The following is a 72,089-nucleotide window of genomic DNA, read 5'->3' on the forward strand; positions in this document are numbered from 1 at the left end:
TTGAGCTTTTCTTCATGCCCTAGGAACTTCCTTATGTTTCGATCTTTCATGTAGTGATAGAGTTTGTTTCTGTTTGTTGCAGATGTCAGAGTCTAGAAGTCTTAGTGATGAGGGCTCCCCTAGCTCTAGCTCTAGGTTTGAGCTTGCAATGTTGGAGTCTTCAGGGCCCTTGTTGGAGTCTTGTACCAAAGAAACGTTGGATGATTTTCGTAATTGTCAAACCTTAGCCAATATTGGTTCTTCCTCCTTCATGTCAGTGGGTGAGGGGGTTGTTTTTGACGCCATACCCATATTTCGCTCTGAGTTCACAACGGACCTTTTAAAGAAAAACTTGTTAGATAGCGAAAGGCAACTTGAGGCCCTAAGGCAGTCATGTAGTATCCCCTACAGTGTAGGAATGCGTTTGGTACATCATGAAGAATTGCCTCTGAACCGCCCAAGGGTCATGTTATGTTCTATACCGAAATATTATTGACCTTAGGCGTGAAGTTGCCTTCGCACCCTTGTTGCAACGGATGCTATCTTTCATTGGATATGCGCCTGGGCAACTCAATCCTGGTTTTTGGGATACCTTGATCGGTTTTATATTATTTGGATGGAATGTGGGTTACGTGAGCCTTCCTTCCATCAGTGGCGCTACTGCTATAAGATGCGCCCGGTGAAAGCATGCCCTGGGTATGCCGAGTATGCATGTCGGAGTGAGAGAGAACATATTGTCTTTGGTAAGAAAAAGGCGTACTGCACTTGGAAAAATCGTTGGTGCTTTCTTTATAATGATTGGGAGCATTTTAGAGGTGTCACGCCTGAGCAACGTGTTCTTACGCACTTCTACACTGTAGGTTGTAATGTATCCATTGTTCGGATTGTTTGCTATTTGTTGTGATTTCTTCTTGTGTCTGACATTTTCCTTCATGCAGTGACATGAGGCAACATCAAATTGTTAGGACAGGAGCTGGCTGATGTAGAGAAGGTGTTAAGAGTGCCTAAGGAGGATAGACATTTGGGCAAGTTACGACCTTTGTTTCGAAAGTACGATTTCCAGCCCCTAATGTCGGAGTGCCAGAGACGAGCAAGTAAGTTGTATCCTTCATTTTGCCCCCTCTTTCTTTTACAAAGTTGTATTCTTTACTTTGATTTTTCTTGTTCAGTGGAGAAAGTGAGCAAGAAAGGGGGGACTAGCACCAAGAAAGGGAAAACACCCATGTTAGTTCCCGTAGATGACATTTTGTTTCACAAGGAGCTCGTAAACACTGGGTGAGGCCAACCCCTAGACCTAAGTCACAAGAGGAGGTCCTTAAGATTACTGCCTCAAAGAAAGCTGAAGCTGAGGCGATCGGATGGGTTGCTGCCATAGTTACAGGGGAGGAGAGACGACTGTTGCCTCCTTTTCCTACCATCAATCCCATCTGTCGTCTAACCATGGAGTCCACTGACCAAGAAGGTAACCCTAGCTCCAACCGTAAGAGGAAGTATAAGGAAGAGGTTGGCAGCATTCGTGGAAGGTTTTGAAGGTTGCCATGCAGCCAAGTAGTTTTAGGTATGTCAATAATTGCCTAGCAGGACGTAAATCCACTGTTAACGAGCTTAGCGAACCGCTAGACGAGAATGGATCAGATCGTGACCGGATGATGAGGCTATCTTCTTATGTAAGTGTTATTCTGTCATTTCTTTATTTTCTTCCCTCTTTTTTTTGGTAGTGACGATCATCCTGTCATGTAGGTCATGACTGAGTATGACAACAGATTACGAGAGGTTGAGTGGTACAAGGCAAAGTTTAAAGAGAATAACCTGCTTGTGAATGATGCCAGAAAAATGAGCAAAGCTTTGGCTGAGGCCATCTGCCTCAAAGATCAACACTTTGAGAGTTTGAAGAGGCGAAATGGTGGGAACGTGAAGCTCAAGAAACAACTGGAGGGGACTGGGAAACAGTTGGAGACCACTATCCTTGAAGTTTCCAAGGTTAAAGGGAGTTAGATAGTGCCTTGGTTGAAGTTTCTGAGCTAAAGAAGAGTATCCCAACTGAGAGGGACACTGCCGTGTAGGAGTTCTTAGGTTCCCAGGCCTTTCACGACGCTTTTAAACCACACTGCATCCGAGCGGCAAATTTTGGGAAAAGGAAATGGATGGCCGTCTTGAAGCGTTACGATAATGGAAACATTATCCGAAAGTACCATGATGAGATGGATGAGTACCGACAAAGAGGTGAAGCCTTCATCCTCACAGTTGATCCTAATAGTGAGGATGACTCTGATAACGAGGCTAGTCTCGGTGAGCAGTCTCAGGAGAATGAGGATGGTTCTGGAGATACCGAGGATGGTGGTGATGGCAATGCGGTTGAAACGCAAAGTGATATTGTCAGGGGTTCGACCTCAAATAAGGATGACTCATAGTGCCCTCTTTTTCTGCTTGTACTTTGAATGTAATAGTTTGTTGTTTGTATGGCATGTGCTATGTATTCTGAATGTACTAGTTTGTTGTTTGTCTGGCATGTGCCATGTTATAAGGCTGAGGGTTTTTTGTTTGTGTATGTTTGCAACCTTGTACTGTTCGCTTTGATGTTAATTGCCAAGTATTTGTACTATCATTGATAAATGTTTGGCTATGTTTGAATAGATCCCTTGTTTGGATATAAGTCATGTTGACATATACTTAGACTTTATTTCATGTTGTAAGCATTCGTGTTGAAGCTTTAAACCTGAGCGTTTCAGTGATAAGGATGTAAGGGAGTTAGGACCAAGTTGTCTAAATCACATCTTTATTGAATTTATGCCAAATGGCCTTCATTACATAGGATGCCGAATGGCCATAGCTCAACACTTGTACAGTGTTTGTAGGAACCAGGGCGACTGATGCCAATAACTTTAAACGGTTTATCCCAATTTGGGCTGAGCTTGCCTTCACTAGGGACTCTGTCGCAGAGTAGTCTTTTCTTCAATACCAAGTCCCCCACTTTGAAAGAGCGAGGTTTGACTCTTGAGTCATAGTAGTTGAAGACGTGCTGCTTATAGGCGACATTCCTCAAGTGAGCCTAGTTTCTGTGTTCCTCGACTAAATCCAAGTTGAGGGTGAGTTGTTTGTCATTTTCACTTTGCATGTATTTCTGGACTCAGAACGTTGCTTGCTCAAGCTCAACTGGGACAACGGCCTCTGTACCAAAGGCAAGTGAGAATGGAGTTTCTCCTGTTAAAGTCCGATATGAAGTGCGGTATGACCAAATAACTTGGGGTACAAATTATGGCCAACAACCTTTAGCCTTGTCTAAGCTGGTTTTCAAAGTCCGCTTGATTATTTTGTTGATGACCTCAACTTGTCCGTTAAACTGGGGATAAGCTAGGGAGGCAAAAATAAGTTGATGTTGAACTTAGAACAAAACATCCTGAACTTCTTATTGTCGAATTGCTGCCCATTGTCCATGACTATCACATTAGGAATGCCAAATCTGCAATAGATGTTCTTCCATACGAAGTCTTCTATTTTTGCCTCAGTAATGGTTGCCAAGGGTTCTACTTCGGCCCACTTTGTGAAGTAGTCAACTGCAACGATCGCATAGCGGACCTTGCCCTTTCCTGTAGGCATTGGGTCGATCAAATCAAGTCCCCATCGGGTGAAGGGCCAAGGGCTGATCATATGAGAAAAAGGCTCGGGAGGGAAATGATGAATAGTTGCGTAGCGTTGACACTTATCACATGAGCGGGATATTCTGATAGGATCTTGGTGGAGTGTTGGCCAGTAATATCCTTGGCAAAAAGCCTTGTGTGCTAGGGATCGAGATCCAGCATGATCTCCGCAGACTCCTTCATGTATTTCTCGAAAGACAATTTCCGCTTCTGCAGGTGTGAGGCACCGTAAGTATGGTAAGTTAAAACCTCGCTTGTAGAGTTGGTCATTAATGATCAGGTAGCAGGTAGACTTATATCAAATCTGATTAGCTTGGACTTTATCATTTGGGAGGGTGCCATGAGCAAGAAATTTATAAATCAGGGTGATCCAGCTATCCCCCTGTTACAAGACTTCTACAACCATGGTGCTTGGTGCTGCCAACAATTCGACATGAATTTTTCTCCCAATCTTGTCTTCCACTGCTGAGGCGAGGCAAGCCAAAACGTCTGCATGACTGTTTGCCACTCAAGGGACTTGGGTGATCAGGTAGTGGAAGTGCTTGAGCAAAAGCTGCGTTTGCGCAAGATACGCTGCCATGGAGTTATCCTTAGCGTCAAAGTTGTTCGTGATTTGGTTAACCACCAATTGGGAGTCACTGAAGATATTAATTTGTTCAACTCCAAGGTGTTTGGCCAAACGTAAACCTGCTAAAAGGGCCTCATATCGGCCTTATTGTTTGACGCCTTCAATTTGAAGCGAAGAGCATACTCCATTGCCACTTTGTCAGGGGTAGTCAGGACTAGTCCTGCTCCACAGCCCTATTGGTTGGATGAGCCATCAACATATAGAGTCCATACTGTTCAATAAACATTGAATTAACTAGCTTTGATAAGTCGCCCTTGCATTCTTTAGGCCGAATGGCATGACTTTATAGCAATATAATCCTCTGTCAGTGGTGAAGGCCGTGTGTTCTTGGTCTGAAGGGTTCATGAGGATTTGGTTGTACCCTGAGTAAGCATCCATGAAGCTCAAGAGTTCACACCCTGCTGTAGAGTCTATAAGTCTATCAATGAGAGGAAGGGGAAAGCTATCCTTCGGGCATCCTTTGTTTAAGTCGGTGTAGTCGACACACATTCTCCACAAGATCGTTTGAAGCAAAAGACTTTCCTTGGTCGGATTTTTCTTAACAAGGACCACATTTGCTACCCACGTTGGATAATTGACTTCACGGATGAAGCCTATGCTTTTGAGTTTTTTAACTTTTGCCTTCATTGCCTCGTATCATTCAGCATCATAAGATCTTCGCTTCTGTCTCACCGGCTTGGTCTTGGGATCAATACTTAAGCGATGACAGATGATATCAGGAGAGATGCCTGGCATGTCTTCGTATGACCAGGCGAAGGCTTTAGTGTTCTCTTGCAAAAAAAGAGATCAATGCTAACCGAATGGGTAGTGACAAAGTGGTGCCAATCTTCACTATGCAGTCCAGATAATCTTTTGAGATAGAGACCTTCTCCAACTCTTCAGCAGGTTGTGCTTGCTAGGTGAAAGTGTGACAGCCCGTTCCGAAAATTTTAAAACGTACGCGTGAAAAGACGATTTTGCCCCTAGCGTGATTTTTTTTTCGTTGTGTGGTTGTTTGAGTTGGTGTGGCTGGTTGTTGACCACACACACACTCCCATAATTTCCCTAACCCTTTCCCCCTATCCCTGCACCTATCCCGTGCCCATTTTCCTTCCCATTTTCATACCCATGTGTACGGACACACTCCAAAACCACCCAAATCTTCACAGATCGAAGAAACAAAGTACATATCCATGCTCGTGAGGTTCATTGGTGTCCAACCATACCCATTTCAGATAAGGATACCTTCGTTTTCACGTCGAACTCGGGATACCCGATTTTTGGTACTGTTCATGCACACGTAAATTCTTATGTTTTTGGGAATTTCAAGCTTGTAGGAAGCTTGGTGAGGTCCTTAGGAGGCTCGGGTGGTTCGTTTGAAGGTTTTGGACGTCGGGATCACGAGTTTCGAGGTTGGCCGGAGTTGGGGGTATTTTCCCGTCAAGATTTCGTGGATTTTAGCACTTGAAAGTGGTATGATTTTGTTCCTCTCGTTGTAAGCTTCAATTTGGTACCAATTTTGTGAAATTTGGTTGAAAAATGAAGAAGATAGGACAATTTGAATTTTTTCCCGATTTTCCGGCGTCGTCGCCGACGCCGGAGCCTCGCAGGAGAAGACGACGGACTATTCCGTCAGTTTGGACGGAATATTCCTAACACCGTTGATGGAATCCATTAAAGTTAACGGAATATTCCTGACGGCGTTAACTGACGCCGTCATCGTGCCAGGCACGTGCCTGCGCGTGGCCGTGCCTTGGCCGGCGCGTGGGGGCGCGTGCAGCGGTGAAATTTTTTTCTAAAAATATGGGGATGATCCTGAGGTTGAGTAGATCATGTTGGTGTATTCATACACCCCATTTGAGCATTGTATGAGAAGTTATTTCTTAAGTTTGGTTATGTGCTTTAAAATTAACGTTTTTATAGTTGTTTCGCATATAGGTGAATCCTATCCCAAGGACGAACGTGGTCACTCGAGGCAGGGGGGTTACAACCCTTCCACTTACCAGGGAGTGGGCTTTTGGTTTTCCGTATATACCTATATACTTATACTTTTCCCAGAAATTTGTTTAGAATGTTTATTCGTTATATGCCATGCCTATCGTTTTGTCGTTGTTTATGCATTGTTAATTGTTTATATATATGTATGTTTGGTGCTGCGGACGCACAGGTGAGTTGTGATTTATGTTTACATTTAGTAGTGATTTGAGATGCATAGAGAGCTCATAACCTGCACCCCCGGTGTTAGTGCTCCTGCCCAGAGTTGGGAACAATCCTTCACGTGATATTCACCTCCCGCACCACACGCTCAGCTTGGATCCAAGTTAGGTGCATAGTCTTGTCGTACAGACCACTCTAGGTGGTTCCGACTCTTAGGTGACCTGCGATTATTCGCCCAACCTTCACGTGATCGTAGCACTTGAGCGTATATATATGTTACACCCAGGCTTGTCGTACAGACCACTTTAGGTGGTTCCGACTCGTGTGCAGGTCTAGTTAGTGAGATTGAGATTTGAGCTCTAGATTCAGCCGTACAGGTCACGTTAGGTGACTCCGGCTGACATATTCTATGATATTGATGCGTTATTACCTGAGCACTTGCATTTTACTTTGAGGTTTTGGCATAGCATATTCTTGAGCATGATTTATATATTTATATACTATTTTCTGGGAAGTATACAGGTTTTACAGCGAGGGGTTAAAACTTATTTATTAAATGGTTTTTGAAAAGCTTTGTTTTTACTCACGCTTTTGTTTTGCGCCCCTCCAAGTTCTAGTTGGCTAGCACGTTTGGTGGTTTCCCTGAGGATTTCCTCGGCATATCTGATAGACGATCACCAGTATAGGGCCACCTTCGGGTGTGCTTTTGTTGCGTCGTTTTCTTCTGGACTGCATTAGGCTTTCATGCTCTTAACTTAGTGTCGCACTTACACTTGCACTTGTTTGTTATTACTTTGTGTAAAGCTAGTTTTTATTTATTCGTACTATTTCTATTATTACTTTATTAGCTTCCGCACTGTGCACATGGTTACGTCACTCCCACGTGACGGACAGCATGCCCTGATCTCGATCGGGGTATGTCAGAAAGAGTCATCTCGAGGATCGTTGGGTTGACTATGACCACCGTGATGATCCAAGTTGGCTTTGTCCGAGTTGGTCTTTATAACTTGGTCATGTATAGAAAGTGTTTCTTTGGGTACATGCAAGTGTTGTTGCTTGACTGAAGTGTTATAACATGATCGTGCACTAAGTTGATCTCCTCTGATGTAACCATTGCCATAGGGGGTTGGAAATTTCATCAACAACATATGTGTGGATACCATAGCCTTGAGATCATTGATGCCTGTGCGCCCAAAGATACCTGTGCGCCCACTTTGTGAAGTAGTCAACCACCAAGAAGTTAGTGGTGATGGTGGCTGTGTACGAGCCTGTACTAATGGTGAAGGGTAAATGTACACTCCCTAAAGGTTGCACGACATCACCGGAGAAGCTTATCAGAAGAGAAACCAAGTGATCGAGCAAGTGTTTAGCTACATTAAGTGTTTTGAAGGCTTCAGCAAACATGATATTGATCGATGCCCCCGTGTCTACCAGGATTTGTCGTACATCAAAGTTGGCTATGCGAGCTTTCACAATCAGTGGGTCGTTGTGAGGATAGATGATACCTCTTTCTTCCTCAGGGTAGAAACATATTGGATCCCAGTTAGGCTTTTGATACTTGCCTCCCCTGATGTCTTCCACGTGAAACAATTGGTGGCCAGACTTCAACGTTCGTTCATTGTTTTTCATGGCCCTATTGGAAGATTCAGATATGGGTGTGCCACCGCATATGGAATATATCACATTTACTTGGCGTTGGTTGTGGTTATCCCTTGGAGGGTAAAGAAGGAATTAATCAAATTTTCCTTCATGTGCCAAAGCTTCAATATGATCACGGAGGGTGATACATTTCTTGCCGTCATGGCCATTATACTCGTGGTAACCACAAAACATACTTGTGTTCTTCGTGGACTTGTAATCTGGCTCCCTCGGCCTTGGCTTTGGTATCAAGTGAGCTATACTGGGGTAAATGGCCGTGCATGTGGCGTTCAAAGGTGTGTATGTCTCATACCTCGGGGTAGGACTATTCTTGACACGTGCTTGGCCCACTGCATTGACTGTTTGGGGGAGGGCATTATCGTGGCGATACCTTTGGTTATTGCGATAGTGCCCCTTACTCTTTTTATTAAAATGAGACTGGTGAGGATGGAAGTCTTTCCTCTTGCCCTGAGAATGATACACCTGTTAACTTGGCGAGGTATTAGATAGGGCAAGGGGAAGCGTCACTGCCGTTTGGAAGGTTGAGGTCTTCTCATTCGGTTGGATCTGGCTTCCACTCCCCATTTGCTGATAAGGGATGGCTGTAAGGAGTTTCCCTTGATATGTCCTTGGCTCGGCGGAGGCATGGTTGTAAGCCTATGCCATCACCTCAGAGTAAGTCTTCCAAGTGTTAGCATTGATCGTGTACTTGAAGAAATAGTCGCGTAGGCCTGCCGTGAAGGCTTTAAAGGTGGTCTTGTCATTTGCCTCAGCACAGCGAGAATACTCATGGCTGATGCGGCCGACATACTTTCGTAGTGACTTGTCCAGCTTCTGGCGAATAATGTACAAGTTATCTACGGAATGTAAGCGATCTGTCTGGAAGATGTGTTGAGAGACAAACAGTTTCCTCAGTTCCTCAAATGAGTTTACCGTCTCAGGTGGGAGACGACAATACCAATTTAGAGCTCCGCCAGAGAAGGTAGAAGGGAAGAGAAGACATCGTTCTTTGTCAGTGTGCATCCGGTATGCCATGGTGGACTCAAAGAGGTTAAGGTGTTCAATCGGGTCCTCCATTCCAGTGTAGAGTTGTAAGCCAAGCTTCTGCTTTGTCTTTGCTTGGAGGGGGGTGTCGAGGATCCTCCTTGTAAGAGGGCCTGGCCTGGGTTGGTTCCAATCAGGTATTTCGGCTTGACATTCGGCCTTCAACTTGTTTACTTCCTCAAGGAGTTGTAGGACAAAGGGGTCCTAAGTGGAGTCAGGTACTGCTGGATCCTTCTTCCGTAGGTCTCCATCTCCTCTTAGAAGTAGGAAAGCTTGATCAAGGGCATGAGATTTTTCTTTGGACTCACCGTACTGACTTCCAGGACGAGCCTGTCGAAACGCCCCCGAGTCCTCCGTACCTTCATATTCCTCTAGGAAATGTCACTCATTCCCTAGATTGGCAGTTGGCTTGGGGCATGGGAGAGGACTGAATCTTTCAGAAACCCTTGGGTCATTGACCGTCAAGCTTATGTGGATGGGGCTCTCTCGATGTTGCCTCAGGAAGTCCCGACAGTCGTGATAAACGGCTTTTGATCCTTCTACTCCTTCTGCAAGAAGGTGCCTTCCTCCACTTCTCCTGCTTTGGGTCGAAGCAGTTGGGTCGAGAGAGGTCTCATTTTGATCAACACCTTGATGAGTAACTCGCTCCCCATTAGGGATATCTATGTTGAAGGCAGGTGATCCCCCGTGTTAGGGGCACCCAGGTGGTGGTTGACTTCCCCGGGGGCGATAAGTTCGTGTGTTTGAGTATGCCTAGCTTCATGGAGCATCCCGAAGAGTTTCTCATACTACTCCCAGAGGATCTCATTGTTTATCGTTATCTTGTTGTTCTGAGCCTCTAGCTCATCGACTTTAGCCTGAAGAGCAAACTTCTTTCGTTCTGCGTGTTGTGGCTCCCTTCGCTCCCCATGTTGGAGAGGGGTGCCTGGTCAAAAGAGAGTGTACGAATGGTGGAAACCAGCTTGACAAAGCTGGAGAGAGTAGGAATAAGTGCGGTTCCCACAGACAGCGCCAAATGTTGATGCATAAAATCGGCGAGGACTTTGGTACAATAGAAAGTGTCAAGTTTGTGACCTTCGCTAGGTTGCTCTGGTCATTAGTGTGGATAAGTATGTAAATGAATAGAGACAGGGAAGCAAACAACACAAGATGTACATGGTTCACCCAGGTTGGCTACGTCCACAGAGTATAGAAGTTCTCATTAGTTGTGAAGGGTTTACACAAATACATAGGTTCAAGCTCTCTTTTAGTAAGTTCTAGTGAATAGTTTAGTACAAATGACATTAGGGATTATTGTGGGAGAATGATCCCCTTTTATAGAAGAGAGTTTCTACCTTTGTTCCGACATTTACACGTGTCGTGTTGTGATTGGCCTCTGATATCGACACATGTTGCACTGTGATTGGCCTCTGATACCGACACGCATCGCGTTGTGATTGGCCTCCTGGTTGGAGGAAAAGTCCTGTGGGTCTTTGACGATACACTGTTGACCGATGCTCAGTAGTTTCGGGATTGGTCAAGTATGGTACAAACAATTGGTATAGGTTGTAAGAAAAAAAATAAAGATACCAATCATCCATCACCAATCAATAACAAACCAAAACTTTATGAAAAACAACAAACATATTGAATCAAAACACCAAAACTTTTTATTCTTGATAAGAACAACAAGAACATTGAAGAACACACATGACAACTCATAAGAGCTCCATGAATGTTTTCACTCAATAAAAGTCATTTCACTACTCAAAAGAGGCTTAACATCCTAGGGTACTTAGGGGTTCCAAAAGTCACTTTAAAACATTTTTAACAAGACAAACATGAACCCAAAAATCCACCCTTTGGATTTGGCCGAATTTCACCACATACATGGCACCAAATTTTAGTTCCAATATTCATGCTTAAATGAACTACATCTACAACATTTGAGATGCTAAATTTTCAAGCGAAATTTATATTCAAAAAGCAAGAACAAGGCTTGTAACATTTACAACATTTAAATCACAAACCATGAAATACACAAAACCCAAAAGGATTCACCATACACTGTACCTAGGCTCTGATACCACTTGAAAGAAAAATTTTGTCCTAGCTAAGAACATGTGAGAACATTTGAACACATAGGCAAACTATTAACACTTTAAAGTAGGCATGCATTAAAAAACAATTCTAAAACCCATGACTTTCAAAGCCTAGTGAATGGTGAAACACAAGACTCTTTAACAACATTAAAGAGAAGAAAGGTTTTTGAGATTCATTACCCTTGAAGCTCATCCTTGTTTACACAAGGGATTCACCCAAGTGGAGGGCCTTCAAGTCACCTCCTAGCTCCTTGAATCTTCCTTGTGATTTTTCTTCCTTTTGAATCTCCTTTGCTCATTGAGGATGTGAGGAAAGGAACTCCAAAAACACCAAAGGTTTGGTACCTCTTAAGTTTCCACACCAAAGATGTAGTGTGAAGAGAAGAGGGATGACTTAGAGAGACTTTTGATGCTAGTGAAAGTCTCCCTAAGTGGCCGGCCTCTATAGAGAAAAAGAGAGAAAGTGTTTCTCTTCTTTGCCTCAAGAAAACCCTAGTGAGAGAATGTCTATAAAGTTGCCTTTATACCTCCTCACATGTGAGTGGCAAACTTGCAATTAAGCCAAGTTTGCATCCACTCACCCTATGGCCGGTTTTGACTTAGTCATTGGGCTAATTTCCATTTAGCTTTAGTTGTTATACAACCTAAACTCAATGAGCCTTGAGGACCAAAAACCCCTTTTGGGCCCCGAAACCCAAAACTAACTTAAAAGCCCAATACGAACCTTTCGTAAGACTAATTAACTAATTAAATAATCTTGACCATTCTCAATTAAACTATTTAATTGCTTATCCATCTCATTTATATTTCTTCACTTTCATCGTTACTCGGTGTACGATCCATTAGGTTCTAATTAACGAGGCAGTGGGTGATTGTTACTCTTAACGATTGATTGTGAATTGAAACTACATTTCAATTCTCCCTTTCATGAAGATTAGTGTTTACTAATCTTCAGGGCTTCCACAAACCATGAGTGACACCTAGCAGTATGTCATGGCTACCCAAGCTAAGTAGAAGTCGTTGGAGAACCTATCCAGTTACAATTACAATGCAAAACGGTCCTTCTCTAAAACAGTACTCTTAATCACATTGTTTGAGTGATAGTTTGTTTCATTTCTACTATCCAATGTGATACTTCTCTATATGATTCATTTGAATATGATTTGGAACAAACTTCCTAAGTCATATTCATATGCTTTGGCCAAAGACTCCCGAATCATATCTCAGAGTATTCTCCCTCCACCATGGAAGGTTAGAGATCCCCTGTTATGCATTCGTATGCCTACATGACTAGATAGCTTGACCCCAACAATGACATGGACACTCTTGATGGAATACCTTTGACATGATCAAAGCTCAAGGACCTAACCATTAGACATCTATGATGCCTTAGGTCAAAGGACTACTTAGCATATTGCAACTTACAAGTTCTTACATGACATGTATGTTCGAACTCTCTTTTGATCATTGTTCAGTGTACTCGATTGCCTTTTGAGCACCTATGTGTTTGTTTCAGTGTCCAACTCTAAATGACTTGAGACTAGTCATACTCACGCTTGAGTTAACATAACACATACTAACCTTAGCAGATTGTCAATGCCCAATTGGCAATCCTATGGCTAGGAATGTTTTAGGAATGAACATAAGAGAAAGGTCTCGTTAATCTAACTTACTTAGATCACTTCTCTCTTAGATTAAATACATTCCTTGGATTCCCTTATTGCTTAAACACATAATACAATAAATAGTGATTAACAATAAGTTTTTCCCTTTATTAAACATATAATGGTTTAACACAATAAATATTCCAAAAGCTATTACATCAAATGAGCGGCTTTCTGGGCATACTTCCAACATCAACATGAACCCCTCAGTGGGACCTTGAAGGTATGACGTTGACTGGTGCTTGGTAGTTTCAGGATTGGTGAAGTATGGTACAAACACACATGGTTCATGAATAAAATATATTATTTTAAGGTACAGGTTGTAACATTTATCTCTCCCCCTCACCTCTTCCTTATTCTTCTCTTTTTTTTTTCTTTCATCTATTTTTCTCTCTCCTAGTCCCAACGTAACAAAGCTTATCCATTTCCTTTTATGCCTCCCCCAACAACTGTACCTTTCTTTTTTCTCTCTCTTTTCTTTGTATCTCTGCCAAATTGTGTCGGCCATGGAAATCAAGTCACTCCTCAAGTTCCGCCTAGTCTTCTTCTGCCGTCCTTGACTCCACCTGCCGAGAAAGTCCCCTGACAGTGTTTAGTATTTCGCTTCTGGCCCTTGAATCTTTGCCCATTATTCTGCTTCTAGTCCTTGAATCCCCAACCTTGATTTTGCTACCAATCCTTGAATCCCCATCTTTGATTCCACTTCAGTCTTCGTTCGCTGTTCGCCGTCCATTGGGTATTGATTTGATTCCGCTTATATGAATCTTCATTTTTTTACTATTTTTGTTTGGATTTTTATTGAGAATGTTTCGTTTCCATTCTTGAAAGAAAGAAGAGTTAAATGGGCCTACCCCCAAAATCGGTCGAAAATCAAACCAAATTGGAACTGACCTGATCTGGTTCGATTTGTTTCCTATAGTCAAATTTAGGAAAAAAAGGAACCAAATTGGAACAGTAAAAATAACCAGTTTCGTCCTAGTTTGCAGAGTGAACTGGACCGTAACCACTCCTACTCGCAATGCAAAAACGCAAAAGGCGAGTGATACTAAATTGTGTGGTAGAATAATGTTTAAGTTGGTAATGATAGAGAGACTAAATTTTGTAAACCAAATATGTAATGATTGATAATTGAATTATTAATAAAGTATCGATTAATGTGATTACTTCTTATTGATGATATATTAAATAATTTATCAATTTTATTTAAAAAATTTAATCTATCTAACATTATCCTTAAAATAAAATTTGACTGCTAGTTATATAACAGTAGAACACACCAGTCCACCACGAAATATTAATTAATTGGCCAACAGCCAGCCCGAACGCAAAACAAATAGTAAATATTAGGGTAAAGTACAAAAAAACTACCTCAACTATTAGTGTCACGACACTTTCATACCTCATCTTTTAAAATTGACAATGTCATACCTTATCTTACGAATTTGTGCCAATGTTATATCTTCCGTTAGCTTGGAGTGAATTTCTCAGTTAAATGCTGACGTGGCTTGATTCAGGGCCCACTTTCTATTAAAAAAATTAATAAAAAATTATTAAAAACTAAAAAAAAAAGAATCATTTAATAGTTTTTAAATATTAAAATAATAAAGAAAAGTAAAAAAAAAACAAAAAAAACGAAAAAAAAAACATAAAAAAAAACAAAACATTTCGTCCCTTTCCTTCCCTCCCTCCCTCCCTCCTTCTACCTTCTGCAAGCCTGCAACCCAGAAAACAAAAGAAGAAGAAAAAAAAACTTCATCCCTTCCCACCCTCCCCCCTGCGTCCTTCTTTCTTCTCCCCATCCCCCCCCCCACCCAAGCCCCTACTTGCAACCCAGAAAAAAACAAAAAAAAAAAAAAACCAACAAAAAACAAAAACAAAAACAAAAAACAAAAAACAAAAATCCCAGTTTGTCTTCCCCTCGCATCCACCCTCCGCACCCACCCTTGCATCCACCCCTCGTGGAATCTGATAGGAGCATATTTATGCTACTTAGTTATGTTGTTTCCTTGCATTTAGTGAGCTAATTACTACTTATTAGAGTGTTTTAAGCTATTTTCGTGTGTTTGTAGGTCCTAATGGTAAAAGGAGCAAGAAAGTGCATTTTGGAGCCATTTGGAGCAGTTTTGGGCTTATTATGGATAGCTTGCATATGGAGCAAGGTGGATGGACGAAATTGAATCAAAGAGAGGTTAAGAACATGCTACAAATCTGGAGAAACAAGTTCAAAGACAAAGAAGATAAGGAATCAGCTACAAAGAAGGAATATTATCCAAATTACCTTATCTTATCCAAACCTTATCCAACCTTATCTTATCTTATCCTATCCTTGTGACAGCCCGTCCCGGATTTTTCATACCATAGGGATGAAATGACGGTTTTGCCCCTAATGGATAATTGTTGTTTGTGTGGTTACTTTGATTACTTGTTTGTCTACATCTCAACCACACATCCATCATCATTCTCATCACCCTCTCTTGTTGACCCTCTCTATCCCGTATCCCTGTCTCTCTCTCCCTTTCCTTTCTTCCTTGTACGGACAAGAAACAAAGTGCTCGAAAATGTTACGGATCGTAGATGAAAACTATATATTTGTGCTCGTGAGGTTCTTAGGAGTTCAACCATACCCATTTCAGGTAAGGATACCTTCGTTTTCACGTCGAACTCAAGATCCCCGATTTGGTCACTGTTCATGCACACGTAAAATCTTGTGTTTTTGGGAATTTCATGCGTGTAGGAAGCTTGGTTAGGTCCTTAGGAGGCTCGGGGTGGTTCATTTGAAGGTTTTGGATGTCAGGTTTGTGAGTTGGAGATTTGGCCGGAGTTGGTGGAGTTTTTCCAGCGAGATTCCGTTGGTTTTAGTGCTTGAAAGTGGTAAGGATTTGTTCCTCTAGTTGTAAGCTTCATTTTGGTGCCAATTTCGTGAAATTTGGGTGAAAAACGAGTGAGATATGAAGTTTGGAAAATTTCTCGGTTTTCCAACGACGGCGACGGCACCGATGTTTGGCCGGAGAAGACGGCGAAATATTCCGTCAGTTTGGACGGAATATTCCTAACGGCGTTAATGGAATCTGTCAGAGTTAACGAAATATTCCTGACGGCGTTAACTGACGCCATCAGTGTGCCAGGCACTTGCCTGCGCGTGGGTGGCCTGTGTGGCCGTGCCTTGGCAGGCCCGTGGGGGCACGTGTGTCGTCGGAAAATTATTTTAAAAATATAGGGATGTTCATGAGGTTGAGTAGATCACGTTGGTGTATTCACACACCCCTTTTAAGCATTGTATGAGAAGGTTTTACCTAGTTTGGGTTATGTGCTTTAAATTAATGTTTTTATAGTTGTTTCGCATATAGGTGAGACCTATCCCGAGGACGAGCGCAGTCACTTAAGGCAAGGGGGTTACGACCCTTCTACATACCAGTGAGTGGGCTTTTGGTTTTCCGTATATACCTATATACTTGTGTTTTTCCCAGAAAGTGAAATGAAGCGTCTATACAGAATTTGCACAAATCTTCAAACCAGGTACTAGGAAAAATATAGATTTCTTGATTTCACAATTGTATTATGAAAAACCAATTAACTGGTTTTGATGCATTCTTCTCTGTAGTATGTTTGCCTGTTTAATTATGCATTAGTAGTTGCATATATATATATATATATGTTTGGTGCTGCGGACGCACAGGTAAGTGTCAGGTAAGTTATGGTTTATGTTTATATTTAGTAGTGAATTAAGATGCATAGAGAGCTCATAACCTGCACCCCCAGTGTTAGTGCTCCCGCCCAGAGTAGGGCACAGTCCTTCACGTGATGTTCACCTCCCGCACCACATGCTCATCTTGGATCCAAGTTAGGTGCATAGTCTTGTCGTACAGACCACTATAGGTGGTTCCGCCTCGTAGGTGACCCGCAATTATTCGCCCAGCCTTCACATGATCGTAGCACTTGAGCGTATTTATTTACACCCAGTCCTGTCATACAGACCACTGTAGGTGGTTCCAACTCGTGTGCAGGTATAGTTAGTGAGTTGTGGATTTGAGCTCTAGATTCAGCTATACAGGTCACGTTAGGTGACTCCAGCTGACAGATTACATGGCATTGATTGACATTACCTGAGTACTTGCATTTTGGTTAGAGGCAATCGACATGGCATATTTCTGAGCATGTTTTATATATATTCCGTATATTCTATTTTCTGGGAAACTATACAGGTTTTATGGCGAGGGGTTAGAACTTTTGTTATTGAAATGATTTTGAAAAGCTTTGTTTTTGCCCACTCACGCTTTCTGTTTTGCGCCCCTCCAGGTTCTAGTTTGGATAGCTCTGTTGGTGGCTCTCGAGGGATTCTTGGCATATCTGACAGATTACCACCAGAGTAAGACCACCTCTGGGTGTGTTTATTTAGCGTTTGTTCCCCGAATTGCACAAGGTCTTCCGTGCTCTAAATATTGTTTTTCACACTAACGCTTGCACTTGTATGTTATTTACTCAGTGTATGGTTTGGTTTTTATTTTTTTCGTACTTTTGTTATTATTCTTAGCTTCCGCACTGTGCACATGGTTACGTCACCTTCATGTGACGGCCAGCATGCCCTGATCTCGGTCGGGGTGTGTCAATCCTAATCTTTTCCTACCTTAATTCCAGCTTCAAAGAGGACTCATTTTCACATTAAATCACCTAAATATCAGGTTCTAGAAGCCCTATTTTCGTGCCCTAAGTTTATGTCACATGTAACCTTTCTAGAAGTTCTAGAATCTGCCACAAGGACCATTCCTTGTCCTCCTTGGAATATGATTAAAACTGTCCTTGTTCTTTGGTGATTTGGAGTCCTAATTCCTCTCCTTTTCAGCCCAATTTCGTGCCTTCCCTTCACCCTATAAATAGATGATGTCGCAGCACTCATAAACCACCACCCTCTACCACAATTTCACACCACACCATCCACCACACCTCAAGAGCCTAAATTCACACAAATCCCCATTATGCGCAGCAAGGAAGGAAGGAGGAGCCACCTGGAGTGTTTCTAGGTGTATTCTATCTTTGTTTTTAATGTTTAAGTTTAATTATCTTTGTTTTGCGAACATGAGGAGCTAAACTCGTTTTAGCTAGAGGAGATTTTGAAACCATGATTATATTTGCAATATGAATTGATTACTTTCAGTTGTGATTTCATAAATCGTGAATATAATTTACTTAACTGTTTGATTAAGAACTTATTCTTGTGTGTTCATTAAGAGGGTCCGCTTAGTTTGCATGCATGAATTTGATGCTAAAATATAAGGGAGTTTCACCTAATCGTTATGAACTTATATTTATAAGTAGTGGAGGTTGCTAGTCACGATTATGTTAAGTAAATTCTTGACAGGAGTATCATGTTGTTCATAGTTACGAATGCCTTGTCAATGCTTATGATTTTCACAAAGCTTAATGATCTTTGATTGTATCTCTATTATGATGTTCATGTAGGGAACTATTGAAGAATAATTTGGTTGCCGATGCGTATTCCATCCAATTCAATGACTTAAGGAAAATCTGAGGGTTAATTAGTGCTGTTCACAGTTAATCTGGAGTGTTGAGGTTCATGGTTTATTGGAAAAGCAACTAGAAATCAATTTGTATGCAAGTGTGTCATGTGTGGAGAAGGACCCTCTTGCTAGCTTATCACCCAAATCATCCTTAAGTGTCTAGTTTGAGTCTATTTGATTATTTTGTGCTGTTTTGAGTCTTTTTAGTTTGTTTTGAGTTGTTAGAGTCTAGTTTTCTGTTTTTGAGTATAATTTAGTGTTTTAGAGTTTAATTTGAGTAGATTAGCATCCTTTCTAATCCCCGGCCTAAAACGATCCTTACTTTCATATACTACAATCATAGGGTTTTAATTTGAGTGTTAGAATATTTCACATCAGAATCGGCGAAAGGCTTCTTCTTCTTCTTCTTCTACTTCAGGAGGGTTGGGGGTTGATGGGTTTTCAATTATTTTTTTTTTTGGTTGAATCACGCAGGGAAGAAGAAGATCGGGAAAGAGAGAAGGGGGGAGGGGTGGATGGGACGAAACTTTTCTTTATTATTTTAATATTTAAAAATATTAAATGATTTTTTTTTAGTTTTTCTTAATATTTTTTTAATTTTTTAATAGAAAGTAGGGTCTAGATCAAATCACGTCAGCATTTAACTGACAAATTAACGGCAGGCTAATGGAAGGTATAACATTGGCACAAATTCGTAAGATAAGGTATGACATTGTCAATTTTAAAAGATGAAGTATGAAAGTGTCGTGACACTAATAGTTGAGGTAATTTTTTGTACTTTACCCTAAATATTAATTGAAACAAAAAATTAGAAAAAAAACAAGACAAAATACAATAAATGCGAGTTGGATAGGAAGGAAAGAGTTGTCCAAGTGAGAAATTGCAGGAGGATTAATTGCCCTACCTGGCCTGGAACTAGAGTAATGCCAATGGCAAAAGTAGTAGCATTTGTGGTTTGTTGGTCCATTCTGAGCTGAGCACTTATAGTAGTAGCACTTGTACAGAGAGCACAGCAGGAGAAGGAGCTATGATTGTCGCCGTTGGTCAGCCCTTAACTTTGTGGCGGCCCCGTGGGTCAGCCCTAAACCCCGTGGCTGGAGAGCAGTGTCAAGGGAAAATGATGCCGCATCTGTTTACAAAAGGAGTCGTAGCATGAGAGTTAGAGTAAGACCGGCGCAATCACTTCTTTCAGAGGCCAGACCAGCAATACCTGCGGTGAACTTGCAGATCTATCGAGGCGGCAGTGATCGAACGGACGACCTTCGGGCGGAGGCAAGGGCCCTGGCACGTGCTGCAAATGCTTCCATTTACAGCCCCGAATTGCTGGTGGGCAAGTACGGCTCTCGCCCAGTCAAGGTTTTTATTCAATTTCTCCTTTCTTTCTTTGGTTTTTGATTGAATTATTATGTTTTTTTTTTTGTTGTTAAAGATTGAATTATTATGTTGTTATTGTTTGTTTGGTTTTTTTATATTGAATTAGCGTATACTGTTATGTTGTTTGGTTGTAAATTAAATAAGGTTATTCGGAGGACTCTTGAAATTCTGATATCGCTGGGTTCATTTGGGTTAAAGCTGTTGGTGGACCAAAGGAATGACGTGATCGATGAGAATCTAGAGGAGCTCTCTGAGCTTCAGGATGCTTTGCCCACTTTTCCAGATGCAGAAGCATTTTCCTGCATTGAAAGGGAGTTGGAACTGCCACTCAACTCCTTTTTCTCATGCATTTCTCCATCCCCAATTGTGGCAGCTAGTTTAGGTCAAGTCTACAAAGCTCATCTCAAGTATTCTGGGCAGGTTGTTGTTGTCAAGGTGCAACGTCCGGGCATTGAAGAAGCTATAGGACTTGACTTCTATCTCATAAGAGGTCTAGGATTTTTCATAAATAAATATGTTGACGTCATAACCACTGATGTTATAGCACTTATTGATGAATTTGCACACAGAGTTTATCAAGAGCTTAACTGTGTGCAGGTCAGTCTTCCCATCGACAATCACTGACATGCTTGCCTTTGTTGCTAGTCATTAACTGCCATGAGAGTATGAATGCTTTGCTCCTGACTCTACAATACATGATGTAACTACACGCAATTTCTACAGCTTCATATTTTGTATAAGATTCTTTTAGGTTTCCATGTTAATTTTGACAGGTGCCTGCAGGAGGGACAAAATGCGAGGAGGTTTAAGAAATTGTATGCTGACAAGGCAAAGGTTATGGTCCCAGACATTTTCTGGGATTATACCAGCAGAAAAGTGTTGATAATGGAGTGGGTGGATGGAGTCAAGTTAAACGAGCAAGCTGCAATTGAGAGACAAGGGTTGCAAGTATTGGATCTTCTGAACACTAGCATACAGTGCAGCCTCAGACAATTACTTGAGTATGGATATTTTCATGCAGATCCCCATCCTGGTAATCTCTTGGCAACACCTGATGGAAAACTTGCGTTTCTTGATTTTGGAATGATGAATGAGACACCAGAAGAAGCTAGATTTGATATCATCGGTGTAAACACGAATTTTCCTGAAACAAGAATACGTGTACAAAATAATATTTTGTATTAATGATTTTGGGGTTACAATCTCTTTGTAATTTGATCCTCTGATTCTATCTTCGTAGGGTGTAGGTTTGTGGATGAGCTGTTGATCCAAAGGGCCGTCGCGGCTTGATCTAGGGTTGAACAGTTGACGAATGGATCTTCAAGGGCTGTTGGGCTTGATCTTGAAGAATGCGTGTATGGGTTCGTTGATTTTTTGTTAATCCAAAGGGCCGTTGGGGCTTGATCTTAGGATGAACAGATGATGAACGATGAACACTTTCTTCAAGGGCCATCAGGCCTTGATCTTGAAGGTTGAGGGAAGTTTCTTCAAGGGCTGTCGGGGCTTGATCTTTAAGGAGGATTTTGACGAAGTACGAAGAGGGTTTTACTGATCCTTTGGGATTTGCTTGAGAGCTTTAGAGTTTCAAAGCTTCAAGGTTTTGGTGTGATGTAAATTCCTCCTCTTTTCTCTTGATGGAGAAGCCTATTTATAGGCTTTGAGAGTGAATCACCACCATCCATTTTTTTGGTGAAGTGAGTGGATGTTGTAGGTGAAATAAGTGGAGTTGATAGGTGAAGTAAATGTGTAATGTAGGTGAAATGAATGGAGTTTGTAGGTGAAATGAACGTGTGATGTAGGTGAAATGAATAAATGTTGTAATTTTAATGCATTGGTTAACATTTATTTCACTGAAATTTCGGTGTCTACAAATGCCCCCACTTCAAGGCGCGTCGTATACATGTACTTGTCAGGTGTAGAAGATGCGTTTTGAAGTCCCTTAATGTAGATGTCGATCTAAGGGCCATCGGAGCTTGATCTTGAATTCGACTGGAAGATTCTCTGGTTTCCTCCAATCGTTGATTTTCCACAGGCTTAATCTTGAACTGGGCTGGAGGTTGTTTTTTGGTCTCCTCCAAAGGTCTGAACTTACTCCTTTTATTTGGAGTTGAATTTGATTCAAGGGTGGTGAACACTTGATTTTGAATCAGAGTTGTGATTTCTTCAAGGGCCATCGAGGCTTGATCTTGAATGAAAATATGACCACGAGCTGTTTCAGGATTCAGACACATGGCAGGCAAGCATGAGGTGGAGGTGATGACCTGTTTCTTTGTTCAATCTTTCCAATTCATATTGAAGAGGGTTAGGGGATGAATTAGCACGTGCAGTTGTTGCATTTGCTGATGATCCACAAGATTGATATTTCATTGTCACTCATCGTAGCTGTTCTCCAAGCACATGTGGTATTTTCTCTGGAAGTGTATCAACTATTGAAGACGAATACTCAAGAGCAACGCTAGGTAAGCAATCAGGGAATAGGTTCCAGGCAGTCGGTTCTAGATCGGAAAGCTGATTCCATGTGCCGACTGATTGCTCTCTTTCTCGTTGCCCTGCAGGTAAGAACAAGGACAAAGGAAAGGACATGGAGAAAGCATGATATGAGATACTTTTGCTTTTGAAGAAGTATTGGTGATTTAATGGCGTCGCACGGCGAGGCTTTGCTCTTTGGTGACGGTGCCAGCGGAGGGTTGTTGAGGCTTCTCGAGCTCTTTGATCAGAACAATGATGTCGAGCTTGGATTTGACTTAAACTCCTCTGTCTGGATTATGCAGTTCTGCAGGGGAGGGCGTCGTGCTACAGTGATTTGTTCCAGCTCCTTGTACTGCATTCTTCTCTGCTTGTTTCTTTTTACATAGCCGAGGTGGTGCGCAACCCTTTGCCTTTAAATGGTCTTTCAGAGCATCACTTCTCAGCGATTCATTCATGCTTGTCAGCTTCAGTGTAAAGAGCTGACATCCTGCCACCTGTCCTCAAGTATTCGCTGAGGAAATTCGAGACTCACCAACAGTTGAAGACGAGCACTCGAGAGCAACGCTAGGTAAGCAACCAGGCAAAGGTTCTGGGCAATCAGTTCTAGATCAGAAGTTTGATTTCGGGTTCCGACTGATTGCTTTCTTTCTCCTTATCTTGCAGGCAAGAGCAAGGGCAAAGGAAAAGACAGGGAAAAAGCATGATATGAGATACCTTTGCTTTCGCCCCTGATGATATGAGATACTTTTGCTTTCCAAGAAGCAGCGGATGAATCAGCACATATATTTGTTGCGCTTGTCTCCACATGCTTCGATCTACCGTTTCCTCCTGCCTCATCCGTTCTCCAGGCATCTGGTATCTTCTTTGGGGGTACATCAATAGTTAAAGATGAGTACTTGAGAGCAGTGCTGGGTAAACGATCAGGGAAGGGGTTCCAGGCAGTCGGTTCCAAACGGGAAGCTTGATTCCAAGCGCCGACTGATCGCTATCTCTCTTTTTATCTTGCAGGGAAGAACAAGAACAAAGGAAAGGACGAGGAAAAGGCATGCAATGAGATATTCTTGCTTTTGACCCTAATGATATGAGATACGTTTACTCTTGAAGACTTTGTTGAATAGGTGTTTTCAGGGAAGAAGAAAACTGAGCATATTGAGGGGTTTGGTTGCAGCTGCATTCTTGGCCAAGAAGAATAGTCATGCGTTTTTGGATGTATGCCTTGCCATGAATGTTGACATACATAGGGATTTTAATAGCAGGTCGTGGTGTGGGTGCAGCTTTGTCACCCACGCTTGTCGGCAAAAGTGTGGTAGTTGGGATAGTGAACTCCACGCGTTTTCAACTTTGTCAGAGATCTTTGACAAAGTTGCACGCGTTATCTGAAAAGTTAAGATTGCGTTTGAAAAGCGTTGACGAACTTTACGCAGGAAAATCCGGCTTTTAGGATTTGAAGAGTGGTGTCTCTTCGATTGTTTTTTTGAATTGGTGGTTTTGTTGCCTCTCCTTTAATAGAGGTATCGATCACATCCAACATGCACACTTTGAAGATTGCTTGTTCGTGAAAATCGTCTCCGGTGTATTTTTTTTTTTTTTTTAAGATTTTACTTCATCCCACCCTTTTCTTTTAACATCTTTGAAAATGGCTAACCCATCTAATATTTGCTTAGATTTGAGTCTCAGCGGTGATACAGGTGCGCCGCATCAGGGTAATATATGGTGCCCATCTTTCTTATCTTCTAATGGCGCTCTTACAGGTGTAGACTCCGTGATGAGGGATGCAACAATGGCTACGGTAGTAGCTAGGAACCTCCTTACTCCTAGAGATAATAGGCTGCTTTCAAGACGGTCCGATGAGTTGGCCGTTCAAGAGTCCTTAGCTCTTAGTGTTCAGTGTGCGGGTGATGCGAGATTTACTTGACACTCAAATTAAACCCTCGTTTGACAATTGTAGTAGAATGGATAAGTGAGGGATCGTTCTAGACCGGGGATTAGGAGGGCTTGCTAAAACCTTCTAAATTGACTTAAAAACATAAAAACTAAATTAAAATACTCTTAACAAGACTACTATGACTCAGAATGGCTTTGAAAAACTCAAATTGTCTAAAACAATCAAATTGACTCAAATAGAAGCTAGAACTTGATTTAGACGAATTTGCAAGTGTTTATGACTCCAAAAGCTTAAAGATACAAAAATAAAACAAATACGAATGATTAAGACTCAACGAAATATGGAGGAAATGTGTTTGGACGATATTAAATTAAAAAGACAGAATATAATTAAAGGCAAAATGTAAATATGAATGTGATGAAAATATGGATGATGGAATAGCCAAGGGGTTCTTCTCCACACATGTTACACTTGCATACAAAATTGATTCTCAGTTGGTCTTTCGATAAGTTGTGAAACTCAATGCTCCAAGTTAATTAGATCCGCTTAGATTAACTTTCAGATTTCCCTAAATTCGTTGGATTGAATGGAATACGCATTACAACCAAATTATTCTTAATCAAAGTCCCTAACTATGGAATACGCATGATAGAGACATTCAACAAAGATCATTAAGTTCAACGGAAATCATAAACATCGACGAGGCATTCGTTACTATGGAATACGCATGAAACTTATGCCAAGAATTCGTTTAACGCGATTGTTTATAAGCAACCTCCACTACTTGTGAATATAAGTTCATAACGATTAGGTGAAATTCACTTATATTCTAGCGTCATATTTATGCATGAAAATTAAGCTTGCAATCTCAATGAACATACATAAATAAGTTATCAATCAAACAGTTAAACGAATTGAATCCACAACTTATGAAATTCCAACCAAACATAATCAATTCAAATTGCAAATATAAACATAGTTTCGAATCACCCCCTAGCTAAAGGGGGTTTAGTTCCTCATAACCTTGAAATCAAAGAAACAACTAAACATTCCAACAACTCAAACTTGAATTGTATGAACGTTTAGGCACTCTTCTCTTCCTCTTCGTTGTGGCACAAGGTCTAAGGAGATGTTAAGGGCTTTAGGTGTATGTGGAATGGAGTAGGGAGTGGTTGGAGATGGAAGAGTGAAGAGAAAATATGCAGAAAATGAAGTGGGACTCACGGCAATGGAATGGGTTTGTTGCTTGGTGTTTGTAACTGAAAATGTGTATGGAAGAGTGAATGAATTGTGGAAGAATGGATGCTTATTTATAGGTGAAATAGGGGAACATGGCAGCTAGGAGGGAATGTGGCTGCATGTTTGAATGATTAAAGGATGCATGTGGGTTGAAATGAAAGGGAAATGCATGTGCAAAGCTGGAAATGCATGTGAAGATGTTGGAAATGGAATGAAACTCACGACAATAGTGTAATGGTGCTGAAAATGCATGTTTGTGCATGTGATTTGAAGTGATTATTGTTTGGAAATGAATGTGAAGGCATGTGAAAGCTGGAAATGCATGTGAAGATGTTGGAAATGGAATGAAACTCACGGCAATAGTGTAATGGTGCATGTGTTGGCTGTTTTGTTTGTTGGTTAAAGCTTGTGTTTGCATGTGAATGTTGTTTGTGTGAAGTGTGTGAATGCATGTGGATTAAAGAGTGAATGCATGTGTTGAATGATTTCTTGGTGAGGGAATGCATGTGCAAATGCATGTGGAATGTGGCTGAAAATGAAAGGAGGAGTGCAATGGAATGTGCACGGCAATAATGTGTGTTTGTGCATGTGGGTGAATGTGCATGTGTTTTAGGTTGTAATGTGTAGATAATTATGAGTATGATAAATGATAAGTGTATGATATGTTGAGTGATATGTTGAGTGGTAAGTGAATGATAAGATAAGTGATAAGTGAATGATATGTTGAGTGATAAATGAATGATATGTTGAGTGATAAGATAAGTGGTTATTGATATGTAGATGAATGAATGATATGATAAGTAATAAATGAATGATATGTGGTGATGATAAGATAAGTGTATGATATGATAAGTGGTGAATGAAGGAGTGGAATGTTGGAATGTTATGCACGACTAAGGATATAGGAAAGGTTTAAATATCCTAAAACTAAAGGGAACAAGGTTCCAACACTTTGGTCTTCAATTAGGTTTTCAATTTCGTCCAACACTTTGGCTCCAAGCATAAGCTATCCATCCTTAGCCCAAAAGTGCTCCAAAAGTCTCCAAAATGCATCTTTTTGCTCCTTTAGCCCTTTCGGCCTACAAACACACGAAAATAGCTTAAAGTACTAAAATAACTAAAGAAACATAACGTAAATGCACGAGAACAAGCCATTTAAGTCGCATGAATATGCTCCTATCAGCAGGCTCTGTGTCCAACATGGGCCAACGCCTCCTTGCTCGAACCCGTCAAGTTGAATCATTGACGGCTGAGGTGGAAAATCTTAGATAAGAGATCAGACAGCTTAAGCGTGAGAATAGAGATTTGCACATGCTTGCAACTAATTATTCGACGAGCATGAAGAGGAAGCTTGATCAGCTACAAGAATCTGAAGGTCGGATTCAAAGTGACCATTAGAGGTTCGTGGCTTTCTTCCAAAGGCACCTTTTGCCTTCGTCATCTAGCGTTCAACCAAGTATTGAGGCTTCGAATAATCTATCTAGCGTTCAACCAAGTATTGAGGCTTCGAATAATCTATCTTCAATGCCTCCCGTTCTTGGGGTTTTGCCAAGTAGTGGGCTTCACGTGAGCAACCTTTGTGAAGGCTCCCTCTTTTTTGTTTTTGTTTTTGTTTTTTTTTTTTTGTTTTTTTTTTTGTATGCATTTTTAATTTCTCGGAGATATCAATGGACATGCTTTATTTCATTTAGCGTTTCGTGCTAAATACAGATAAAAAACATAGATGTGATACTTTTTTTTTCTTATATATATATATATATATTTATCATACTTTTCCAAGGTGGTGCCGTGCACCATCCTTCTTATTTTCTTCTTTGCAATAATTCTGTCGCCACCACCTCTTTTCCTTTTCCTCCTTGACTTGCTAACAGTAGCTTGCAATTGTGAGTGGTTTCAGCTTTTTGGCATTGTGAGAGCCGAATGCCCTCCAATCTGCTAATTTAAACAATTGGCAGCTAGTGCTGCCTTTGACAGTGCTTCCCAACATCATCATTGCTGCCTCCTTTTTATTTTTATTTTATTTTTATTTTTTTATTTAACCTTCACATGGTGCCTGAAGCCTTTATAATTGATACACACACATACGCATATATATATATATATATATATATACTTTTTTTTTTATTTGCACAATCATCTTATTACGTTCTTCACTGCATGTGGATTGCTGTTTGCATAGTTACCGCACCATTGTTTGCACAGTCACTGCACTTCACTTACTTATCTGGGTTTCTTAATGGGATTCCTCACCTGCATCTTTTTCTGCATGCGGACTCGCACAGTTACCGCATCATTACCTGCACAGTCGCCATACTCCATTTGCTTCTCTAGGTTCCTGTACCCACACACACATATATATGTGTGTGTGTGTGTGTGTGTGTGTGATATATGGGATCGCACCATCACTGCGTAACCATTGCACAGTCGTTGCAATATTTGCTGTCTTGTGGTGGAGGAAGGAGAGAAAAGGGAGACTCGGCCTTCTGTGGTTCTGCTTTAGTTTCTGCCTGTAGAAGCTTTCACGTCTTTGGAGCTGTATATATAATATATATATATATATGTTGACTGTCTTGTAGCTTGTGTTTGTTCCACTACTCTACATGCATATGTACATGGCAGGTAACTCTCACGGTTTGTAACGTCACTTCATGTGTGTGTGTGTGTGTATACACACACACACACACACACACACACACATACATACACACACACACACACACACACACACACATATATTGTCACGTTAGCTTGTTTGTGAGGTCACTTCATGTGTGCGTGTGTGTGTGTGTATTGATTGTCTCATCCTCGTGCGTATACATATATAAAATATGTAATGTGTGTATCCCACTGATGGATTTCTTTGTTGTGATGCCGGGAATTCCTTTTTTTTTTTTTTTTTTTTTTTTTTGTGTGGGAAGGCAAAGCATGATGCTAGGACCTTCATGAAGCTTCCAAAGGTGTGGTAGTTGTTGGCAGAGTGGGCAGGATTGCGGGTGTACATGTGCTTTCTGCTGCCTAGTGTTTGTGCAAGAGACTACGACGAGACTCCGCTGTGTAGTGCCTTTTGATCACAGTTTTCCCTCGGTGGTGCATTGTCATATGGTGCTGTGCAAAGGACTGCAGCGGGGCTTCGCTGTGTAATGCCTTTTGGTCACAGTTTTCCTTTGGTGTTGATGTTGCCATGCGGTGCGAGAAATTACTTCGTAATTGTTGCGGGGTTGCGTAGTGCGATTACGTGACATTTTGGTTTTCTTTGCCACTGTAGCATGTCTTGAAGGACCGTTCTGTGGCTGCCCTCTTTACCGTGCTGCTCAAGTTTTGTGGCTAATTTTGCTTTGTTGCGGTCATGGTATTTTTCAAGTGTTTTAAGAGCAACACCATCACCATTCTTGCGAAGGAAAGTGATTCGCAAGATAGGGGAACAACATTGAAGCTTTACGCACCACTGACTGGCCCTAAGGTGCTTGCTCTTCTTGCAAAACACAACTCCATGCATATTAAGTCGTGGTCTTCTGAAGTATCTTGGGAGGTGGCAGACTTTGTTCGATCAAATACGGAGAAGAAGGCGTGCATATTAAGGATTCTTATCTTGAACCCTTCACACCATGCTCATGACAATCATCCGGCTTCGTATAAGCTTCTTGGTGATCACATCCGCAGCAGAGCTGTGGCTTGGAATGATACCTTGTCGACTACCGGAGAAGCTGTTTTTGCTGAGTCTTATTGGGAGTGGCTTGAAGATGTCTTGGGCCGATCTAAACAAGTGCTTACTAGCATGGGCCTTTACCATGTCGTGTACGCATCTTTGTTCAGTTATGATCTCCATCCTTCCATCCTTCATGCGTTCTTCGAGCATTGGCGTTCAGCGACTAACATGCTTCATACGGCTCAAGGAGAGATGTCAATTTCACTTTGGGATCTCCATAAGATAGGGGGCTTGCCAATCCAAGGTAAGTTTTATGATGAGGTCGTTCCTAGTGCGTAGGAACTTTCTCTCTGCAATAGCCGAGGATTGCCTGCGAGTTATCGCTGTTTGTTTTGGGCATACCATAAGCTTTCCCAAGATGCTTGGGCAAATCAGGTGTGAAGATTTTGAAGGAAAAATTTTGTCCTAGCTAAGAACATGTAAGAACATTTGAATACATAGGCATACTAATAACACTTTAAAGTAGGCATGCATTCAAAAACAATTCATAAAACCCATGACTTTCAAAGCCTAGTATATGGTGAACCATAAGACTCTTTAACAATATTAAAGAGAATAAGAATTTAGAGATTCTTTACCCTTGAAGCTCATCCTTGATTACACAAGGGATTCACCCAAGTGGAGGGCCTTCAAGTCACCTCCTTGCTCCTTGGATCTTCCTTGTGATTTCCTCCCTTTTAGTGCTCCTTTTCTTCTTTGAGGATTTGAGGATTTGTTCTCCAAAAACACCAAAGGTTTGGTGTCTCTAAGTCTCCACACCAAAGATGTAGTGTGAAGATGAAATGGATGACTTAGGGAAGAAGAAGATTGCTAGATGTTCCTCCCCTAAGTGGCCGGCCTCTATGTAGAAAATGAGAGAATATGTTTCACCCAAATTCAATTAGAAAACCCTAATGTGAAACAAAGCTATAATGTTGATTTTATACTTCATTTCATGTGAGTGGCAAACTTGTAATTAATACAAGTTTGCTACCCCTCACCCTTATGGCCGGCCATATGTTGTTATTGGGCTTAATTGCTCATTTTGTTTTAGTTGTCATACAACTTAAACATAATGGGTCTTGTGGACCAAAACGTTTTTTGTGCCCCGAAGCCCAAAACTAACTTAAACGCCCAATACGAACGTTTCGTATAATTAATTAACTATTTAATTAATCTTGACCATTCTTCAATTAAACCATTTAATTGCTTATCCATTTCATATAATTTCTTCACTTATATCCTTACTCGGTGTACGATCCATTAGGTTCCAATTAGCGAGGTAGTGGGCGATGTTACTCTTAACGATCGATTGTGAATTGAAACCACATTCCAATTCTCCCTTAAAATTAGTGTTTGCTAATCTTTAGGGCTTCCACAAACCATGGGTGACGCCTAGCAACATGTCATGGTTACCCAAGCTAAGTAGAAGTGGTTGGAGAACCTATCCAGTTACAACTACAATGCAATACGGTCCTTCTCTAATACAATACTCTTAATCACATTGTTTAAGTGATAGTTTGTTTCATGTCTACTATCCAATGTGATACTTCTCTATATGATTCAATTGAATAAGATTTGGAACAAACTTCCTTAGTCATATTCATATGCTTTGGCCAAAGACTCTCGAATTATATCTTAGAGTATTCTCCTTCCACCATGGAAGGTTAGAGATCCCTTGTTGTGCATTCATATGCCTACATGACTAGATAGCTTGACCCCAACAATGCCGTGGACACTCCAATGGAATGCCGTTGACATAATCAAAGATCAAGGACCTAACCATTAGACATCAATGATGCCTCAGGTCAAAGGACTACTTTGCATATTTCAACTATTGAGTTCTCACATGACATGTATGTTCGAACTCTCGTTTGATCGTTGTTCAGTGTACTCGATTACTCTTTCGAGCACCTATGTGTTTGCCTTAGTGTCCAACACCAAATGACTTGAGACTAGTTCATACTCACGCTTGAGTCGACATAACACATACTAACCTTAGCGGATTGTCAATGCCCAATTGGCAATCCTATGGCTAGGAACGTTTTAGGAATGAACATAAGAGAAAGGTCCTGTTAATTTAACTGACTTAAATCACTTGTCTCTTAGATCAAATACATTCCTTGGATTCCCTTATTGCTTAAACACAAGATACTATAAATAGTGATTAACAATAAGCTTTGCCCTCTATTAAACATATAAAAGTTTAACACAATAACTATTCCAAAAAGCTATTACATCAAATGAGTGGCTTTGTGGGCATACTTCCAACAGATTTCTTCATGGATCCGCTTTTGGTATTGGGAGGACACAAGGTACAAGAAGTCCTTGAAGAAAAGAGGTTGCAACAAAACCACTAAGCCAAAGGGAGACCCATATCCGTCCGGTGCTATTGGTTCAGCTAGGCGCCGCTCCCCTGCCAAGTTGAGAGCGTTTGAGGACCTTGGCATAGCATCAGAGCATGTGGAAGAATCTTACCTAGCTGCTTTCTTAGCTTGTTGGCTTTGTAAGTTTGTTTTTCCAATAGGCGACGTCAACTTTGTTCGTCCTGGGGTTTTCAAAGTTGCTAGCAAGATGGCTGCAGGTGAATCTTTTAGTCTTGCTATCCCGGTCTTGGCCAACATTTATAACGGCTTAAGTTTTGTTTCAAACTCGGCAAGCACTGAAGATTGTGCTGCGGTTCTTCCCTACCACTATGTGTATGGTTGGTTGGATGAGTACTTCGGCACTCATTTTTCTTTTTCAACTTTAGACAAGTCGGGGCCTTTGATGACGAAGTATTCTAGTGTGCTTTCTTCAAAGAGCCTCGATGATTCCCAGGCGCAAGCGCTGTTTAGAAGTTGTGAAGGCTTGAAGATGGACCATCTGACGACAATTGGCTCGGTGCGGAGAGGCATCATGGATGATTCGCATCTTCGCTTCTCGGACTTGTCTTACCTTATAAGTCTTCGCTCGAGGTATGCTTCTTTGCGGCAAGAAGACCGATGCATTGTTCAGTCGTATAGTCCCCACCGTTTCAGCAGGCAATTTGGTTTTGTCCAAAATGTGCTTGGCAAGCTGAAGGAAAAAAACCAATTAGAATCCTTGCAAGCCGTGTATATGCATTGGAAGTCTTGTACCCATGCATGTACAAATACTTCTATCACCCTGCCGGCCAAAGACGAGTTCAAGAGTAATCCAGTGACCCGTGCTTATGTAAGTTGGTGGTCAAAGGTACGTTATGAAAACTTGGGGATGGCAAGTGGCACCAATTCTTCTCATTCACGCCTTGATGTATTAAGGGGGGGTTGTTCTGTGGTTCCTACACAACTGATACCTTTTGATTGCGCGAATGCTGCTACTTTGCAAGATAGACCAGTGGTTTTAGTTCCTCAATGCCCACGCTTGTCTTCTCAACATCTGGATGTATCTGAAGAGGCCGGTGATGAAGTTGATTCGCATGAAGATGGACTTGTTTTGCGGCAGCATCAACAAGTTTTAAACAAGCGACGACTTGAAGGCGCTCAGGTCGACAGCGATGTCAATTTTCTTCATAAGAAGAAAGAAGTGTTTAGGCTCCCTCAACTCGATGGCAGTGTATCGTTTGAGAAAGATGTATGCATTTTCTTCTCTCTTATGACTTCTTCTGCTTTCATCGTTCTAGCTTTTGTTTCTAACAGCTTTCTTTGTTTTCTTTAGGTTGGGCCTTCTTGATCTTTTGACTTGGCAACCACATGCATTTATTCTTATACGGAGATACTATTTGGAGGCGACCTACCTACAGGCGGGGAGATTGGGGATCCGCCTGGTACAAAGCTTGTTCCAAATCTGTCAAGTTTCCCAAGTTTGCCGTGTGTAGGTAGAGGTATGCAAGAGCCTGTCATGCATTCAATACCTTTGCCAGCTAGCTATGAGATCTCTCTAAGAGGGCCAAACCTTAGTGGTACTGAGGAGCTTATTCGTCGCATGAATCTTCGTGCGGCAATGGATATAAAGAGCCATATTGAGGGGAGGATTTCAAAATGCCTGTTGGAGGACCTTGTGTTGCTTAAGGAGGATTTGTCGAAGCTTGTTTCTGCAATTGACAATCTTAACGTTGATTCTTCATCCTTGAAGATCAAGATTGTTGAACTTATGGCCGCCTCAACTGAGTATTCTTCTTTACGTGCTATTTCCTCGAAGAAGTTGAGTCCAGATGTTAGAGCTCACCAGCTTGCAGCAATAGACTTGTCACTAACCCAAGTCCGGTCTTTTCAGCAAGCTGCTTCGGGAGATTATCACGCCACAGAGACTTCTTTAGCTTCTGTCCAGGTACGTCTAGATACGTTGATACGAGAGCAAGAATAGCTGGGCATCGAAGCATCACGACTTGAAAGTGTTCTCGGGGAGCAGAGAGCTACACTTTCTCAATGCCAAGAGGAGATTTCACGCCTAGAACAAGAGAAAGGCATGGCTATGGAGTTGCCCATCTTGTCTCTCACCGAGGTAGAGACTTTGAAGACTTTGGAAGGCTTGCTTGAAGATCGCCTCCGTAGTTTTAGGGACATAGTTTTCGAGTAGTGTTTTCTGCCTTCCTTTTTTTTAATTTTTGTAATCAGACTTTTTTCTTTAAAGAAATAAAGTGTTTGCATTCTTGAATTTGCTCTTTATTCTTCAAAGTGTTTGTGTTTTTGTTGATGATGTGACTGCACTTGAAGTTTTGAAGTTTCAAGTTGCCTACGTACCTTTGGTTGAGGAGGGATCAAGTCATGATGTAGTTCAAATGCGTAATGGTCTTTTTTTTTTATTTTTTTTATGATTTTAATTGTGATTTTGATGATGATTTTGCCATACACAGTTTATGCTCTTTCGGGCCAGGAGCAAGGTGCATTTGTTTTAGGGGTAGTAACACTTCAAAAATCTGCTGTTGATGGGGCCGATCTTCAAGCTGTCTTCTGCCATGATTAAGTAGGCGCCGTTGGTGTAGACCTCTTGCACTACGTATGGTCCATCCCACTTTGATGTGAACTTGCTTTTTGTCTTGTGAGTTGTGATGATAGGCCTACGCAATGCCAGTATGAGATCTCCGGCTTGGAGAGACCTTGGGCGGACCTTCTTGTTGAACGCCTTGGGTAGCCATGCTTGGTAACATTCCAAGTGTTGTTGAGCTTCGAGCCTTCTTTCATCTAGCGCTTCCAACTCTTGAAGGCACAATTTTGCATTTTCTTCATCAGTCAAGCCTTCTTGTATAGCCATCCTTAGTGAGGGGATTTGACTTTCGAGCGGTAGAACAACTTCCACGTCATATACGAGAGAATAAGGCGTAGCTTGGGTGGGAGTCCTATGTGTAGTCCTATATGCCCAAAGTGCTTCACTTATTCTTTCATGCCAGTTCCTCTTTGTTCGGCCGACTACCTTTTTCAGGAGGTTGCACATTGTCTTGTTGAATGCTTCTGCGAGGCCGTTGGCCAGAGCATGATACATGGAAGACTTATGCTGCTTGTACTTGTATTTGTCGCATAGCTCGTCCATGAGTTGATTGGAGAACTGCTTTCCATTGTCAGCCAACTTGAAGAAGTAATCTGTTACAGCTAGGATGTAAGCTTCTCCTGCAGATGACTTTGGTGTAATTGGTCCTACAACGTCCAATCCCCATGCGTCGAACGACCATGAAGCAACTGTAGGGTGTAATGGTTCAGGCGGTTGATGTATGAAGTTGGCGTGGAATTAGCAAGCTTGGCACCTTTTGGCGTGTTCCAGGCAGTCCTTCACCATGCTCGGCCAGTAGTAACCCATTCTTTTGAGCTGGAAATGTAGCTTTGGTCCAAATTGATGCGCCCCACACACACCTGAATGTGCTTCTTCCATGGCTTGATTGGCTTCTTCCTCACCTGCGCATCTCAGGAGCTCTCCTTCAAAAGAGCGTCGGTAGAGTGTTCCTTTGTGGTAAAGGAATCGGGGTGCTCGTCGATGTATTTCGGAACGGTGTCTAAGATCATCTGGAAGCTTTTCGTGCTCTAAGTAGTCAATCAGCGGCTGTCTCCACTCTTCAGTGTCGACCAGAAGTACTAAGATGACATTTGTATCATCCAGTAACATTTCAGTAACGAGCGGGATCACCGTCTTTGGCAAACTGGCACGTCTGCAGCTTCATCTTTTCCTAGTGTCATACTCGAGGCTAGATTGGTGAGAGCGTCTGCCATTTGATTTTCCTTTCTTGGCACAAGTTCTAGTGTCATAACCTCGAACTTTTGTAGCAGTTGAGTTGCCAGTCGGAAGTATGGGACGAGTTCATCTTTCCTCACCTGATATTCAGTTAAGAGTTGATTGATTATGAGCTTGGAGTCGCCATATACCTCAAGAGCTGTGATTTCCATGTTGATCGCCATTTAGAGACCGATGATCAATGCTTGGTACTCAGCAACATTGTTGGAGCATAGCTTACTCAGTTAGAAGGAGTAAGGTAGTATTTGCCTTTGTGGCGACATGAATACTACTCATGCCCCCGCTCCGTCTGCTCGTGCGGATCCATCGAAGAACATTGCCCATGTCGAAAAGATATCGATGTAGAACACCTCCTCGTCAGGCAAGTCGTCTGAGATTTTCCAATCAACCGGGATTGGCTGATTAGCAAGGAAGTTTGCTAGCGCTTGTCCCTTGACGACTTTAGCTGGAAAGTAGATGATCTCATATTGATTCAGAAGCAAAGCCCATTTAGCGAGTCACCCTATCAAGACTGGCTTGGACATGACGTATTTGACAGGGTCATCTTTAGCAACCAGGTGGATAGTGTAAGCATGCATGTAATGTTTGAGCTTCTGAATGGCAAACACCAAAGCGAGGCACATCTTTTCTATTGGGGAATAGTTCAACTCAGCGCCGGTGAGAGTTCGACTGAGGTAGTAAAGTGCCCCTTCTTTCTGGGATTCATTCTCTTGTGCCAAGAGTGCTCTGATTGAACTTTCCTGCGCAGCAATATATAATATGAGAGGTTTCCCTGGCACAGGTGCCCCCAGGACAGGTGGACTTGACAAATATTTCTTTATGCTTTCAAAAGCATTATGGCATGCTTCGTCCCATACGAATGGAACATCTTTCTTCATAAGGCGACTAAACAGTTGACAACGCCCTGCGAGGTTGGAGATGAAGCGTCTAATGAAGGCTAGCCATCCTTGTAGACTTTTCAGCTTCTGCAAGTTTCTTGGCTCGGGCATGCTTTGAATGGCCTTGATCTTTGATTGGTCCACTTCAATACCACGATGCTTGACGATGAAGCCGAGGAACCTTCCAGAGGTGACGCCAAATGCACACTTTAATGAGTTCATCTTGAGGTTGTATTTTTGCAGCCTTTCAAACACTATTCGTAGATCCTTCAAGTGGTCTGATCTTTTCTTTGTCTTGACCACCACATCATCTACGTAACATTCTACGTTTTTGTGTAGCATGTCATTGAAGATTTTCTGCATTGCACGATGATACGTAGCTCCAGCGTTCTTCAGACCAAAGGGCATCACCTTGTAGCAGTAGATACCTTTTGGAGTGCGAAAGGCTATTAGTTCCTCTTCTTTGAGGGCCATGCGAATTTGATTGTACCCAGAAGAGCTATCCATGAATGATAATGCCTAATGGCCAGTGGTTGCATCCACCATGATTTCAATGATTGGCAAGGGGAAGTCGTCATTTGGGTAAGCATCGTTGAGGTCCCGGAAGTCTACGTAAACACGTATTTATCCTGATTTCTTTAAGGACAATGACGATGTTGGAGATCCACTTGGGGTATTACACTTCTCGAATAAAGCCTGCTTTGATTAGCTTGTCGATCTTGACCTCGATTTGTGGGATAAGCTCGGATCGATAGCATCTTTGAGTTTGCTTTATCGATCGCGTTCCAGGCTTGACTGCAAGATGATGAACAACGATGATAGGGTCCAGGCCGAGCATTTCTTTGTAGGTCCAAGCAAAGACGTCTTTGTACTCTAATAACAGCTGATAATACTCCTTTATCTCATTCGTACTTAATAATGCACTTACGAAGATAGTCTTTGGTTCCTCGCTTGTGCCTAAGTTGAGTTCCTTGAGATCATCAACCGTGGCTTACCCCCTATTTTCGAGCCGTGGTGGTGCAGCAGTGACATCTTCCTCGGGGATTTCGTCTTCTTTGCCTTCTTGAATCGTGATGTGGAAGACATCTTGGACCTCCTCTTCAGTGCTGTCTTCTCGAGCTTGTTGGCATGAGGATTGTCCGGTGTGGATGATAGTACGTCTTCTTACTTTCAATGGTCCATTTGTGTCAACCTCTAAGATTGCTTAGAGCTTCATCCTTGAAGGAATCAAGCTTCGAACGTCGCCTTTTTCTGCTAACCCGTCGAGCTTTTCTTCCTTTGGTGTTGTCTTCCTCTTTCTAGAAGGCTTCTCATTATCTTCAAATCTTTCCGAAGCTGACCGTCGCAGAGGAAAGTTAACTGTCTTGCTTGTTTCTTAGGTTTTGACAACCTTCCGAAAACAGAGCTTTGGGATGTTGACACATTAAGCCTCTTGAAGACGGAAGTTCGATCTTGATCGCCAATGTGATTAAGCACTGAAATTCTGGGTCTTGAACGGCTCATCCTATCAAAGACTGACGTCAGAGGGGTGGGTTTGGGCTCTTCTTGGTCTTGTTCAATGCTCACACTGACATATTGAGCGCTAGTGTTTTTCACTTTGTTTGAAATCATCACGGGTGCATTTGGTGTAAAGCCAAGTCTAGCTTTGTTGTTGTCAACCCCGTAACCATGCTCCTTCAACTTCCTTTGAGTCTTGGTGAGGTTACCTTCTTTGTCGCTGACGGTGTTTGAAACCTTCTTTCCATGATTAGAAGAGGAAACGAAGTCATACCCAGCCTTCGACATGAGTTTGTACGCGTTTGGATCAAAACCTTCCTCGGTCCTCTTGGTTGGAAGAAAGCTTGACTCCACCCCTTTTGGTAAAGCTTTTATGAAGCCTTGTGGTAGTCTTGTAACCTTAGCACCACCTAGCTATGTCAGAGGCAAAACTGCATTCGTTTTGAGCAACTTCACATTATCCTTGTGCCACTGTGTATCGGTTTTTCTTACTCCAGTTTCGAATGGAGATTGACCATTCTTTCTTCTTGACATCGGGATGTACCAGAATATGGGTGTGTTCGGTCCTTTTGAAGGCATCCTACTCCCTTTGGTTGTTGCATGTTTAGCAAGCTCGTCATCGTCTTTGCTTGAAGATGGCACGGCTTGCTCTTTTTGCTTTTTAGGTATACCTTGCCACTCCTGCTTTTTAGGTGCTACTTTGCTCGTGGATCTGATCTCTTCTGGGGGCACCATGTCTTCTTCCATGTAGAATTTGGCGTCTGCAAAGTGTGATTCGGCTTCGGTGAATGGCTTAGTGTCGCCTTGGATCACCTTCACTCCTTCTCGGTAAAATTTTAAGCATTGGTGAAGGGTGGACGGTACTACCCCATTTGCGTGGATCCAAGGTCTTCCTAAGAGCAAGCTGTAGGAAGTTCTTGCATCAATCACGTGGAATATCGTGCTTGATTTGAGCTCACCAATGGTCATCTCCACTCGGATCATGCCCATCGCCCTTTGTCCTCCCTGGTTAAAACCCTGGATCAGCAGACGGCTTAGGGATAATTCATCTACCATGATGCCGATTGTGGTCATTGTTGATTTTGGCATGATGTTTATGACCGACCCACCATCTACAAGCATGTGATAGGAGCATATTCATGCGACTTAATTAGCTTATTCTCGTGCATTTATGTTGTGTTTCCTTATTTATTTTAGTGTTTAAAGTCACTTTTGTGTATTTTCAGATTATAAGGCCAAAGTGTGCAAGAAGATGCAAATTGGAGTCTTTTGGAGCAAAAGAGGAATGAATGAGTTGAAGACTTGAAGAAACGATGAATTCTTACTCCAACGAGGATTCCTACTCCAACAAGGATTCCTACTTGAAGTAGGAAAGTTAACCCTAGGTTTCCCGTTTTGGTAACCTTTCCTAATCTTAAACGTCCTTGAAGGCCTTGTAGGCACTTTAGGACACGAAACAAAGGCCCTAGCCCCTTAAACGCCTTTTGCCGTGGCCTTTTCCCTTCTCCCCTTCCCTTGCCGTGCAAGGGGGGGCAATTTGGTCCTAGGTTATGCACTTAAAACACATGCTCTTGCCTAAACTAAACCCTAGCCGCACCTTGCAGCCATTTCCCTTTTAATTTCTGATTTAATTTCCTAATTCTAGAAGCCTTTGATTTAATTTTAATTAACCAAAATAAGCTAGGGTTTTGTTTTCTGAAACCATATATATTTTAAACCCTAGCCGCACCCTAGACACTCACTTTTCATTCATTCTATTCATCATTCAGCCACAAAACAACTCAGCCGCACCCTTTGGACACCTTAGGGCATTCTTCATTCATTCATTCTTCATCCTCCTTGTCAGCCGCAGCCACTACCAACCCTAAAACCTTTTCAGCCGCAACTTCCATCCATTGCAGCCACCTCCCATCTCTGCCGCAACCATCTCCACCCTTCCAGCCACCATTCCCACCTCCTTGCCGCACCACCATATCCCCATAAATCCATTCCCAACCCAGAAAATCATCCAAACTCACCCTAAAACCCTCTTTGCCACAGCAAGAAGAAGAAGAAAGAGGAGCTTGAAACGCGCAGAAATTCAAAGTGGATTCGTTGGGCGTTCTAGGTGTAATCAATCTTTTGTTCTTTATGTTTAATTTCAATTTTGTTTCTCTTTCTGTGAACATGAGAGGCTAAATCCCTAGTTAGCTAGGGGGTGATTCAAAACCATGTTTATGCTTGCAATATAAATTGATTACCTTTGGTTGGAATTTCATGAGTTGTGGATTCAATTTGATTAACTGCTTGATTGATAACTTATTTGTGTATGTTTATTGAGAGTGCACGCTTAATTTTCATGCATGAATATGATGCTAGAATATAAGTGAGTTTCACCTAATAGTTACAAACTTATATTCACAAGTAGTGGAGGTCACTTATAAACAATCACGTTAAATGAATTCTTGGCACTAGTTTCATGCTCATCATAGTAACGAATGCCTCGTCAACACTTATAGTTTTCATGTTGCTTAATGATCTTTGATTGTATCTTTATTGTGCTTTTCACGTAAAGGACTTTTGGAGAATGTTTTGAATTGTGTATGCGCTGTCCCATCCAATTCATTAACTTAAGGAGAACTTGAAGGTTAATTTAAGCGAACCTAATTAACCCGGGGTGTTGAGTTTCATGATTCATCGAAAGACCAACTGAAAATCATCTTGTATGCAAGTGTGACATGTGTGGAGAAGAACCTTCTAGCTAGCATTCCATCCATATTTTCATCAAATTCATATTTACATTCTGTCTTTATTACAATCTGTGCATTTTGTTTAATTTTGTCAAAAACTAAATCACCCTTCACTTTAGTGTTCAATTTAGTTAGAAAGTGTCTTAGTTTGTGTTTCTAAGTGTTTTGATTCAATTTATCACCCAAATTCATCCAAATTAGTGTAAGTGCTCAAAACTGCCCAGATTGTGTTTTTAAAGCAGTTTTGAGTCTTTTGGTTTGTTTTAGTGTTTTAAGTGTTTAGTTTTGCATCCTTTGAGTCTAGTTTAGTGTTTTAAACTTTGTTTTACGTTTTTGAGTCAGTTTTCAAGTGATTTAGCAATCCCTCCTAATCCCCGGTTAAGAACGATCCCTACTTATACATATACTACAATTGTCAAAAGAGGGTTTTAATTTGTGTGCTTATATATTTCGCATCAGCATGCGGTGGACTTTGTGTTCCCTTACGTACCCTGAGATGAAGAAAGGACAGTTGTAAGGCTTTGATCCCAGCAGTAAGTCTTCATCAGTGAAGTTAATTGCATCATGGGCGGCACAACATGCGGCTAAGGCTTCAAGTCTTCGTCGTTGCCTTCTTGCACTTCGTGGTCGCCCGGACTTGCCAAGACTGTTGCTAGTGCTCTTCGCATCTTTTTTGGCAATTGTAGCGCTTCCTCGATGCCAAAGTGTGTTGGCAGACCTTCTTCAGGTGTGAGGGTCTTTTCTACCTCAGTGGCGATAGCTTTGCCTTTTGAGGGCTTTTCTATTTTTACTTTAACCATGTGACAGGCGACGGTAGTGCACTGTTGGAAAAAGTCCTTCGGGAAATACTCATGCAAGGAAACAGGAATGCGTGGCTCCTGCTCCATAGGTTCCCCAACATATGTTGTCTTATCAACTTTTATTTTTCTTTTAGACTTCCCATTGTTATGGCGATGGTGATTTCCTCTTTGTTCCGTCTTTGGTTGTATGACTCGTGGTTTTGGCTTCCTTGTCTTTTTGTAGTTACCAATGTCCATCCTTCTTCATCATCAATATGTGCATCTTGGTCACTCCCTCCCGATGATGGTTGTGCAGGAGGTGCCGTGCAGCTTGAGCGTTCACGGGAATGGTCAGGTGTCGCTTGGAAAGACATGGGATCAAACGATCCAAACGCAATTGTAGTGGTATGCGTTGCGGCTATGTCTTCAAGGCCGAGCTCAATTTGCCTTTGTTGTGCTAGCTTCATGATGAGTTCTTTAAGAATGAAGCACTTGCCAACAGGATGGCTGACAATACGATGGTATTTGCAGTACCTAGGATCATTTATGCGATTCATCTCTTTAGGACGCTTGCATTCGAGTAGCTCAATCACCTTTTTTTCCAACAAGTCGTCTAACATTGCAGCCATGTCAGAGTCAGGAAAAGGGTACGTTTTCTGTTCCAACTCTCTCAAGGTGCTCTTGTATCTGTCTTGGGTGCGAGAAGGCTTACCTTTCTTTATCTCCTTCACTTTCTTCTTAGAGGAGATCTTGATGGGTGCTAAGGAGGTCTTGATGGGGGTAGCGTTGACGGTGAAAGCTTCCTTAGCGGGCTTCTTCCCAGTCTTGTCTACATTTGGGGTGAATACTTTATCCTTCTTGAAGTTAGTAATCGGCTCCTTCTTCCCGTGATTAGCGATACTCAACTCCATGTCGTGGGAACGAGTTGCCAGCTCTTCAAATGTTCTTGGTTTTATGCCTTGGAGGATGTAATGTAACCCCCAGTGCATGCCTTGAACGTACATCTCAATGGCAGAGGTTTCAGAAAGCCAATCTTTGCAATCCAGACTTAAGGAGCGTCATCTATTGATGTAGTCGACGACAGGTTCATCCTTCCACTGTTTCGTATTGGTCAGCTCTAGCATGCTTACAGTGCGGCAAGTGCTGTAGAAGCGGTTGAGGAATTCCCTTTCTAGCTGATCCCAACTGTTGATAGACTCGGGTTCAAAGTCGGTGTACCAGTCAAAAGTGTTACTTTTCAGCGAACGCACGAACTGTTTGATGAGGTAGTCTCCCTCTATCCCGGCATTGTTGCAAGTTTCAATGCAATGGGCGGCATGTTGCTTTGGGTTGCCTTTTCCATCGAACTGCATAAATTTTGGGGGCTGATAACCCCTTGGCATCTTCAAAGCATCAATCTTTTTGGAGTAAGGCTTTGAGTACAGTACGGAGTCATGTGAGCTTCCTTCGTATTGTGTCTTGATGGTGCTTGAGATCATCTCCTGTAGCTGTTGGATAGAGAGAGATCCCATGAATGTCGTTGCTTAGTCTAACTTCAGCTTCTCTTCGACTTTCACCACTGGAGGCTCCTCTTCTTCATCGACTTCTTTCTTTAATAGACCAATATTTGGGTCGACTTTCACGTCGGGCCGCGCATCTAGTTGGTTGACGAGTGCGGCGATCTGCAAGTCCTTCTCTTCCACAGTCCGTGTGAGCTTTGCGATCACTTCATTCATTTGAGCTAGCTGCTCCTCGATTGAAGTTGTTCCAGTGGTCATGACTGGCATGGTCGTACTGCCGCTTGAATCAGCATCGAAGAGTAGGGACTCTGAGTATTTCCTCAGACTTTCCCCTCTTGGTGCCCTTAGTGAGGCTAGGGTGATCACAGGCTCGTGCCTTAGGTGCTCTTGTTCCTTTGACAGAGTTAATGCAGGGGTGGAAGCCGCGGCAAAAAGGGCTCTTACCTTACTTCGGGTTGTGAAGCCCGAAATATCACCACTTGTGGCGATGATGTTCTTGTTCTTCACTTTGATTGTGGGAACAGCTTGATCCTTTCTTGATGTCATTTGCGCTTTTCAATGATTTGAGGATAGAGATGAGAGGTAGAGATGTCCCACCGGGCGTGCCAAATTTGTAAACACGAATTTTCCTGAAACAAGAATACGTGTACAAAATAATGTTTTGTATTAATGATTTTGGGGTTACAATCTCTTTGTAATTTGATCCTCTGGTTCTATCTTCGTGGGGTGTAGGTTTGTGGATGAGCTGTTGATCCAAAGGGTCGTCGAGGCTTGATCTCAGGATGAACAGTTGATGAATGGATCTTCAAGGGCCGTTGGGCTTGATCTTGAAGAATGGGTGTATGGGTTCGTTGATTTTTTGTTAATCCAAAGGGCCGTTGGGGCTTGATCTTAGGATGAATAGATGATGAATGATGAACACTTTCTTCAAGGGCCGTCAGGGCTTGATCTCGAAGGTTGAGGGAAGTTTCTTCAAGGGCTGTCGGGGCTTGATCTTGAAGGAGGATTTTGACGAAGTACGAAGAGGGTTTTACTGATTCTTTGGGATTTACTTGAGAGCTTTAGAGTTTCAAAGCTTCAAGGTTTTGGTGTGATGTAAATTCCTCCCCTTTTCTCTTGATGGAGAAGCCTATTTATAGGCTTTGAGAGTGAATCACCACCATCCATTTTTTTGGTGAAGTGAGTGGATGTTGTAGGTGAAATAAGTGGAGTTGGTAGGTGAAGTAAATGTGTAATGTAGGTGAAATGAATGGAGTTTGTAGGTGAAATGAATGTGTGATGTAGGTGAAATGAATAAATGTTGTAATTTTAATGAATTGGTTAACATTTATTTCACTGAAATTTCGGTGTCTACAATCGGTCATGTTGTTCACTTGGTTAATCGGGATTATGCAGCTATGGCTCGTGATTACTATGCTCTAAATTTCTTGTCACCTGATGTAGACGTTTCTCCAATTGTACCAGCGCTTTGTAACTTCTTTGATGATGTGCTTAATTCAACTGTGAGTGAACTTAATTTCAAGACATTTGTGGACGGTTTAGGTGCTGTCTTGTATCAGTATCCATTCAATGGTGAGTTGATGCTTTAACTTTGTTTTGGGACCTTCAAGCCCAACTCTTGAATTTAGCACTACACATTATAACCATAGCAAGCTGACCTGCTCGGCTGGGAATTTTTTTTATTTTATTTCGAAGTTGTAATCGAGTGTCATGGGTTACGACTTATGCTTCTGGTGTATTTGATTTATCTTTTTTTTTTCCCTTATCCAAGAGTGCTCATTGGCATGTTTTCTAATTTGCCTTTCGGGTTAGCATATTTAGTTTAATTATTAACAAACTTCCTCTATATAAGTTTATATATATATCTTAACTGTAAAGAGATAGAAAGAAAGTGGACCCCTTCTGTATTTCTCACTTTTCATTATTGTCAAATACAAATTGTGTATTTCTCACTTTTCTACCTTATTATCTGATTGAGTCTGATGATTTTGCTATTTTATTATTCTTCTTGCAGTCCCAGCTTATTGTGCATTGATATTAAGGTCACTTACTGTACTAGAAGGTCTAGCCCTTAATGCTGATCCTAATTTCAAGGTGCTCGCTGCTTCATACCCGTATTTCGCTAAAAGACTTCTCACGGATCCAAACCCATATCTTAGAGATGCTCTGGTTGAGTTGCTTTTTAAGGATGGGAAGCTTAGGCATGGATTCTGTTGCTATATTTATACTTATATTAGATGGTAATTGATATGTTTTGGTGTACTGAACTACTTGACAATTTGTTACTTATGTTGACTGCAGGTGGAACTGACTTGAAAACCTGTTGGTTCAGGGAAGAAAAGATAAAGATTTCTCTGCGAAAGATGCTTTACAGCCTGTATGGAAGTTAATATTGGGGTCAGATGGTGAAGAGCTCCGAACTTTAGTTATTAAGTAGGCTGTTCGTGTCACTGAAGCTTTTGTTTGGGGTACGTTTATTGATACATACAATTATATGCCCAATTTTATGAGAGCTGCACTTGCTAATGGCAATGCTAATGGACCTCTTGTAATGAGCATTGCTGAACAAGAAAGCATGATTGAGCTCCGAGATCAAGTTTTCCGGATTTGGGGACTTCTACCGTCCTCCGATAGTTTTGATCCAACCCTTTTGCAGCCCATTTTACAAGTAAGAACCGTGTTTGTTTTCTGCATTAGTGCATTATATATGTTCTTTCTTGTTCTGGGTCTAGAAGCTGTTGTGTTGGTTATCCAGCTTTATCATCTTAGAGCTTATTCTTTTATTAGTGCATGAGTTCATCTAATATAACAAAAGAAGAAACCTCAAAGAATTCATAGGATATGTGAAACTATGTTAATGAAATATTTGCGGCCATGTTCTGTGTCTAAATATTTTAGCCTGAAGATATCTGAAATGAAGCATCCGTATGGATTGAGAAATTCTCTTTTACGTTCTTATGTTTCAAAGACTTGAAACATTTTAATCATGTGTAATAGTTTTAATTAGAGAAAACATACGTCAAAAGGATACAAAGACGTCCTAATCCAAATTTGAAATTTATTAATGGTCCTATCATGTGCCTTATTTTTGCCTTTCAGATTCTCTGTGTGATTCGTGATGATTATATTCTTCATCACATGTTACACCATGTCATTCTCTGCCTTCATCAATTAGCCTTTTACACTCTTTCAAATGAATTCACGCATTGCACATTGTCATTGAATGACCTAAAAGACTCAACTTGTTTATAAACATGTTCCGAATGATATCTCACTCGACCAGGTCCTTCAACAACCCGAGGCACGAAACCTAGGGGGGGCGTGTCATTGGCGGGATCACCCAACGTCTTGCGGCACGGTTGCTGCAACAAGTACTTCGAGTGCCAACAACGATTTCTGCTTCGACATTGTGACCGTTATTGCTGCGCTAAGCAAATATTTGTATGTGAAGTGATGAAGTTGTAATATTATTTCTACCATTTTTTCACCATCATTTGGTTTAAATGGACTGTAATGTATATGTTTGCGTATGTCAAAATAAAGCTGAGAGCCGTTAGTGAAATCCTTGAGGGCCCTGTTTGGTGGACTGATGGGAGGGTTTATCTCCAATTAAATTGGACGTGTAATCCAGCCCACTTTTAATGAGAAAAATTGTAACACGGACTTGATTGGTTACAAATCCGAAATAGGAAACATAGAATGGGTTAGGTAACCCATCCTCACACACGGATACCAAGCCCTTTCTTTATAAACTTCCTCGTTTGTCACAATTTCTTCTTCGATGTGCGATCTTCTTCGATTTGGCCTTCAGTATTATCAGTTTTCCATCAATCTTCTTTGTTTCAATGCCCATTTTTTGGCGAACTCGTCTTTGGTTTGGGTTGTACAACGGGGGTGGGTGTGGGTTGATGCAAGCAACGTCGTGGGGTCACTGGTGCGGTAGACAATTTTCGCCGTATTTAGTCTTGATGAAAAAATACCTACAAAACAATCAACATCTTTTATTAAAGACCTAAGTTATTCTTTGTATAGAGTGAGTGTTTAGGGTTTTCTGTATATAGAAAAACTTACCAAAATTTGGTGGAGATGAAGGTATTTATCAAGAATTAGTGACCGGTGTAGGTGTTAGGGTTTTGCTCTACAAATGGCGGCATTCTATTGGCCATGGTGTGTCATCCGTTTGATAAAGAAGGTAAGAATATTCCCAAGATATTAATTAGGAGATAATATCTTGGGATAATGGTGGAAATTTCTTTGCTTAATTGAAATAAGGATTACTTGATAGAGTTGATCTTCAAATGAGAAGGTATTAAAAATAGGATTTAGTAATTAATCCTATCTTTAATGCCTTTGACTTTTCTTTGCCACGAGTAGGAGAGCTCTGAGCAGTCGTAGTCAACTGCTTGAACCTCCAGGGATGCTGAGCTGCACGTAGGGGCGCTTGAGAGCCTTACCCATGACGACAATCTTGTCTTTCATGAGTAAAAGTCCATGTGTTGCTTTGTGGATTGTTGTGATTATTTTTTGCTACACAAATGCCCCTACACTTGCTGGGTTACTGGCAGAAAAAGGCAGTAGGTGTAGAAATCCTAAGCTGCTTAGTAGATAGTTGTTTCCTAATTTGATGTAGATCTTCTACTTTGACTTGAAGATAAATTCTTTTAGGAAAGGGAAACTAATTGTCTCCCAAAACTTATTTAAGTCTGCCTTAAATAGGGGGTTCAATAAATTTGGAGAGCAAATTTTAGTAAGTAGACGGGCTTATATTGCCTATGTGGCTACATGTATTGTTGTGAAGCCTTGCGAGGCTGTTAGCCAACAGGGTCGGCAGCCGGATGTCTTTCTTACTGAAGCAAACGAATTCACGTAACCACTTGGCTGTGAGCTTCGATTTTTGGGGTGTTAAGCTGCTGAGCTTTGTTATGCGTTGTTGCCTCTAACCATGTGCTGGTTAGCAGGTCGCCAATTCTTCAATTCTTTCAGTTGTGTGGCCTGCACCATAACCTACTAAAGATTTTTGGGACATGAAATTCGCTAACTTTTCGCAATACAAGTGCAAAGTTGTCTTGAATTTCATAGGTAGTGGTTCGAAAGAATGATTGCACTTTATATAACCGATTTTGTAGGCTGCGTAGCAAGTGCATAGTTGTCTTCAATGTAAACACGAAATTCTTTAACTTGTAACATCAAAAGTGTGCAGTTGCTATGAGGTTCATGTGCCTTACCCCAAAGGGTTGTTCTGCACTTGGCAGTGCGTAAAACTCATGGGTTGTGTAGCATGTCTGCAACAGATAGAGTTTTGTATGGCGCGTGAATCGCTAACCTTTCACAAGAATGTGCAGTTTTGTGAGATTTCACGGCTAACAGCTTGAAAGGCAAGTCGTAGGCAGTCTTTTGGAATCTGTAGGCTGTTTGGCATACCGACAGGGGCTTTAGGGTTCCAGGATACCATAGAGATTACTAGTTGGTCATATCAAGGATGCTCAGTTATGAATACTAGCTGGTCACATCAAGGATGCTCAACTACATGAACCCTTGTGTGCAGCTAGAGCTAGAATTCCTTATCCACATAGAGATTGCATGCATGACATGCCAAAGATGCTCAACTGCGAATGTTAGCTGGTCATATTAATGACAATCAACCGAGTTGTCCCTTCATAGGCAGGGGAACGATATTCCGTAACACGAAGATCAGTAGGTGGACGCTAGTTGGTCACATCAACGATGCTCAATTATGGTCCATCTTCGTGGGCAACTATCCAATGACCGAACTACACAATCTACTGCCTCCATCTCAAAGGCCCGGGTCCCCACGAATTAGGCCAAAGGCAAAAAAAAAACCCTTAAGTTAGCTAATTGTTGGGAAAGACCATTGTGGCTAATTCTAGGAATGCAGGTGCAAGTCATCGTGCACCCAGTTACACCAGGGCAGCCTGACCCATCCATGTCTGGATATTCAAAGTGCCAGTTTACCCTCTCCCAGGGTGGAGAGCCTTGTATATCCCAAAAGGGCCCGATTTCAAAGTTGGCAGGTGTGAACAGTTGTTATAAACATGTAGTTGAGCCGGGCTTGTGAATGACTTCTTTGATTTCAAAGAAATGTATCAACTTTGTTGACAGGTAGAAATGCATAACAACTGGATAATCCCCAGCCTGCAAGGTCTTATTCGTTGAGCTACTTGAGTCTTCGAACTTTGATAGGCCTAAATAGGGGTCCGGGTGGTGATGACAGAATATGGAAAAACCAATATTTTTTGGGCAGGTACATCTTAATCTGTCAAGTTGAGGGTGCTACTATAGCGTGCTGCTTATGATGACTTGCTGTTCAGTTGCTTTGCGTGCCGGATTTGAGATGTTTTGTTTTCTGGAAAATTCTAGAAAAATATGGGCATTGTGGCACCGCTTATTATATTTCCGCACATATATGGCATGTCACTGGAAAAAAATTGGGAAGGCCTTTAAATCTTCATTTTCCCATAGCTACGCGGTTCTAACGGAAATTCAGCTTTAACTATCTTTGTATGTAAAATTGGAAACATTGGCTTTCTAGAAAATTTTGAAACTTTGTCATAGCGATCTTGGGCTTCTTAGTTTTTGTCTTTGACCGGCCTTGTGTTGAAATTCATCCTGATAGTCGATTTTTTGTTGAAAATCATTTGAGTATGCGTAATGAGTGTTAGGCACGATTGCATTGCCACAGAGCTTTGCACGAACACTTGCCCCCAGCAAATTTCTTCCCATGTCGAGACTCTTCTATGCTTGTTAGAGCAATTGTATCACTATTGGAGTTATTGGCTCCATCATAATCATTAACAGAAACATTTTCAGTATGTGGACTTTTGTGTGTGATGATCTTCGCGTATAATGGAGAGGTCTTCTGGAGCGCGCTACTATTGGACGATGAATGGAGGAACCTGCTTCTCATCATTAAGTTTGGGCCTTCGTGCAAAGATGAGCTAATCCACATCCTTATTCTTCTTGAATATACAAAGGTCAAGACAAAGTTCTCTTCTTGTGTCCATTTGCATGGAGAGTGGTGTGATGATTGTTTCCTTTAAATTACAAAAATTTGGCATTATGTATGCTGCCGTGGAAACAAAGGAACTAAGGGCCTTAACTTCCCTCCAAATTCTAGTGGTCGAAGTTGCCAATCTTTATTAGTTGTCGGCGGATTCTTCGATGTATTCCTGGAATGTCGATGGGTCTTTTCTTGTTTCCTTCTATTCTCTTTGACCAAGTAGACATAAACCAACATGGTTATTGATTTCAATCTAATCTACCATCTTTGTGCACCTAATGTTGTTCTCGAATATTGCGGTGCGCAACAAAAGCCAAAGCCCTATTATGCCTTCTGCGGATTGTACAAGTCTAAAACCTATTTGAACCTGTGTTTGGGTTAATATGTGAACATTGGGCTTAAATAAAGGAAAGCCCAAGAGTGCCTAATTAAAGGAGACTTGCCCGAAGCCCAGCACCAAGCCCAAAGGCAAATTGAAGCCTTCTTAGCCAAATATAAGCCACTTGTTTACCATTGAAGTGACAACTGATGGAGACTAACCTACTACCAACCAAAGAACACTTTTTACTGGCATTCCAAGTAAAAAGATGATGACTCACTACCTTTCAAATGCTTTCGGGTAAGAACAAAGTTACAACAATCGGGTTAATTTGCCTATAAAAGGAAGAAAAGGCCCCAGAGACAATGACACTCAACCAATCAAACAAACAAACATACAAACTCTGCTCTCAAGCCAGATTTACATTCAAAAGTTGTAATCAGCCTAGATCGTAGTCCTTTTCAAAATTATTCCCTACAAAAGCCATCTTTTGTCTAGTTTAAAGTACTGCTATCTCCCCTAGTGGCATAGTATCGATTCCCTTATGTAAACTTGTTTACCATCCATCCCTTTTGAGCATATAAACCCCTGTTAATTCAAAGAGAAGTGATCGTAAGAAGTTCAACCTTGGCAGTCAAGGTGAAATCTTACCCGAAGCTCTTTGTTTGTTTTCTAAACTTGTAGATCTATTACTTAATGCATTCTCCAGCATGTATTCAAGTCATTTCTATCAGTTTTCCTACCTTAAGAGTTCTACTTGCATCTGGATCTGGTTAGCATAATGGATATGATATCATTAAAATCAATCAAGAACCAAGTAAATGACTTAAAGGGATCAGGACTCCCTTCATTCGAACATACAAGACTATGAACTAAAAGTCCTTGTTTACAAGGTAAGAAAAAGAACTTAATGTGGACTTAACCCATCCACGACAATCCTTTGATAACAAGAAGTCCGAGTAACTTGGGGCGCAAATAATCGACTTAAAACACACTTGTTCCACATCTGCTATACTACTATAGCAGTGGCACGCCTAGCACTCAATTAGTTTTGATTGCGAGCCTCAAGGCCTACACCTAAGGCCCCACAAAGGCACATTTCATAACTAATTTTGCATGTTCTTGTAGCATATCAACAAGCAAGAGCTCGACCACATATCCAAAGTGCCAATCCCTTGGGGAGCTGTGCTAAGGTCCGCAGATCCTTCTCCAAAGTAATGTTTTCCCAAACATAGTTTTGGCATGCCCGGTGGGATATCATTAGTCTTTTATGCCAATAAGAAGGAGGGAGAAAATCTACAAGTCAAACACAGAATACGGACCACCCCAGTATCTACCAAGATCGAGCATGACAAATCATCCAGAGGATTTTCCTTCCCAGCAACGACCAACTATTCTAGAAAGCCCAACTCCATCCGAAAAGTTAGGAGGGAAGGTAACCAATGAGGACTTGCAAGCCACCATGGTACAAATGCTGAAAAGTATGGAGAAGATCACTCTGGAAACCAGAGGAGAAGTAAGCAGACTTTGTTCTTGAACAGGGAGTTTGGAAAGAAGATTAGATCTGGAGTACTCTACTCCAAAAAATGGTTGTGCCAGGGAAGAAAATCCTGAGAATGAACCAATTATCCCTCTATCTCCTTTACTTGAGAAAAAGAGAGATAAAGGAAAAAACAAGGAAGGATCTGGAGTTAGTCAGCCAATGTTATAAGAGATCCTAGGAACAGAGTTGCCCGACCCCCTATTATTCTTACTAGGTAGTAGGGGGCAGAGCGGGCAAGACCAAACGAAGTATGGGATGCCCTAAGTAATCGGAGAATCCAGTGGGAAAGGTGAGCTCACAACTGCGGATAACCCCCCCTTATAGGCCACCACCATTGGTTAATAAAGGAGGAGGGTCCAAATGGAGGAAGCTCGAACCAAGGAAGGAGACTTACTCGGGCAACGATCATAGCCAGAAGTGGGAACTCAAGGATATATTTGTGAAAACTAGTTCATTTGAGCAACATCTATGCATGCAATTAACAATTAAAACGTGGAATCATGCTTGTATGCACTCAAAAACAAAACTTTACCCATGAAATTCAAGGCCTAGTGAGTGTAGTGAACCAAGACTCAACTCAAGAACAAAGTGAGTTGAGAAATATTATACCTTTGTTGATTCCTCTTTGCATAAGCAAACGCTAATCACCCAAGAGATAGGGCCTTCATTCCTTACTTCTTAGCTCCATGGATTTCTTGGATGAGGATGGTAGAATGAATTCTCCAAGTTCCCAAAATAGAGAACCTCTAAGTCTCCACACTAAAGAAAGCATTGATGAAGAGATGAGTGACCTAGAGGAAGGAAGATTGCTAGCTAAGTTCCTCTAGGGTGGCCGGCCTTCATTAGAGAAGAGAGAGCTTTGTGTTCTCTTTTCTTCCCTTAGAAAATCCTAAGGATGAAATGGTTGTAAAGTTGCCTTTATACCACCTCACAATAGAGTTGCTAACTTGCAATTAAGGCAAGTTCACTATCCCTCTCTATATGGCCGGCCATTAAGGGTTTGTTGGGCTTTCAAGCCCTTTGTGTTTTCAAGTTGTCATACAACTTGAGTTAATGGGCTTGACATTCAAATCTCATTGGACCTTGTGGCCCAAAACTAACCCAAGGTCTATAACAAACATATTCGTTTGGTTAATTAACATATTAATTAATCCTAGCCATAAATAATTAAACCATTTAATTATCGTTACTAATCTCTGATTTTTCTTCAATCTCTACCTTACTCGGTGTACGATCCATTAGGTTCATTTTAGTGAGGCAGTGGGCGATTAGAACTCTTTAAATCGATTGTGAATTGAAACTTACTTTCAATTCTCCATTTAGTGATTACTCACCCTTAGGGCTTCCACAAACCATGAGTGACAGATAGCAGTATGTCATGGCTACCCAAGCTAATCAGAAGAGGTGGAGAACCTATTCAGTTTAGGATTACAATGCAATACGATCTTTCTCTAACACAATACTCTTGACCACATTGTTTGGTTTGATAGTTTATTCATGTCTACTATCCAATGTGATTCTCTTACTTATATGATTACCTTGAATGTAATTTGGAACGACTTCCTAAATCTTATTCATACTTTGGTCAGAGATTCTTAATCATATCATAGAGTATTCTCCCTCAAATGGTTTGAAGGCTAGAGATCCCTTGTTGCGCATTCACTTGCCCCGTGGCTATATGGCTTAACCCTAACTATGTCGTGGACACCCTCTGACGAAGTGACTTTACATAGTCAAAGATCAAGAACCTAACCACAAGACAACTATGATGCCTCAGGTCAAGGGGCTCTTTGCATTATCCCAACCATGAGTTTCTCATGTGTCATGAATATGAGAACTCCTTGTTGATCGTGTTCAGTGGACTCATTCTCTATTGAGCACCTACATGCTTGTCTTGGTGTCAGTCACATCAATGACTAGATACCAGTCACTCTCCCTAAGAGAAGACATAGCACATACTGATCTTAACAGACTGTCAATGCCTAATTGTCAATCCTATGATCAGAAACGTTTAGGATATGTATATGAAAGAGAATGGTCTCATGAATCTAAATTCTTTAGATCACATTCTCCAGATTACATATTCCTTGGACTTATCGTTTAAGCATATAACATTTATATGAGACGGCTTTAAACAATAATCTTTGCCCTTTATATTAAACTAGATTAGTTTAACCTGTGAAATGTCAGTAAAGTATCATCATATGATTGGCTTTAGGGCACATTTCCAACAAAGCCTATGTGTGAAGTGGTGGCTTCCAGAGGGCACCTCACAATCAACAAAAAGCACTTTTCAAGGGCATCGATAAGTAAATAAGTGATGACTCACTGCCTCCCGAAAGCTATCAGCTAAAGGCAAAGCTTGGACAGTCGGGCCAAATTGTCTATAAAAGCAAAGAGAGACACCAGAGACAAGGACACTCAACCAATCAATCAAAAGACGTACAAACTTTTTTCTTAAACAAATTTATACCTAGAAAGCAGAACTTTGTCCAGATTATGTCCTAGCAATAGTTTCCCCATAGAAAGCCATCTTTTGTCAAGTTTAGAAGCTCTACTACCTTCCCTAGTTGTTGTATAATCGATTCCTTCTGTAAAACCCTTTTACTTTTCATCCCTCAGATAAAAACCTCTGTAAACACAAAGAGAAGTGGTTGCAAGAAGTTGAACATTACCCAACAAGGTTAAATCGTGCCCGAATCTCTCTTCTTTGTACTTACATATAGTAGATATGTTGTTTAATGCATTTTACTTCATGTATTTCAAATCACTTTCGACTGATCTCCACTTAGAAGTCTAATATGTAATCAAAATTTGGATAAGTTAATGAACCTGTTTTCATTTAAGCAAACTTTGATCGAGGAAATGGTTGCAAGGGCCCTGAACCCCCTTCATTTTGGACATACCATGTTATAAATTAAAAGTCCTTGTTTACAAGGCAAAAAAAAAAAAAATAACATGCAAACTTAACCCATATGTGACAATCCTTTGATGACAAGAAGTCTAAGTAACTTGTGGCGTAAGTAATCGGCTTAAACCTATACAAGCAGTCTGTTATACAAAAAGATAATAGTGGCACACTCAGATCCTTGCTAGTTTTGATTGTGAGCCTCAAGGCCTAAACCAAAGGCCCCACAAATGCACCTTTCAAACTAACAATAAACTCTTATTGCAGCATACCAAGCAGCAAGATCTTGCTTGATAGGAAAGAAATAGCCATTTCCCCGGGGAGCTATGCAAGGGACTAGATCCAAAATCCAGCCCAAACAGTGTCATATTATGATCTTCTTGCTCATTCCATGGCCCGAGATAAAGTGCAGGAAACTCATATTACCCTTTTGTTTACTTCATTCATCTACTCAGAAAGTAACCACCAAATTCACGTTCTGGTGCTAACTAAATAAGCACACAAATTAAAACCCTCTTGTGACAATTGTAGTAAAGATGCAAGTAGGGATCGTTCTAGACCGGGGATTAGGAGGGATTACTAAATCACTTGGAAACTGACTCAAAAACGTAAAACAAACGTTAAAAACACTAAACTAGACTCTAAGAATGTAAAACTAAATAATAAAACACCAAAACAAATCAAAAGACTCAAAGAATACAAAACACTTATAAACACAAACTAAGACACTTTCTAACTAAATTAGACACTAAAGTAAAGGGGGATTGAGGTTTTGACGCAAATAAATTAAATGCACAGATTATAAAATTAAGGCAGATTCTAAATATAAATTTGATGAAAATATGGATGATGGAATAGCTAAGGGGTTTTTCTCCACACATGTCACACTTGCATACACTTTGATTTTCAGTTGGTCTTTCGATGAATTATGAAACTCAACACCCCAGGTTAATTAGGTCCGCTTAAATTAACCGTCAAGTTCTCCTTAAGTTAATGAATTGGATGGGTTAGCGCAACGCAATTCAAAACATTCTCCAAAAGTCCTTTACGTGAAAAGCACAATAAAGATACAATCAAAGATCATTAAGCATCATGAAAACTATAAGTGTTGACGAGGCATTCGTTACTATGATGAGCATGAAACTAGGGCCAACAATTCATTTAAGCGATTGTTTATAAGCAACCTCCACTACTTGTGAATATAAGTTCATAACTATTAGGTGAAATTCACTTATATTCTAGCATCATATTCATGCATGAAAATTAAGCGTGCACTCTCAATCAACATACATAAATAAGTTATCGATCAAGCAGTTAAACAAATTGAATTCACCATTCATGAAATTCCAACCAAAAGTAATCAATTCATATTGCAAGCATAAACATGGTTTCGAATCACCCCCTAGCTAACTAGGGGGATTTAGCCTCTCATGTTCACAAAAAGAGAATTACAAATGAATTTAAACATAAAGCACAAAGGATTGATTACACCTAGAACGCCCAACGAATCCAAGTGAATTGATGCGCGTCGAAGCTCCTCTTTCCTCTTCTCCTTGATGCGGCAGATTGGGTTTTGGATGATTTTGGGTGAATTTCTGGGTTATAGATAGGTTTAGGGTTGTTTGGTAGTGCGGCAAGGTGGTGGAGTGATGGAGGAAGGGTTGTATGGTGGCTGGAAGTGTGGGGATGGCTGCGGCAAGGTTGGATTGTATGTGGAAGATCGCTGGAATGGAAAGGAGATGTCACGGCTTAGGGGGGGAAATTTTGGTTAGTGGAATGCACGGCTTGGGAATTAGGGAAGAATGGTTGCAGCTGTCATGCACAAAAGGTGAATTAGGGTACGGTTTTTAAGAGAATAAAAAATGGGATCAAAGGTGATGGAATGCACGGTTTGGAAGAGTGAATGGAAGAAAAGCTGCTGGAATGGAATGCACGGCTTGATTTATTTTTTTTTATATTTTTTTATTAGGGTTCATGGTCAATAATATAAGGGCCACGGTTTATGGGATTTTAGGAGGAAAAATGGAAAAGTCAATGAATGTGAGCGGCTAGGGTGAATTAGGAGAGAATTAGGATGATTGGCCGATTCAATATGAATGAATGGAATTCCTAGGGTGCGGCTACAATTTATTTTATATAGGTTGATAGAAAATAAAACCCTAGCTTATTAAACCAAAGGCTCCCAAATTCCTTGAGGTGGTTGAATGCTTTCTCACACGCCTCGTTGAACTCGAAAACCACCTCCTTTTGAAGCAATCGGCATAGTGGCTGCGCAATCTTGGAGAAATCCTTTATGAAGCGCCTATAAAAACCTGCATGACCAAGAAACGAACGAAGCTCTCTAACCGAAGTTGGAGAGGGTAAGTGACGAACAAGGTCTACCTTAGATTTATCCACTTCAATGCCTTTTTCAGAAATAATATGTCCTAGAACAATACCTTGCTTAACCATGAAATGACATTTTTCCCAATTAAGCACAAGATTCGTTTCAACACAACGTTTCGAAATTAAGGTCAGATTATTCAAGCAATGATCGAATGAATTACCAAACACGCTAAAATCATCCATGAATATCTCAATAATCTTCTCCACATAATCAGAGAATATACTCACCATGCATCGTTGAAATGTTGCAGGGGCATTGCACAACCCAAATGGCATACGTCGATATGCAAAGGTGCCAAAGGGGCACGTGAAAGTTGTCTTTTCCTGATCCTCCGGAGCTATCACAATTTGGTTATATCCGGAATATCCATCAAGAAAGCAATAAAATTTATAACCGGCTAACCTTTCTAGCATTTGGTCCAGGAATGGCAATGGAAAGTGATCCTTCCTTGTCATGGCATTTAACTTCCTGTAATCAATACACACACGCCAACCTGTCACAACACGAGTGGGTACAAGCTCTTGTTCTTCATTCTTCACCACCGTGACTCCGGACTTCTTTGGAACAACCTGCACGGGTGACACCCAACGACTATCAGAAATAGGATATATAACACCACAATCAAGCAATTTTATAATCTCCTTTTTTACTACTTCCAACATGGGTGGATTAAGGCGACGTTGAGCTTCATGAGATGGCTTGGCTCCCTCCTCCAAAAGGATGCGATGCATGCATGTGGTGGGACTAATGCCTTTGATATCCGCCAAGGTCCATCCAATGGCAGGTTTGTGCTCCTTTAACACCCTTATCAACTTGTCTTCTTCTTGGGCCGTGAGTGAACTAGAAATGATGACAGGTAGTGTCTGATCTTCTCCCAAGAAAACATACTTCAAGTGACTAGGTAATGGCTTTAACTCAAGTGTAGGTGGCTGCACAATTGATGGAAGTAACTTGTTAGTCAAAACTGAATCTAAAAGTGAGAGTGGAGACTTACCAGAGTGTGAGGGCAATGACTCAAGGGCCGCGACCATTTCAAGCACTTCACTACAAGGGGGCACGGCAATATGGTCAGATTCCATGCCGTGGCTTGCCAGGCTTCCCCTACCCTCATTTCTTGCTCCTATGCCGTGCACTAAGGCTACTTCAAGTGCATCTTCGTTCCTTCGATTCAAATGTACCTGTGCCAAAGAATCAACAATGTCAATAGCAAAACAAGAATGGTCCTCAATTGGATATTTAATAGTTTCAGAAAGATTAAAACGAATAATGTCCCCGTCAAATTCCATGGTTAATGTTCCCGTATACACATCTATCTTTGTTCTCGCTGTTTTCATGAATGGACGGCCTAGCAAGATTGGCAATGATGGAGCATGGCTCGAATCCTCCATTTCTAAGACATAAAAATCTGCAGGAAAGATAAGATGATTGACCTGCACTAAAACATCCTCAAGGACTCCCTTGGGATAAGCGTTAGAACGATCAGCCAATTGAATTATAACGCCATCTTGTTTTAACTCACCCAGGTTCATAGATGCATAAATGGAATATGGCATAACATTAATAGAAGCACCTAAATCTAACATGCATTGCTCAAATCTAGTGTTTCCAATTGTGCATGGGATAGTAAAGCTCCCTGGGTCCTTACATTTTGGAGGCAACTTTCGTTGCAAAACCGCTGATACATTCTCACTTACTTTTACAACTTCCTTGTTTGAAATTCTTTTCCTAGTTGTGCATAATTCTTTTAAAAATTTTGCATACCTGGGTACTTGCTTAATAGCATCAAGTAAAGGAATGTTTACTTGGACTTTTCGAAAGGTATCCAAAATGTCCTTTTCGCTTTCTTCCTTCTTCGATTGCGCAAATCTGCCAGGGAAAGGAACATCGGGCAGATTAGTGTTCGAAATCACAACATTTGGGACAACCTTACCTGAGGTGGATGGATGGGGGGTCGTAGATGGCTGTGGCATGGGTGGTACCACCCTTGCCGTGGGGTGATTTTTCTCCTCTTCTTCGATTCGTATCTTCTCATCTTCCTTGTTTCCCACTTCTTTCCCACTTCTTAGTGTGATAGCTTTCGCAGATTCGAAACCACCCTTGGGAAAAAGCTGGAATTATCGAATGGTGGGATGCGGCTGTGTGTTTTTGGTTTATTAGGGTAAAATAATATATTGGAATGGTGGTGGCTGCCTGAAAATATGTGTGAAGGGGGCTGGAAAATAAGGGGCAAGACACGGCAAAAGAGAATGAATGTTTTTGTGCGGCTAGGTTAGAATTTTGGGTCAATGGCTTAGTGGTGATTTTTTTTATGAGGCTGAATGCTTATGGAATGCCACGGCTTAGGGGGAATTATGGGAGAATTGCTGAATGGTGTGTATTGTTTATTAGGGTAAATGATAGAATGGCAGCCACGGTTTTTTTTAATGAGAATTAGGGTTAACTTTGATAAATGGGGGGGGCCACGGCCTTGTAAGGCTAATGGGATTTTTGTGGCTGTTTTGTTTTATTATAAAAATGAAAATAAAATGGAAGGCTACGGATTAAAGGGGAGGATATGGAAAGGTGCGGCTAAGTATGTAAAACCTAGAGTTTTAAATATGTTTGGTTCCTAGCTTATTTTTATTAACGAAAATAAATTCAAAGGCTTCTAGAATTTAGGAAATAAAATCAGAAATTAAAGAGGGAAAGATTAAAGGGTGCGGCTAGGGTTAGGTTAGGAGAGGGAAATAGGTTTAATTACATAACATTAGACAAAAATGCCCCCCCTTGCACGACAAGGAAAGGGAAGAAGGGTTAAGGCACGGCAAGGTTGTGTAATTGGGCTAGGGCCTTGGTTTTGTGTCCTAAAGTGCTTACAAGGCCTTCAAAGTGGCTAGAAAATACGGACGTTTAAGTTTAGGAAAGGTTACCAAAACGGGAAACTTAGGGTTAACTTTCCTACTTCAAATAGGAAACCTTGTTTGAGTAGGATTCCTCGTTTTGGTAAGAATTCATCGTTGGAGTAGGAATTCGTCGTTTCTTCAAGTCTTCAACTCATTCATTCCTCTTTCGCTCCAAAAGACTCCAATTTGCATCTTCTTGCACACTTTGGCCTTATAATCTGAAAATACACAAAAGTAGCCTTAAACACTAAAATAGCTAAGTAAACACAACATAAATGCACGAGAACAAGCTAATTAAGTCGCATGAATATGCTCCTATCAAATTCCCCCACACTTAACTTTTGCTAGTCCTCGAGCAAAACAAAACAACTAAACTAAACAAAACGAAACAAAACAAACAAAACATAACCTAAACCTTCCAACGATTGCCTCAGGGATTTCCAATGAAACATGACATGTCAAAGATCATTACTCACATAGCCTTTAGTCTTCCTTTCCCCCGAGCACATACTTAATCATAGTCACCATTCACTAGTTCGCATTTAATCAATTAAAACACATTTTGAATGTAGTAACATGCCTTAGAGAATTCCCTCAATTCCTCACTAGTTATGCACTCAATTTTCACTCAGATTTTCTGACTACACGCCCTACACTAGTTATATGTGAGTAGATTGATGTAAACATGAAAGACTAGTTCTCACATACATTATGACAAAGAACGCAATTTCAAGAGTAATTAAACGTGTTTAGATATGATCTCATGAATGGAATGCTACTACTTAGATGCGAGAACCAGTGACACCATATGCTCATACCAAATTCAAACTCCACAATTGAAATGCACAACACTCAAGATAGAAGTCAAGGGTTGTAACGGGGCTTGGGGTATTGGCTAACAACGAAAGGTAGGGATAAACAAAAGTTCTTTAAGCAATAGTAAATAAAGTAATGTAATTAAGACCTAGAATTTCCTTAAGATGCAGAAATCAACTTTTAGACAAATAGGGAAGATTCAAACAACTCTTAGGGTCTAATTCATTGTTTTGGGCCTTACTTCAACAACCAATACTTTTCAACTCTTTTTCACTTCTTTTTTCTTTTCTTTTCTCTTTTTTTTTTTTTTTTTTTTTCTTTTTTTTTTTTTTTTTTTAAATTCTCGCCGCGCCTATGGCACATAACTCACATCAATAATCCTTCCCCCACACTTATTTTCTGCAACACATTAATCAAAAGGAATTCATTCATGCTTACTATGCTTCAAGAACAAGGGTACGGATGATCCTAATCTAGGCGAGGTGAGGATGATATGGGTTAACAAAGAACATGGCTAACATGGCTAACACGGCTCAATGGGGTTAAACTTAAACACAAAATGAGTGAAGGGCACATGGCTGTTTGGCTTTTGGTGGTGGTCACTACACAACTTCATCTTGAATATGTGTTATGCAAATCAATGACATGCTTTGAATGAAATGGGCATGAGTTCTAGCATTTGGAACTAAGTGATGAAACGCCTTCTAGGTAGTAACCAAGCAATGAATAATGAGATCATGCAACGACTTTAGAAAACAATAATGCACAGATTTTAACTCTCCAAATAACGTTTAGGCTCAAGTCTCACCGGGATGTAGCGTTTGTTTAAGTTCCTTCCTTCAAGCATGTTACAAAAACTAATTTTTTCTTTTGTGATTACATGTGAATCCGTAAACTATAACTACAACCAAGCATAAACCAAAGAGTATATCAAACGTCCATCCATGTTTATAACTTTCTTTAACCATCATGCAATTAAAAACCAAATCCTCATCATTGTGTTGGAAGGTAACCTACGACACAAACAAACACACAAAAACAACTCTTTTTGGGTTTTTCAAAGCAATTTTTCAAATTTTTATGGGATTTTCGGATTTTTAAGTCAACACACTCTAAAACACTCTAAAATAGCCTAAAAACACTTAAAAACAGTGGGAAACAAGTTTAGACATGTTAGGTGGTAAAACCCTACAATTTCATGCAAAAATATCTCAAAACGGAATGTTACCCCCCCACACTTAAACTAAACATTGTCCTCAATGTTTTAGACACAATTGAACACATTACACATAACAAAAAGTAAGCAACAAAGGAAAAGGGTTTAGGGACGCAAATCTGGAATTGGAGTGCTTTCTAAGTCTTCCTTTGTTGAATGCATGGGTTGCCTCCCAAGTAGCGCTTGCTTTAACGTCTTCCAGCCGGACGAAACCTTCTTTTAATCTTCACTCTGGCTCACGGCATGGAGGGGTATGTCCTCCACGGTATACTTCTTGAAATTTCACGTAGTATGGCTCACTGAATGGGCGGGGATAATGATCCTCCCTGATGGTGGTGTTTCGGTTCCGACAATCCATATAACTGCTCCCACCACCTTTATATCGATTGGGCTCCTGCACCAACGAAGGTAACAACCTATTAGTTGAAGTAGGAATTGAGATTGGAATTGAAGACTTACAAACATAGTGTGGTGAGGGCTCAAAAATGGCAGCCCTTTCAATAATGTTACTATGGCTACTTTCGGCCATATTGGGTGGTTGTAGACTAATCACTCCAAGTTCTTCTCCAGCGGTGGTTCCCGATACATCCTTCTTGATAGGTATGGATCCTTTCGGCCCCATGTCCTTACGCACATCTATGACAAAGCAAGAATGGCAATCGTTAGGATTCTTAATAGAGTCATAAACATTAAATTTAATTATATCACCACCAAACTCCATTGTTAGTGCTCCTTTGGCCACATCAATCTTGGTTTGGGCCGTTTTCATGAACGGACGGCCTAGCAAGAGTGGCAATGATGGAGCATCGCTCGAATCCTCCATTTCTAGGACATAAAAATCTGCAGGAAAGATGAGATGATTGACCTGCACTAAAACATCCTCAAGGACTCCCTTGGGATAAACATTAGATCTATCGGCCAATTGTATGATTACACCATCATTTTTCAATACTCCTAGGTTCATAGATGCATAAATTGAATATGGCATAACATTTATAGAAGCACCTAGGTCTAGCATGGCAGATTCAAATTTAGTGTTACCTATCACACAAGGAATTGTAAAACTACCCGGATCTTTGCATTTGGGGGGTAGTTTGCGTTGCAATATGGCGGAGACATTTTCACCTACCTTTACCACCTCCTTGGTCGACATCCTCTTCCTAGTGGTGCAAAGCTCCTTTAAGAACTTGGCGTACCTCGGGACTTGCTTGATTGCATCCAAAAGGGGTATGTTCACTTGCACTTTCCGAAACGTCTCAAGGATGTCCTTCTCGGCTTCTTCTTTCTTCGTTTGCATGAACCTACTAGGAAAAGGCACATTGAAAGGAAAAACATTAGTAGGTACCGAAATTGACCCATTCTTACCCTTTTTGGCCAAATTAGACAATTTTGGATCACTACAAACTTGCGGCAAAGGTGTTTCCACCTTTGCCGTGGGTTGGCCTATCTCCTCCTCTTCGATTCTCAGTTTTTCCTCCTCTTCGGGGCTTGATGGTGATGGTTTGGATGTAATGCCAACTTCTTTTCCACTTCTCAAGGTGATTGCGTTGGCCGTTTCAAACCCTCCCTTTGGGTTTGGAATGGTTGAATTAGGAAGTTGGCCTTGCTCACGAAACTTCCCTACAAAATCTGCAATTTGCCCAATTTGTCTCTCCAATTGCTCCACCCTCTTATCTTGGTTTTGCATGGCTTTGGCTTGATTTTCTTGCCCCTGAGACAAATTCGTTAGTAACTTAAGAAGTGTATCATTAACTAAAGTGTTACCTGAACTTGTTTGGGCAGATTGTGGAGGTGCTTGTGTGGGTGCGAATGGCTTGGTGAAGAAGCCCGGGGGTTGTTGCCTAAAGCCTCCTTGTTGTTGTGGTTGTTGGGGCTCCCTCCATTTGAAGTTTGGGTGGTCTCTCCAACCGGGATTGTAGGTATTGGAATACGGATCGTTCCTTGGTTGGTTTTGACCTTGAAACCCAATTGCGTTGGCGCTTTCCCATCCACCATTTTCTATGAGTTGTGGGCACTTCTCAGAAGCATGTCCTTGGATCGAACACACCCCGCATACCACTGGTCCTTGCATCCTCATTCCTTCGGCCATCTGAGACACAATGGAAGTAAGATTAGCTAACTGTGAATGAATATCGGGTGTGGAACTTACCTCATGTACTTGTTGTCGTGGGGGTCCTCTTTGGCCTACTCCTTCGTACTGTTGAGCGTTCAACGCTCGGTTAGCGATCAAGACCTTGGCATCCCTGGGCGTTTTGTCCACCAATGCTCCACCCGCCGATGCGTCAAGCATTTGACGTTCTAGAGGTAGGAGACCCTCGTAGAAATATTGCAAGAGCAACTCCTCCTTCATCTGATGCTGTGGACAAGAAGCAACAAGTGATTTAAATCGTTCATAATACGTAGGAAAAGACTCACCTTCTTCTTGCTGGATTCCGCTTATCTTTTTGCGTAGGAGGATGATGCGAGAAGTTGGAAAGAACTTCTCCAAGTACGCTCTCTTCATACTCTCCCAAGAAGTGACAGTGCCGGGAGCTAACTCATATAACCAATCTTTGGCTTTATCCATCAAAGAGAATGGAAAAGCCTTCATCTTCAAGATATTTCCGTCAACAGTGACGGGAGTCATACTAGAGCAAACTACTTCAAATTCTTTCAAATGTTTGTTAGGATCTTCCATGGACAAGCCATGGTATTTAGGAATATGATGAAGCAAACTTGACTTTAATTCAAACTCATCCGTCTTACCTTGGGCAGCTGTGGGGTATTGAATGCACAAGGGTGCGGCATTATCCAAACCTGAGGCCGAAAGCTCCTTGAGTGTCCGGGTATCCACGGCCATGACTTGTGGTTCCTCAAAGATCCTTGCCGTGGGTTCTTCCTCCTCCTCTAGAACTTGTTCTTCGAGGTCAGGTTCTGGGCTTTGTGGACTTGGTTCGTGTGGCTTCCTCTTCCGTCTCAAAGTCATCTCAAAATCGTTGTCAAAATCAGAGATATGCTCACGAATCGGTTGAGAACTCCGAGTCATGCACTAGTACCTAAAACAAGGAAAACAAAACAAGGTCAGAATTCTTAACAAAAACTAAATTAAACAGAAAATAACAATCCAAGGGATTAGCAAAGTTGCTAATCCCCGGCAACGGCGCCAAAAATTTGATGCGAACTAAATAAGCACACAAATTAAAACCCTCTTGTGACAATTGTAGTAAAGATGCAAGTAGGGATCGTTCTAGACCGGGGATTAGGAGGGATTACTAAATCACTTGGAAACTGACTCAAAAACGTAAAACAAACGTTAAAAACACTAAACTAGACTCTAAGAATGTAAAACTAAATAATAAAACACCAAAACAAATCAAAAGACTCAAAGAATACAAAACACTTATAAACACAAACTAAGACACTTTCTAACTAAATTAGACACTAAAGTAAAGGGGGATTGAGGTTTTGACGCAAATAAATTAAATGCACAGATTATAAAATTAAGGCAAATTCTAAATATAAATTTGATGAAAATATGGATGATGGAATAGCTAAGGGGTTTTTCTCCACACATGTCACACTTGCATACACTTTGATTTTCAGTTGGTCTTTCGATGAATTATGAAACTCAACACCCCGGGTTAATTAGGTCCGCTTAAATTAACCGTCAAGTTCTCCTTAAGTTAATGAATTGGATGGGTTAGTGCAACGCAATTCAAAACATTCTCCAAAAGTCCTTTACATGAAAAGCACAATAAAGATACAATCAAAGATCATTAAGCATCATGAAAACTATAAGTGTTGACGAGGCATTCGTTACTATGATGAGCATGAAACTAGGGCCAAGAATTCATTTAAGCGATTGTTTATAAGCAACCTCCACTACTTGTGAATATAAGTTCATAACTATTAGGTGAAATTCACTTATATTCTAGCATCATATTCATGCATGAAAATTAAGCGTGCACTCTCAATCAACATACATAAATAAGTTATCGATCAAGCAGTTAAACAAATTGAATTCACCATTCATGAAATTCCAACCAAAAGTAATCAATTCATATTGCAAGCATAAACATGGTTTCGAATCACCCCCTAGCTAACTAGGGGGATTTAGCCTCTCATGTTCACAAAAAGAGAATTACAAATGAATTTAAACATAAAGCACAAAGGATTGATTACACCTAGAACGCCCAACGAATCCACGTGAATTGATGCGCGTCGAAGCTCCTCTTTCCTCTTCTCCTTGATGCGGCAGATTGGGTTTTGGATGATTTTGGGTGAATTTCTGGGTTATAGATAGGTTTAGGGTTGTTTGGTAGTGCGGCAAGGTGGTGGAGTGATGGAGGAAGGGTTGTATGGTGGCTAGAAGTGTGGGGATGGCTGCGGCAAGGTTGGATTGTATGTGGAAGATCGCTGGAATGGAAGGGAGATGTCACGGCTTAGGGGGGGAAATTTTGGTTAGTGGAATGCACGGCTTGGGAATTAGGGAAGAATGGTTGCAGCTGTCATGCACAAAAGGTGAATTAGGGTACGGTTTTTAAGAGAATAAAAAATGGGATCAAAGGTGATGGAATGCACGGTTTGGAAGAGTGAATGGAAGAAAAGCTGCTGGAATGGAATGCACGGCTTGATTTATTTTTTTTTATATTTTTTTATTAGGGTTCATGGTCAATAATATAAGGGCCACGGTTTATGGGATTTTAGGAGGAAAAATGGAAAAGTCAATGAATGTGAGCGGCTAGGGTGAATTAGGAGAGAATTAGGATGATTGGCCGATTCAATATGAATGAATGGAATTCCTAGGGTGCGGCTACAATTTATTTTATATAGGTTGATAGAAAATAAAACCCTAGCTTATTAAACCAAAGGCTCCCAAATTTCTGAAATTAAATCAGAAAATTATAAGGGAATTCATTAAAAGGTGCGGTTAGGGTTGATTTGAGAGGGAAATAGGTTTAAGTTTTAGAAATAGAAGGGAGAGTGGCTGCAAGAAAAAAGGGTTAGGGTTTAGTGCATAAAAGGGGACCAAATTGCCCTCCCTTGCACGGCAAGGGAAGGGGGGAAGATACAAGGGCACGGCAAGGATGTTTAAGGGGCCTAGGGCCTTCGTTTTGTGTCCTAAAGTGCCTACAAGGACTTCAAAGTGGCTAGAAAATATGGACGTTAAGATTAGGAAAGGTTACCAAAACGGGAAATCTAGGGTTAACTTTCCTACTTCAAGTAAGAAACCTTGTTTGGGTAGGAATCCTCGTTTTGGTAGGAAATCATCGTTGGAGTAGGAATTCATCGTTTCTTCACGTCTTCAACTCATTCATTCCTCTTTTGCTCCAAAAAACTCCAATTTGCATCTTCTTGCACACTTTGGCCTTATAATCTGAAAATACACAAAAGTGGTCTTAAACACTAAAATAACTAAGTAAACACAACATAAATGCACGAGAACAAGCTAATTAAGTCGCATGAATATGCTCCTATCACGTTCAGAACATGAAGTATTCATTCATCTCCTCCAGTTCTTTTCCGTCTTTTGTTGCTTAATAACTTGTATTAGAAAAAAGGGTTGTCGATCGTTGAATTGTGTAAATTGTTGATTTTTCTTGCAATTAAGAGAACAACCAATAGAGAAGATTTTTCGTTGGTCGTCATGATTTTCCCTTCACGTAAAACAATCTCTTGCGTCTGATTGTGTTGCTCAGTGTGTTCGTATGTCTTCAAATTTTTCTTTTTGTGCGGCCACAGCACCATGAAAATTCTACCGTTATCTGGGCATTGCTATTGTTCATAGTAGAGTGATTTAGTCAGGAGGAATATGAGTTATTTCTCAATAAAAGTACCAATTGTTGGAACTAAATTCGTGCACATCCGTGGACAGAGGAAAGAATCCAGCTAGACTAGCCCATGATCTGTGGTAAGGGGAGAATGAGGTTGATTAGGGGGTATGGTTGAATCCAGAAAGGTCTACCTACATATCTTCGAGAAGGAAAATCAAACCATGGGTGTAATTCTATGAATGAATAGAGTAAACCATCCTTAACTAATAGCCTATAACAGGGCGTTGGGCAATAGTTCTCCATGGACGTGTCTACACGTAGACGGCGGCGTATGGGCCTATGCTATGCATGGATAGGATAAGTGTGTATATGTCTAAGAGAAAGATAGGTAAAGGGAGATGCGTTTGTCTATAGTAGTCTTGTAGATAATAAAGTGATGGTATCCCCTTAATAAATACCCAGACTAATGTATTTAGAGGGATCTTGAGAGTCCTTGTAGGAAGAGATGTTCATCAAATCGGAAGACTGTCTACGAGGAAATCTAGAATAAGATACCCAATCATCCTATAATTATGATTATGGTAAATTACACTAAACTACCTCAACTATGGGTTGAACCATAATCTCATACAATGTCGCACCTCATCTTATGAATTTGTTGCAATGTCATACCTCTGGTAGTTTGTCCATCAATTTCTCTGTTAAACACTAACGTGGCCTGAGGCGGGGCCTATCCTTCATCCAATTAGATAAAAAAAAAATTAATCAAATCCCTTATAAAAAAACATTGAATATTACTTTGAAAAAAAAAATTACTTACACCAACATTGTTCATCTTCTCCTTCTTTCCTTCCCACTCGATCAACCAACTCTATCTCCATCTCTTCCTTCCTCCATCACTACCACCCATTCAAACTATGAACAATCCAAAAAAGGATCTTTATCTGATAAAAAATTATAATTTGATACTAAAATAAAGATCAAATCCCTAATTTCAGGAAGTGGAATCCAATAAAATTATCACTTCGGGATTCTGGGGACCTAGGGTTTTGATTATGGTGAGAATCCAATTTGCACGAAGTGGAAGGTTCTTCCATGACTTCCAGATTTCATCTTTACAACTGGACATAGAACAAGCAGTGAATCTGCTATGAAAGCTTATGCCCATCAAAATCAGTCAAAAATAAAATATTTCTTCCATAACTTTAGTGAGTAAATAAGCTTTGTTGTGTAATTAAAAACAATTAGTTATGGGAAAAAACACAGCCACCAAACCTAACACAATCACCACACCACACCACAAAGCAACAATGATTGCCCTTGAAATTATTGAGAAAAAAGCAGCACAAAGACTACCCAGAAAATGCAAATCACAACACCATCAAGAATGGAGGCCAACGACGCAGAACCATCGCCCAAAAAACTTCCCCAATGACAATGGCAGCGAGGAAACCATCATAAAAGGTCTCGATGTCCATGTCAGCCTTGTCAGACTCAACGATGACAACGCTTTCGCCTTTGGAGAGGACAGTGAGGGTGTAGCGGCAGGGATATAGCGAAATGCGGTGAAGGAATAGGAAGGGAGGAGTGCCATGGTAGAGAGGTGGAGATGCAGGAGGAGAAGGAAGGAAATGGCGGTTTTGGAGAAGAAAGGAGCCAACACCATTGGAATAGATTGGGAGAAAGGCAACAGAGAACTGAATCAGGAGAGAATTTTTAATTTTTTAATCCAATTAAGCAAGAAAGTGGGTCCTGTGTTTGCCATGTCAACAGTTTACAAACAAATTGACATATTTTTTAACAGAGGTCTAACATTGCAACTAATGTGTACGTTGATGTATGACATTGCAATGTCTAAAAATGAGGTATGAGATTGTGGTTCGACCTATAGTTGAGGTAGTTTGTGTAATTTACCCTTATGATTATGTTGCCTAATCCCTAAGAGCATCTCCAAATGAGACATCAAATTCAAAACATCAAATTTAAATTTGATGGCTAACTTGGCAATTTGACATATTGTCAATATTTTCCTTCCACCCGATATATCAACATTTATTGCTTCATTTATGTTTTTTTTTAACAAAAATAATAAAAGTTGGGTTGTTGTTGGTTTAAAAATAATAAAATAATATTTAAATATGCTTGCATTTAAGGTAAGGCAAGTGGAATGCCTTTGGACATAACAAAAGTCAAATTTGAAGGTAACTTTAAATTTGACATTTATTTGTCCATGTAAGCTTAGCCTTCTTTTCTATGTCATCTTTGATGTCTCGGTTGGAGTGAGTGGTACGTCCTTTGTTACCGTTATAAGTCTATGTGGCATTTTTTGCATCTCCTTTGGAGATGGTCTAAGATATCCTAATTTGACTTTAATTAGGGTTTCCTTAATTACCTAGGGGACAAGTAATATTATTAATAGGCATAAACTTATCCTACCGGACTACGCTACATGGGCTTTGAACATTTCGATTATTCTTTCCACATGCCATGGGCCCAGAAAATCTTGGTTCCACACTTTCTATCTCTTTCCCCTTTTAGTGGTGGTGGTGTAGTTTTTGATAGTGGACGTAAGCCTCACATCAGTAGTAATGGTGTTGTCAATATTCTTGGTCTTCATCACCTTAAGGATGTTAGTTATGTAGAAGGTTTGAAGTCAAGCCTCATTAGTATTAGCCAGTTGTTTGATGAAGTGGTGGATAAGGTCTACTTCTCCAAGAGAGGCTGTCGAATTATGGACAAAAATGGGAAGAACATGCTGGTTCTTCCAAAGATCTAGAGACAAATGTTACATTTTAGATGCTTAAAATTGGTGACTTCTCTTTTGAGTACTCATTCTTATGGTCATTGTAGTGCATTATATGTGTTTATTGCTTAAGTTCCCATGGGTAACAAAGCAATTGATGAAACAAGTGTATTGTGGCATAAAAGGCGGGTATGTAAACTTCAAAGATCTACAAAAATAGTCTAATTGTGAAGCCGTAAGTGGTCTACCTCATCTTTTTATCACCAACTCCTATGTTTATCGATCATGTCAGTTAGGAAAACAGACCAAATTGGGTACAAGAGAATGACTGACATTACGACTTTCAAGACTCTACAATTAGTGCATATGGATCTTGTTGGTCTTGTCAAGACACTATCCATTGGAGGGAAGAAATATATTATGGTAATTGTTGATGACTACTCAAGGTATACTTGGGACTAATCGTGGTACTGAATTTGAGAATGCTCAATTTGATGAATTATGTTCAACTAATGGCATCAAACATGAATTTTTTGCTCCAATCACTCCTTGACATAATGGGATTGTTGAAAAAAATTGTGTTTTGATTGAGATGACTAGGGAGATGTTGAATAGCAAGAATCTTGCAAAACATTTCTAGGCCAAAGCCGTGAATACTACATGCTACATCTCAAATTGTGTGGTTCTCAAGCCAGGCAATGATGTGACTCCTTATGAACTTTGGAGAGGTAAAAAAACAATGTTGAAGTAATTTAGAGTGTTTGGAAGTGTTTGCTATATTTTGAGAGATCGTGAACACTAGCCAAATTTGATACTAAGAGTAATAAAGGGATCTTTTTGTGGTACTCCAACACAAGCTGGGCCTATGAGGTTTACAATCTTCGAAGAAATACCATCATGGAATCCATAAATGTTAAAGTTGATGACAAAAATGTTGATTTGTTCTCTCCTCCCTCGGAGGATAACAGTGATACTTTTGTTGAGTCAGGTGAGATGTTAGAAAGTGACACAGACAGTCAATCAAGCACTGACCAAGATTCCTATATCATGTTCAAGGATAAGCCAAAATCGGCTAGAAGTCATCGAGATGAAGATGTTATGGGTCATGTTGACAAAGGTGTTAGAACTTGGAGACAGATAGCAGATGAAGTTGTCTATGTTTGCTATGTCTCCCAGATTGAGCCCAAGAACATCAAAGGTGCCTTAATTGATAAGGAAAAGGATTTTGGCCATGCAAGAAGGGCTAAATCAATTTGAGAGGAATGAAGTCTAGTCTCTTTCAATTGTCCATCAAACACTAATGTCATTGGTACTATATAGATATAGAAGAACAAGTGTGATGAGTCACGAAATGTAATAAGAAATAAGGCCAAACTCGTTGCACAAGGATACTCTCAACTAAAATGTGTTGGATTTTGATGAAACCTTGGCTCCAGTTGCTCGTCTTGAATCTGTCAAACTTCTTTGTGCTATTGCATTCCATTTTAAGTTCAAATTGTTTCAAATGGATGTTAAAATTGCATTTCTTAATGAGTATCCCAATGAAGAAGTTTATGTGGAACAAACAAAGGGTTTTGAGGATCCTCATAATCCTAGTGGGGTGTATAAACTAAGGAAAGCCCTTTATGGCCTTAAACAATCCCCATGTGCATAGAGTGACAGATTGTCTTCTCATCTTCGCTCACGGTTATACTTGTGGCTTAATTGATAAGACATTGTTTGTAAAGAAGGTGAAGTCTCATGTTGTGATTGATCAAGTGTAGATGAATGATATTGTTGTCGACTCCACCTCGAACTCTCGTGTAAAATAGTATATCAATATGATGACAAGTGAGTTTGAAATGAGCCTTGTTGGTGAACTAAATTACTTTCTTTTACTTTAAGTAAAACAAGAAAATGATGGCATTTTTATCTCTCAAGCCAAGCATACCAAGAATTTCGTGAAGAAGTTTGGTCTTGAATGA

At 40.8% G+C, this 72,089-nt stretch overlaps 1 pseudogene; it reads left to right on the top strand.

The window, feature by feature from the left end:
* Window positions 1–18,990: 18,990 nt before the first annotated feature.
* LOC125479105 lies at window positions 18,991–45,954 on the top strand (annotated as a pseudogene).
* Window positions 45,955–72,089: the final 26,135 nt, after the last annotated feature.

The sequence above is a fragment of a genome, unplaced genomic scaffold (assembly GCF_019419815.1).
Source record: "Pyrus x bretschneideri cultivar Hongxiangsu unplaced genomic scaffold, Pyrus_bretschneideri_v1 Contig279, whole genome shotgun sequence".
Lineage (NCBI taxonomy): Eukaryota > Viridiplantae > Streptophyta > Magnoliopsida > Rosales > Rosaceae > Pyrus > Pyrus x bretschneideri.